General features: G+C 42.7%; 4 protein-coding genes and 1 long non-coding RNA gene across 5 annotated transcripts in view; 1 reads left to right on the plus strand and 4 right to left on the minus strand.

The window, feature by feature from the left end:
- The first annotated feature begins 14,617 nt into the window (after nt 1-14,617).
- Nucleotides 14,618-17,112, plus strand: LOC116914247. The gene is made up of 4 exons (XR_004389738.1): nt 14,618-14,638; nt 15,054-15,145; nt 16,755-16,841; nt 16,938-17,112. It is a non-coding gene; the product is annotated as an uncharacterized LOC116914247 (long non-coding RNA).
- Nucleotides 17,113-19,481: 2,369 nt separating this feature from the next.
- Nucleotides 19,482-21,992, minus strand: LOC116914261 (beta-defensin 33). The gene is made up of 2 exons (XM_032918474.1): nt 21,892-21,992; nt 19,482-19,690 (listed from the first exon to the last, which is right to left on the minus strand). The coding sequence occupies exons 1-2, from the start codon at nt 21,947-21,949 to the stop codon at nt 19,560-19,562; spliced, it is 189 nt and encodes a 62-aa protein (XP_032774365.1). The 5' UTR covers nt 21,950-21,992; the 3' UTR covers nt 19,482-19,559.
- A 16,732-nt stretch (nt 21,993-38,724) lies between these two features.
- LOC116914715 (beta-defensin 4-like) lies at nt 38,725-40,877 on the minus strand. The gene is made up of 2 exons (XM_032919146.1): nt 40,820-40,877; nt 38,725-38,858 (listed from the first exon to the last, which is right to left on the minus strand). Exons 1-2 carry the CDS (start codon nt 40,875-40,877, stop codon nt 38,725-38,727), a joined length of 192 nt encoding a protein of 63 aa, XP_032775037.1.
- A 17,101-nt stretch (nt 40,878-57,978) lies between these two features.
- On the minus strand, nt 57,979-60,351 carry LOC116914714 (beta-defensin 4). The gene is made up of 2 exons (XM_032919145.1): nt 60,156-60,351; nt 57,979-58,203 (listed from the first exon to the last, which is right to left on the minus strand). Exons 1-2 carry the CDS (start codon nt 60,211-60,213, stop codon nt 58,070-58,072), a joined length of 192 nt encoding a protein of 63 aa, XP_032775036.1. The 5' UTR covers nt 60,214-60,351; the 3' UTR covers nt 57,979-58,069.
- A 10,259-nt stretch (nt 60,352-70,610) lies between these two features.
- LOC116914255 (beta-defensin 14) overlaps nt 70,611-71,424 on the minus strand; it is an 862-nt gene continuing 48 nt past the window's right edge. Inside the window, exons 1-2 of the mRNA XM_032918466.1 lie at nt 71,414-71,424; nt 70,611-70,756 (exon numbers count right to left, since the gene is read on the minus strand). The exon at nt 71,414-71,424 is cut by the window's right edge and continues 48 nt beyond it. Coding sequence (XP_032774357.1) covers nt 70,611-70,756; nt 71,414-71,424 — 157 coding nt within the window. The remainder of the gene's footprint in view (nt 70,757-71,413) is intronic.

The raw sequence follows: 71,424 nt of genomic DNA on the forward strand, positions 1-71,424 counted from the left end.
TTATTTTCATTGCTACTTCATAACTGTAATTTTGCCATGTTATGAACCGTAATGTAAATATCTGTGTTTTCCAATGGTCTTAGACAACCCTTAATCGAGGAAAGGATCATCTGACCCCTAGGTTGAGAACCACTGTTCTAAACTATAAATAATGGTTGTAAGCAAGAATCATTTTTTTAACCTTTCACTTTTAATATTTCTCTATCATTTGATATTTTGTAATACATGTTTTTAAATAATAAAAACAATAAATATAAGTGCAAGCAAACACTGATATTCAAATTTCAGAAGTCAATGGATGTATTCTTTTTATCATTTCTTGACAAGGATGATGTCCCTGTTGTCTTAGCATAGATATCTACTAAGATGATACCCAGTCCCAAACCACAGGGGATTTTCCTTTTAAGGCGATTTGAAATAACCCAGCACATCAACATGTTTTCAGAATCCTGTCCTGACTTGTGAGGGACCATTCTCAGTTTCCTTTTGGAAGTAGCCTGACTGCGTGTCATGGCGTGGTGTCCTTCTGATATTCATATCTCAGGTTCACCTAACCCTTATCTTCATATCCAGTAGGAGGAGGAAGAAGCCGGCAGCAATGGGTAGGACCTGGGGAGTCTGCCCAGAGGACTGTACCACTGTGAGGCGTCACTGTGATTGACTGAGGGCACAATCCAAGCTTTAGGACAGTACAATATTTGCATGATTTTATTAGCAAAGGAAAATAATCAAATCACTCTAAACTGTGAATAGCGATGTTATTAACAGCTGCTCTCAGTAAAGACCTCTGGGCCACCATGAGTTCCTCTGGTAGAGAAACAGCCTCCTGACTTTCTTTGCCTTCTTGACTTTCACTGTCAGGTCTTCGGGATCCAACTCCACAATAATGAGAATCCACGTTCTCCTCCTGGCTCTCTTTGCCATCTTCCAGGTACTGAACGGTAAATACCAATCACGGTCTTTCTCGTTATTTTGCTTTTTCCTTTCCTGAAATTAATAATCATTGGAAAGTAAAGCACTTAGGGCCTCCAAATTCAAGACACGGGATTCTATTCCAGGTAATGCTAAAAGAAACAGAAGGAAAGCCAAAGCGGGGGAGGTGAAAGGAGGGGGAGGGAGAGAGGAGAGAGAGAGAGAGAGAGAGAGAGAGAGAGAGAGAGAATTAATTAGCTATGAACGTACCACCTTTGGTATACGATCATCAGGTCCAGGTCTTCTTAGGAAAGCCATCTTCAGCTGCCTCTCTACCAAATAGACAGGAAAAGCTGACAACAAAACTTGCCCACTCGGCTACCGTAGACATGAACCAAACTTACTCGGCTACCGTAGACATGCATGATAGCAAAGACTCTTTCTATAGGCTCTGAACAGCGACCTCTGAGCATTTTCGCCACAAGTTTCTCCAGACTTGATCTTGACGTTCTTTTTTTTTTTTTTTTTTTTTTGCCTTTAGCTATCAGCAATGCCCTCAATTTTCAAAGACCTTTGCTACCTCCGAGGAGGTATCTGCCTGAAGCAGGGAACACCAAACTGTGAGCCTTTCCGAGGCCCCTGCAGAGCCTTCACTGTTTGCTGTAAAATAAGAAGTTGACGCCGCGAGAGGGTCAAGGAACCTGGCATCTCAGTGTGGGTCCTGCTGCCTGAGTGAGAGCAACAGGTTCAAGTCTACACCACACAAAGCTCTGCGGTCACCATTGCTTGCTATTGTGGCCAAAGAAGAGGTAGGCAGAGGGAAGGAGAAAAATCAGAAGAAATCTGTTTATGTTATAACACTTACAAAGGTTTTTATTCTTGTATATAATCCTTGGAAACATTCTGCTTTATTGTCCACATTTGATAGATACAGAAATCAAAATTTGAAAATTTGACGAGGTTGAAAAACTTGCCAAAAAAAAAAAAAAGAAAAGAAAAGAAAAAGAAAAACACAGACAATAAATAGAAATGCAAAGTCAAAGACTCTTCTAATTTCCAAAGAAACCCTGCCTATATGGAACGTGGCTGGATGCAAAAGAGTTCACTATGGTTCGCTGGAGACAAGCTACTGCAGTGGCTAAAGTGTTAGGCAAAGCTCACTTGAGGAGTGCCCTGGGGAGGAAGCCTCCCTAGGTCTCTATTGCTATAATAAACACCATGACAAGATAACTTGTGGAGGAAAGGCTCTTTTTCATCTTATAACTTGTAAATCCATCATCCAGAGAAACCATGGGAAGACCTCAAGGAAGGCATGCGGAGGTGGGAGTGGATACAGAGGCCAGGAGGGATTCTGCTCACTGACTTGCTCCTTCATGGCTTCCTTAGGCAGCTTCCTTATAGAACCCAGGACCACCAATTCAGGGGAGGCACCGCCCACAGCGAGATAGGCACTCCCCCACGTTAGTTATCAATCAAGAATACATCACACAGTTTTGTCCAGAGGGGAGTCTGATGGGGTTTCTTCACTGAAGGTCACTCTTCCCAAAATGACTCTAGATTGTGTGTGTTGACACGAAACTGGCCACCACAGCCCCCGTGTTCACTACCTGTAAGAGCCCAGTGTTCTGTGGAAATGTGGGTGGGAGCCTGAGGAAAGATGGGACTTCACATTACAGTCAGAGGCCTTTCCCTGCAGGGTTGTAGATGGGACAGTTTTATACGTTTCATAGTCATTTTTCTAGTCTTCATCTGGACATTAGCTGTGGTATACTGAGGCACTCTGTTCTGCCTCAGTGAAGGACTTGGCCTGGATGTACAATGCAAAGTTGGAATGGAGAGAAGATGGAAGCCGGAACTAGAACAGAGTAGTCAGGGAATCATGAAGCATGGAGAAAATGCCAGGCACACCTGCGTTTTTACCAAACACAGTCTCGTGGAAAGCAAGAGCTCACAACTGACCTCATAACACATGACAAATAATATCAGCCATGCATCTGATCCTGGGCAGTGGCTACCTAATGCAAATGCAATGTGGGTTTTCAGGTCATCGAGGATTACCATTAGCTTCAAGCCTGGATTGGCAATGATGTGCATAAAGATGTTTATCCAGTCTGTTAGGAGGGATTACCACAGAGGATTGAGTTCCTTTCTGATATCTGCATTCTTGGGACTGTAAACAAACACAGAATCCTCGGGGCTATACAAGAGGATGGGAGCTAAAACTCCAATCCAGACATTTGTGCCTTCTGGAAAGCAGGTTTTCATGGTACAAGTAAATTCTATCTATGCTCCAATTTCAGCCCATCTCCTAAATGATTTTAGGGTCACCTCTGCAGTGGCAATAAAGGCTGATTATGGGAAAATTCCTCATGACCAAGGGAATCGAATTCCTGACTTGGAGGAATCGTAACATTCTACTTGGACATGTCAATCATCTGGCAAAAGGACAGTCCTCAGGAAGGTGGTCTACCTGAGGAGGTAGTAGGGCTAATTAGTCCTTTAAAGAGCTAATGTATTTTTCCTTCCCAGAATTCTTATCCCTTAACATGCTTGCTGCAGATCTCCCTTAAGGTTCTGTTAGGTTGGTGTACCTTTCCTCTCATCTGTCTTTCACATGTTGACCAGAACCTAAATAAGCTTCCTCTGGTAACTTGGACTTTTCATTCTTCCTCTAATGTTCCCCTCCCCATCTTGTGCCAAGATTTACAGCTAATATTCTTCATGCTTTTTCTTCGAAATTCTATTAAAACTTTCCTTGAGCTTAAAACAACAATGAATAAATAACATTCAGTATATTGAATATTTACAAATGTAAGATTTCAAAAGATATCAAGGGAGAGAAATATGAAGCACTGAAGGTTCTGTATCTGGGTCTCCATGGTGGGCCTCACTGAATAGTACATAAGAGACCGGTTGTTCTCTGGTGCCTAACGCCATCTGTTTTACAGTTTGGCTATCAAGTTCTTCTGAGTTTGAAACTCTGCTCAATCACGGGCTTCTCTGGGAATTATCAGTTCTTCTGAAGTCAAGGATCAGATAACAGACTGTGCAGATCTGAGATCCAGGTGTGAATCACTCATTCTTCATTAGTTACCACCGTTATCCATACCTTTCATCGATCCACTTACGTGTTTCAAAGCATATGTTGATATTAACTAGCAAGTAACTTTACATAGATTTACCGTACAACATGGAATGTTGACAGTAGTACACATTGTAGAATTGCTAACCCAACACTATTTACCCATGCGTTTTTCCCCACACATTCTTTATCTGTTTTTAAATAAATTTATTTATTAGCATAAGTCTATGAAGCCTGCCTGCTACGTGGTCAGTCTCATGTGGTAATGCTTGCATGTGTTTTCAGTCTCAGAACCAACAGCTTAAAATACTTTATTGATGTCCTACCTTGAGGATATTAGGTTAAAAAAATACCCTTATTGCTATCTTTTCTTAATGTTGGAACATGCTGGAACAAGCCACACAGAAAGCACTATAAGAAATTCTTTAATGCATCAAGGATGACACAAAAGCTCACTCCACCACCACCAAGCCTCTGGGGCAGACACTCATGTGGAACCCATAACTTAACTCTTTCTTTAGGTAGAGGCCGGGCAGCCTGTGGTGAGAGCTCTAGGATTAAGTCTTCAAGAAGATATAAACCAGCAGAGCTTCCTGAAATTCACTATCACTTATAACTTTTAGCTACAGACTTGAAGAATTAATGGACTTAGTAAACCAGGGCACATGCAATGTTTCTTTCTTCACACAGAGAACAGCAGAGGTAAGGTTCAAAGCAATGAGGATCTGCCCCCCAGTATGAGATTGCTCCAATTCTGGTGCAAGAAAAAATGTATCCCACCTGCATCACAGAGGTGGTCAGCAGGGGCTTAGATGGTGGTAGGGGTACCAGGCAAAGCTGGCATTCTTACCAACGTCACTGTACCCACAAGAGTCTGTGAGTGTTACTTAGAAGCCGTGTGCTCTGTACATTACAGACTCAGAGATTTCAACAGCTTTACTTTGGCCTGTCTGTCGTCTCACTGTTGCCTTCTCTGATGGGGATGGTTGGGTCCCAGGGAACAGCTTGGGGAATCAGGGGCAGAGTGGAACCTATCTGAGCTTTACAGACAGCCCTCTGAGCTCTTCTTGTTCAGGACAGGCAATGCATTAGAGTCGCTCCGTATCCACAGGAAGATAGAGACCACAAAAAAAGAACCCTTCTGCAAGGAGTGAATAAAACTAGCACCAAGGAAAAAAGTGCATTTTCAAGAGTAGTTATACCAATTAAAAGGTTTTACATCCCCATGCCCAACTTGAGAGAGAGAGATAGATGTAGGCTAGGGATAAAAGAGGGTGGGAGAGTGGTCATCAAAGGGGAGAGTTGCTAGGCTCTCAAGTTCTGGAGTCAAGGAAGGTTGGTGCTTGGAGCACAGAATAGCAAGAATCTCAGCCTGTAAGTTGTTACCTCATTGCTGTCATTCCCTCAGCACTGGATTTGGATGAGAAGAAACGCAGGAACCACAGTCCAAAAATCAGAGACTGGATATTTCCCCCGTAAAGGATGTGCGAAGAGTTTTGCTGTTTCCCTCCAGCCCTGACATCTGTGCGTACAGAATAGGAAATCAAGAGGATGCAGGGAGACAGGATGCCATCGCCTGCTGGACAAATCTCATTTTAGTAAACAATCAAGAACAGACCTCGAAACCCAAGCTTTGCAAACATCAGAACAGGCAGAGGCAATTAGATGGGCTATGTTTCTGCAGGACAACAGGGGTCTTGGGCTACAGAATCTTAGGAACTCTGGCTGGCAGCATGGAGGAGTGTTTGACCACAGTGCTTTATGTGAACAAGCAAGTCACCAGGACTTACCTGAGTTCCAACTGGCTGTACAACTCTTGTATCCTCATTATGCACCAGAGTATGCTCTGAACAGAGACTGCATTGCATGCTCATGGCTATACAGTGAGGCATGCAGAGACGAGAAGTCAAAGGTCCTGCTTACTGAAGGAAGCAGCCTCCACAGTGCATGCACTCCCCAGAGTTCTTAGGAAAAAAAGAATATACTTGAATGCATATTTTTATTGCTATTTCAATCCATTTTTACTGTAATATTAAAATTTCCATTTTAAGTACATCCCCATTGCTGACCAATCATCTCCTCCATTTATCTCTGTCACTGTTTAATTTTGCAAAATTGTAAGTCTTCTCACTAAAAAAAAAAATACTAACCCATTTAACCCTTTTATCTACCATGTCCTTTAAATTGGCTGCTACCAGAAGGCTTAAGGTGGGTCTCTTCCCACCTCATAAGATCTGAGTTTAGGGTTTGTCTTCTTACTTCACATAACTCAATCAAGAAAAATCCCTCCAAAATATACCCATTTGCTTGGTTTCAGTTCATTCCAGATGTAGTCACATTGACAACCAACACAGGCCATCACAGATAAGCAGACAGACCGAGAGCATAACCAGGTCATTGTGAATAAAGTCTCATGTATGTGTGTGCACAATTATCCATTCTAGATTTTTGTTTTCCCTTCTTTTGGATATAAACTTGTAGGCATATATTTTCCACAACCTAGTTTAATAAGTGTTCAACCTCCCTTAGAGCCCACCACCCACTAGAGGCAGTGGAAAAGAAAGGTTATCAGAATACAAGGGAAGTAGACCTGTTTAGAAATAGTTCTTCGGAGCAATTCCAATCTTCATTGTTCTCAGTCCAGTCCACTAGCAAACACCAAACACGAACCAGCAGCTGCAGTCCAGTCCACTCGGCAGACACCACTCATGAGTCAGCTCAAAGGGCTGTTTAATCCAGAAGAAACTGCACAGCTTGCCCACCGGCTCGAGTCCACAGAGCAGCAAGAAGCCACAGGAACCTCACAACCAGTCCTTTGTCAAGTTTCTAGGAAGTCATCGCAAGTGAAGCGCAGCAAATGTAAGGCAAACCAGTACATGTGTGTCGTCAGTCAAGACTAGCGAGGTGGAGCAAAGTGAACCAATGCTCAGGCTCCCAATGTCTGTAGAGTCATAATTATATTTCTTCTAAACATCGTGTGTCCATTCACGTGTCTGCTATAGCAAAACGTCCTTTCACCTGGTGTCACATTGACACCAAATGCCATCATTTGACATAACTGACTTTAAGTTTCCACTTCATGAACTAAGTAGGATTGCTAGGTTATGTGGTCGTACCGACCCACCCAAGCCTCCAGCCTTTTGAAGAACCTTCATCCTCTTTCGATAGTCCTGTGACATTCCACATTCTCACCAGCAATGCCCAGGAGCCTAATTTTTCCACATCCTCACTCACCTTGTTCATTTCTTTTAAATAACAGTTATCTGCATGGCATTCATGTAGTATCTTGTGGTAGCAAGACATTCTAAGACAGCTATATTTGTACTTTCAAGTAGATGCAGTCAAATTCATTGTGCCGGACATTTTTTTCTCCATCTTTATTAAATTGGGTATTTCTTATTTATATCTCAATTGTTATTCCCTTTCCCGGTTTTCAGGTCAACATCCCCCCCTAACCCTTCCCCCTCCCCTTTTATACAAGTGTTCCCCTCCCCATCCTCCCCCCATTACGGCCCTTCCCCCAACAATCCCGTTCACTGGGTGTTCAGTCTTGGCAGGACCAACGGTTTCCCCTTCCACTGGTGCTCTTACTAGGCTATTCATTGCTACCTATGAGGTTGGAGCCCAGGGTCAGTCCATGTATAGTCTTTAAGTAAACAAATAAGTATACATGAGGTACACTCTGGCTTCTCCTAAGGGGAGCTATCAGCCTGTATGGATAGCGGGCATGAAGAAACTTGCCTTATTGCGCCACCTTGTGGCTCTGCATCCACAAATGCGCTTCCTCTTTCAGTCTGTCTGGGGAAAGAAACCACCAGTTAGATCAATTCTTACAAAATTCTGAAAGGCTTGATAATTTTTCAAAATGTGTTCAAGAAAGAGCTTGACAAACCCAAAGGCTTTGTGTAGATATTGAGAATTATTGTGTCTTCTGCTGGTATGAAAAAAAATGGTTTTGTTCACACTTCACTTTTAAATTTTATTTCTGTCTTCTAAAGGGTTAATCGTGTCTGTTAAACACCATGAGCTGTTTTCAAGGGTGACAAGCCTCACCGGTACCATTCAAATCTCCCAAATTAAGCACTATCTGAACATTCAACATCGAGGGCTTTGGGGATGCCTCCACAGTTAAAAACACTGCTCTTGCAGAAGAACTGGATTTAGCTTCCAGGGTCTGTGTGATAACTGGGGTTTCCGAAGTTCTGACACCCCTTTGCCCTGCTGCCTCCTCCAAGGGCAGCAGGCACGTATAGAGTACATAAACAGAGGCAGGTAAAACGCTCATACATATAAAAATAAAACAAAATAAATATGTGTTTTTCATTGTTTTTTAAGTCAAAGGAAAGTCTGAATGAAAGATGCAATGAACACCATTCTTTTAAAATGTATTTTGTGGTCGGTGGTTTTTTTTTCTTCAAATTCTGGTTCACCTTGACCTCTGGCTCTGAGAATCTTGCCAACTCCTCTTCCATGGTGTTTCAGAGGAATACTGACACCCTTTGCTCTATGCAGCAAAAAGGTGTGTTTGCTCATGGAGTGTGGATCCTCATCCTGACACTTCCCTGAAACACTGTCTCTTAAGAACAAGAGCCTTTTCTACACAAACAAAGGATTACTTTAATCCCAGTCCCTGTCTTTTCATGCATGACAGAGTCTGGGATGCTATGAAAACCTAGAACCTGTCCTTTGCTGGTGTCTTTTATTTGTTTGTTTGTTTGTGTTTTCTTTTTGGTGAATTCCACTGACTTAAAAAAACAAACAAACAAACAAAAACAAACAAAAGCTCCCAGCTCAATTTCTTATAGGATATCTGTCAATCATTAACAGCTTTGTGGTAAATGTTACTGACAAGAAGGCAGCCTATATAACACAATGATGGCATGTCTTTCCCATGTCCCAGAGCCAACACCTTTTTTATTTTTTTGATTACTCAATGCCTATTTTGGGTTTCTTACAAAAGAGGAACTGGGGTCTCCTGGCAAGAATGTCCTGTATGACATATAAAATACGTTATAAGGAAACATGCTTTTTAAAGATTATGAAATCTTTTCAAAACGTAAAGATTACAAAATCCCCTACTTCCTCATTTTCGTGATAAATTAAGGTTTCTAAAGCTAAAAATTCTAAGTGTGATGAAACCCACTGGAAATAAAAAGATGAAAGGAAATAGACACATATGAAATATAGATAAAATACTTTACACCTCTTAAAGGAAACACATGTCAGGCATGCGTTTTCATTAAGAAAAAAAACAGTTTTGTCTTAAAAGAAATAAAGTTACAGATAATTCCTCAAGAAGAAAGGAAATAAGAGTCAACATGAAGAGAGATAGAAAGTTACAGAGGAGGAAAAGACATTTCCTGTCTGGTTAAGCTGCTATGAATGGATAGATTTGCTGACAGGCTTTAAGTAGGCTCATGACTCGTCAACACTAGATCAATGCTAGAATTTCATTCTTTTTCAGCATTCTCCTGAGTTATTGGTCTAAGACATCATATAGAGGAAGTCTTACTTTAATTGTTAAATCATCTGCCTGGAATATCTCCAGTTTCATTTGTGCTTCTCTAAGGAGGAGAAACAGTAAATTAGTTAGGCTTATCTAGCATGCAGAATTGTAGGATGAGGCTTAACTCCTACTGGAGTTCTTCTCCACCATTGAGCCTTCTTCTTTCCTCCCCCGACCTATATTCTATCCTGTTGCTTTCCTGAGAGCATCAAGTGCAGCTAGGATACAGACATCAGGAGATTCATGAAAAACACTGGAACACACGCAGTTCTAATGACCAGATTTCCAGACCGGTGATGAATTTGCAGACCTCTAGTGAGAAGCTTATGAAGTCGCTCACAAGCATAACAGAACTATGTGGCAGAATGGATAAAGCAGGAAGATAGTGATCTTTATGACTTTTACAATTGTTCTTGGATTTGGAAACTACTTGCCAAAGCCACAAGGATATCTGCAAAAAAACCCATAAGAAGTTATTCTCCAAATGGCAATATGGAATTGAGGAAGTCCTAGGCTTGGTTTCTTAGCACAGAAGCTTGCAAAACTTCCAGTCACACACACACACACACACACACACACACACACACACGCACGCACGCACGCACACACGCACACACGCACACACGCACGCACACACACACACGTGTGCGCACATCTTACCGGAGCTAATAAAGCACGTTGGGTATTCATCAAACGTTAAACTTAAAAATTTAAATTTTTAAATGTGCCTGGATGTCATTAGTGTTAACTTACAGAAGCTATCAGTTAAAATTTAAGGATTTTATAGCAATAATCTTCCTTACTGCGATCATGTTGAATAAAACCAGCACTAGCCATCAATAAAGGTTATTTTTTTTCCCATAGAAAACTGTAGTTCTCCCATTGTGAAGTTTGACTCCTGAATATTTGCTGAGGTTTTGTCATCCATCTGTAAACTGGGTTAAACCCTCGGTTTTCTAATTTCAGTGCAAAGTTAAATTGTTCTGTTCTGAAGCCTAAGAATTTAAAACAAGTAACTTGGTCACAGCTAAACCCCTGCCACAGAACCCGGGCAGCCCCTGTGGCTGACGCGTGCATAGCTTGTACAGGAAGGCTCTCACTACTGATGGGCTGTTTAATTAGGTCACCCAGAGAGGACCTCTGGCTGTAAAAAAATCACTGTGTGGCCACCAAAGAATCTGTTTGGCAGGCTGAAGAATATATGGGAAAGTCCCAAGGCAGGGGCAGGGGGTCAAAAGTGCATATACGGGATATGACAGGGGTTAGGCTCCAGGAGTAACCTTTCAGGAAACTGAAGTGACTGTCCTATTGTCCTAAGCCCGTGGAGATGCGGGAAAGTTTCCAACCAAGATCTGTAAGGCTAAATAGAGTGAATCTGGAAAAACCCGAGGTGGTCACCAACAGTTAAGAACCCTTGAAAAAGCACATTCAATTTCAGGACACTGATTTTTTTTTTTTTTAGCAGATTAAAATCAATTAAGTTAAATATGACCTACCATCCCAAAAAAAAATTGCCAAGCACAGAAAAGAAATCACAAAACAAACAAACAACAACAACAAAACAAACAAACAAAACAGGAGCTGATAGGAACAACGGATCTTAATCTGAACCCTCATGGGACAACAATACTGTAAAATTGCACCACAGAAAATAAGGATTGATCATGTAATAACTGCTTACATTTGTAAAACACAAAACTCCAAACTCCACAGCGATGGTAAAACGGACCAAAACTATTTGAACAGATGTTAGCCACAAGCACAATCCTGGATCAGAGATTCAGCTTAACAGCTAATGTTAGACTCGCTACAGCTGAGAAATGTTTGATGGCGATAGAGAAGCCACCCAGATTAAAGCACAAAGGCAACTGAAAGTAAGAATAAAGACAAGAAGGGTGAAGCCATGAAATAGAAGCAAAAGGAAAAGAAGCTGGCATAAGACGGTCTCGTCACACATGTCAAGGATGGAAACGAAGCACCATTTAAAAATAGAGTGATTGGCTTTGGGGGTGGGGTGTATAAGGACAGGGCTCTATGGATGTGAAAAGCACCACGCACCAAAGAGAACAAAGCAAAGAAAAGGTAACCTTGCCATATTGATTTTAAACTACAAGATCAAGAAAAAAGAAAAGAGACTAAAGTGGGCACCAAACAGCAGCAGAGCCCAGCAAAGAGGAGCTTCTGCTTCTTAGAGGCCACAATGCAGCGTGAGTCTGTGCTCTGCTTTGAAGGGAAAGGTGCCTGCTGGTCGCTGAGAGCATGCGCAAACCTGGACTTGCAAGGAATGCCCAAGTGCAGAGGTTATCTGCTAAAGAAGGAAGGCTGAGTGGGATTTGTCATGCGAAGAAACAAGGCAGTCATAGTTTGGAAGAAAAGTCAGCAGACATTGTGGATATTAAAGCTGATTTGGGGGGAAAAAGCTTCAATGAGAATTCATGAATGACCAGGCAAGAAATAAAGAACAGGAAACTTTAATCTGAGAGCTGGGTACTGAAGAGATGAGTCAGCAGTGCGGTCAGGTGGCACAAAACTGCCTGTATGTCCTGTTCCAGGGGTTTTACTGCCCCCTGCTGGCCTCTACAGGCACATGCATTCATTGGCACAGACACAGGCACACACACACACACACACACACACACACACACAAATAACAAGTAAACTATTTTTAAAAGAATGAGACACTTAAAAATAAAATGTAGAATTGTTTAATATAATAATAATTAATGATAGTGACAATTCTCATGTATAATACAGGTATAAATTGTATATTTTCCACTTGGAATTTATTTTTATGTGTTCCAAAAAGAAAAAAAAAACGTTTTATCATTCTTGGTTGTTCAAACATCTTTTCTAATTTCTTAGATCTGTTAGTTGTTCAAAAGTGGGTTGTCACATATCTGTAACTTTTCCATCTGCTGTCACTTTCTACTTGCGATCAGAAAAGACAAAGGTTATAACTTTAGTCTTTTTAATCCTGAAACTTATCATCGAACATGCTGCAGTCTGTACTGGAAAATGGTCTGTCTGTACTTGAGATGCAGGTACTGTGCTGGCAGAGACTATAATTTCCGTGTGAATCTTTAGGGCCCATTTCTTCCCCCGCGTCTCTGAGCCCGATGTTTTCTTATTGGCCTGTCCTAATTGAGAGTAGGGTTTGGGGCTCTGTTACTATTAGCATAAGCTGTGCACTTCTCCCTTCAGTTCTGCCCGTATTTGCTTTATGTGTTTAGAGACTCTGGTGTTGGCTGCATAGATGTTTACAACTATTACCATATCCTCTTTCAACAATCATTTTATCATTATTTAACGCCCTTCTCTGCACTTCATGACAGTTTTGATTTTTACTGAAAGTTTGGCTGGTCTTACATATAGACATTTTATTCAGCCATTTTTCTTTTATATTTTTATTACCATCTTCATGGGTTATCTTTCCATTCCTCAACTATCAGCCAATGAACATCCAGAACACAATGTGAGGCTCTGCGGATGGTATATATCTGAATACCTAGGTTAAAGGGCTTATCCATTTACCTTCAGTAATAGAGAGGGAGGGACTAGATCTTGACATTTTACTCCTTGTCTTGCTATTCTTCTGCCCCCCTTCCCTCATTTCCTTTTTTGCTTTGACATGTCATTTGCCTTTCATTATTTTCTGGTTTTGTACAGTTTTGAAATACTTTATTTGTGGCTGTAAGGCTTACACAAAATATCATATAGTCATTAACAATCTAATTGAAGCAGGAAACAGCCCAACTTCAAAGGGCTCCATGATTCTGCACGTGGGCTTCTCTGGTTGACCATCGGTGTGACTGATGTTACAATTCAAGTATTTTCTGTCATGTTTCCATGAATTTTTGTAGCTATAGCTTTACTAGTTCAGTCCTTTGACTTTTATGCCTGACACTATCCCGCTCTGGTAGTCATCTGTATATTTCTGTGTATTAACCCTACTGACGTTCACATCCTCTCTTGTTTAATGTTTTCATTTCACTTTGAGGAACTCTCTTTAGCACGTCTGGTGTGACAAATCATCCCAGCTATGGTTTGCTGGGGATATCTTTGTGTTTCCTTTTTAAATGAATACCTTTAAAAGAACGAAAAACGCTTTGAAAATCCAAAACACTTCTACAACTGCATTTTCATAAATTTGTAGAACGCATTTTTTATTTTATTTTCCAATTTTTTTTAACCTCAGGGTTTATTCTTCTTTAAGAACCTTTGAAGACTCTGGATAGCTTTGATTTCTTAGATTGTCTGCACTGATCTATATCCTAATTGAAATAAAGTCAGAAATAGTTAGGTGGTTACAAATAATAAAGAAACTTTGTGTCTTTGATATAAACATTTTTATCAGCAATAGTGTTTCCAAACAGCAACACTTACTGAGAAGAGTAGAGATGGTTTCTAAAGTTGCTTTCTTCTGAATTAAAGATGGCCGCCTTTCAAGCTGTCACTAGTCTACAGAAAGTTATTAGTGCTAAGAGCTTGCTGCTGATGGCCAATCCTTGTGAGATCTATGTAGTGTAGTGAAGAGTCCAGAGTCCATTGTAATGTAGTTTTGCCCTCACTGTATACAAGCTTTAATCACCATATTAATTCTGCTAAATTAATCTTTAACTCTTTAGGGTTATCATAAGTGCCTCAGTGTGATAAGATTTCCTCTTCCCTGTAAGAAAATCACAATAATCATATATATATATATATATATATATATATATATATATATATTCCTTGTACTAGTCCTAATTTATAAATGAAGAAAGGACACAATCATGGGAGAAGAGAAAAAGACACAAAAATTTTGAGTCAGCCACTTCCCAAGACACTTCTTACAATGATTCATTGAGGAAAGCCCCTCATATTTCATATACCCAAGGACTGTGTTTGGCTTAGCAGTGCAAGAGCCAAGAACATAATATTCCATCAGTCATGGGACTCCACCATCATCTGAAGAGAAACCTGAATCAGCAGGGCCCTCCCAGAAATATTTGACAGCTCTCATTGGTCCACGTGGACCGAGAGAGCAAATGGAAGAGGAGCCAGCAGTGGCTGGATGTGGGGTGGGTGGCATAGATTTCTGAAGACATGAACAGCTGTATCCAAAGAGAGAAGAGACCTCATAAGGAAGATCTTAAGAGGTAGGCAAAGGTTTTTATTCTCTTTAGGCATTTGGGCATTTAATTACTGTGAAAATAAGATTTTGAGTTGAGGTAGGAGGTCATAATTCTTAAGTGAGAGCATCTAAAAACAACCCCACAGACGACAGAGGCTTTTCATAAAACAGATCACCAATTTTAGTGATTTTTTATTATTATTATCTTTGTTTCTGTTCTTTCCAAGTCCTTGATCCACTAGATGTTAACAGGAGAAATACCCTCAGCTACTCATCCAGGGTTGTCAAGCATTGTTCAGTTCATGGTTAGCCATCGTTTGTTGTATATTTTAATCTGCAGTCTTGACACGGCAGTGTCCTCCCTACGATGTGCAACCATGATGATTGAACTTGTAAAAGAGGACCTTATATTCTGCTCATGTTGCCATTGTTTCTTCCAGGGACTTCGAGGCATTTTCCACGGAAGTAGGGGCCATGAAATTACTCTACCTTCTCATCTCTGTTGTTCTCTTGATTTCTCAAGTCATGGCAGGTAAGCCCTACTCAGCATCCATTTTAGTTCCAATGAGTTCAGCTTCTCAAAGGATGCTTCTAGGGAGCAGTAACCACTGCAGGGTGGAAGGATGTCAAAAGGAGAGTCTCACAAATCATGTTTTCACACTAACCTTGAACAGCAGAAATGCTAAAACCTAGAAAGAACACAAGAGGGGACATAGCCTTGAACAACAGCAGGCTTTACCCTCAGCCATGACCCAGTGACATTGCATTTAAGGTTTGGCTGCAAGGACAGGAAGTGAAAGCTTAGAGCCTTATAGAAGAAGAGCATCTATACTCAGACAATCACGTTCCCTATCTTGTGAAAAAAATACCAAATGTGGAATGAAGGGGGAGAGAGAGGATTGACTTTCCACCTACTGTTCATCTCTTATATCCTCACGGGCCTTCAGAGAACTTTGACTCCTTGATTTTTGGAGGTCACTGAGAATTTGGACCTTGCCTCCTGAAGCAAGTTATGTGTCCTCTACACATGTTAGTCCCCCTGACCCCTTCACTTTTTCCTTCCATTGCATAAACAGATAAGATTAAAGATTTATCCCCTGCGTCTTCCTGTTAAGGATTCATTGTGCTCTCCAGGCTACCAATAAAGAAGACCAATAGACTATGTGCTCAGAATCCAATAGACTATGTGCTCAGAATTTGGTAACAGTTTGGATCTCCCCGTAGTTTACATGTGAGACTTTGGGTAGATATGAGTTGTGCCCAGGAAGAGGGAGCTGCCATTACAAAGTTTCTGAGTAATGGTGACATACAGGATCCCATGATAGGCATGTCTGTGAAGCATCTGTACTATGACCATAGTTATAGTTCATAGTTCATAGTTCATAGTTCATAGTTCATAGTTCAGTAGTGCCAAACTGGTCTGTGGAAATGGGGCTTAGGCCAGGTTGGGAGGACATGGGATGGGTAGACCTTGCATTCAGCCCTGGTATTAGTTTTCACATATGATGGGCAGAGCCCAGAAAGCAACTCTGAGGCTAATACAAGTCACCTCGAGGACATCTGCTGTCTGAATTCTGAAGCTGGTAGCTTCTGCTGGTGGTTCATAATAGACAAGACAGGCCTCAGAGGGCACCACAGCCCCTGCACTCAATATAGGCTTCCCCTTTCCTCCAAGTAGGAGGCAAGCAGGAAGCTACATTCAACTTTGAGTAAGGGGCCAGTTGCTTTCCTGGCTAGGAAACCTCCACCTTACATTGCATCTGACATTCTGAGTCCTTTACTTGTGAAATTAGAACATTAGATATCTACAATCTCATTCTCTTATGATGCATACATTACAGAACTTGGGTTTGTAAGCTTGGGAATTCTGTAGGGATTTTAGAGTATTTGGGCCATATCATAGATCTTCAAATGCTTTACTATCTGTGGGAAACAAGCTATTTACTATAGACTCAGTGATATTCTGTTCTGGGAGGACAAAGGTGTGAAGTCTTAATATATTTGCTTCAAAGCAGCAGTTTTGAGCAGCTCTATAACAGAGCTCTAGTAGTATGCATATAGTTTCTATATGTTAATCCCATAGGAATACTTGAAGATCCTTATCCTTCAAATTACACCAAAACTACTTTTTTCATACCCAGCTCCTGAAGGCTGTAAACAGGAAGGACAGACTGAGTGGAAAGATTTTGTACGGAAGAAAGGTGCCTTCATCCACTTCTTCAACAACGGTGAGTCCAGGGGTTCCTGATCCTGCTGGATGGTATAAATGTTTGCACAGAGAGCTTGAGAACTTCTGCCTAAAACAGCTTATGTTGCTTCTACAGACTATGGGCACCATTACTGTGACTCTCCTACAAGCGTCTGCCTGAGGAGGAGAACAAACTGTACTCGTCTGCCGGGGTTGTGTCCTGGCAGGAGCTTCTGCTGTGTGAGAACATGACCTGAGAAATTTACCTTCCCCATCCTTCCTGAATAAAACCAGAACACTGAAACCCTCAAGTGTCATTCTTATTATTTACTAATTTTTAATCAACCATTGAGTACCTATTATGTATCTGAACTGTGCCGGTGAGCAGGAGACATAACCCCAAGGTCAATTTTAACAAGAAACTGACAGGCATGGAAATTGTATCCAGGGGCAGATCAAAGTCATCCACCTGGTAAAGTCATGCCTGAGCAGAATTGAGAGAGTTAAGGACTCTCCAGGCAAAGCTGAAGTGATCTAAACTATTTTCTGTTGCGAAGGAAAAATTACATATGGTGTTCACACCAGAATTATGACAGCCACCATGGAGGAATTTGGAGTCTAAGCCATGAGAGACAAAACTTGCAAAGGACTGGTTGACATTTGGGGCACTTCAGATGCTATGCCAAATGCATCTGGTTTGTGTTTTGTATTGTGAGATAACCCTGGAGAAACGTTCGAGGTGAGGAGAAGGATTGGAAGGCTAGAAACAGAAGCCTTGTTAGTGTATTACACAACTTAGATGGAAATATTTGTAGGCGTGGATTCAGGGTATGGATTAAGATAGTACAATAGACATTCAATTGGGCTTACTGAGAGAGTCAAACAAGGACTGAGGTTTAAGGTCATAGTCAGTTACTTACTTTCAAGGCAACCCAGGCCATATGAGACTCTGTATCAAGAAACAAAGGGAAAATAAAAAATATGCAGGAAGTGGTAACACGGGGTTTGGCCCTTAGAGATGTAGAATCAGGAGGAAACCTTCCATTGTTGGCTAGTGGAGTAGTGGACACTTCCAGAAAATTAGGTTCTGGTGTGGAGTTCTCAAGTGAGACTTGGGCAGGAGGTGGTTATTTAAGAGACCTCAGGACTCATCCTCTGTGGCAGAAGAGGTAGTATTCACCCATGGGAACAGAAAGGTATCAGAGAATGGGTGAGGAACAACGACCGTCAAGATGCGGACACAGGTTAGACATTGAAAAGACATTGCACAATAGAGACGAAAGCACAAGTCCCTGGTGTCCAGGGCAGCAAACAAAGTGGGAGATGAAAGCCATCTGTGGGATGGAAATAAAACCTATGGGAGCTTCTGTGGGATTGAAGTGAGGCCTATGGGGGCTTCTGCGGGATTGAAGTGAGGCCTATGGGGGTTTCTGTGGGATTGAAGTGAGACTATGGGAGCTTCTGTGGGATTGAAGTAAAGCCTATAGAAACTTCTGTGGGATTAAAGTGAGGCTTATGGGAGCTTCTGCGGGATGAAGTGAGGCCCATGGGGCTTCTGTGGGATTGAAGTAAAGCCTATGGGGGCTTCTGTGGGATTGAAGTGAGGCCTATGGGAGCTTCTGTGGGATTAAAGTGAGGTCTATAGGGGTTTCACTTGAAGCCATCCTGGTAAACTGCCTTCCTATGTACATTTCAGCAGCAGCACAAGCTTGCTGAAGATCTACAAGGTTAAAACCATCTTAGCTCTGCCTTCAGTTCTGATATCTCCTAGGTGGCCAGGTGAAGCTTGAATATAGATCACACTGTATTTGGCCTCTGAGAATCTATCTTCTTTGTAGGTCAGTTGAGGTTTTAGAAGGTGGAATTTTTTTTTTTCTTACTCTGCCTGGACTGTGACGATCAGGCACCCCAGAACTGTTCACAAGCCCTACCTATTGGTAGCCGTTGATGAATTCGTAATGCTCTGGTAAAGGGACAGATTCTGAATTCCCTAGGTGACCAAGTGGAGTGCAGCTCAGCAAGCCATAGAAAATAATTTATGAAAACGGGGAGATGGTTCAACGTAACAGAGAATCCCTGTGGTACATTTGTGAAGCCCTGAGTTTGAATCATGGCACCCTTGGGAAAACTGGATATAGTGACCTTACTACTTGTAACCTTACTACTAGGCAAGGTCAGAGCTGAGCTGGAAGGCCTAGGTTCAGTCAAAGACTTCGTCTCAAATGATAAGGTCAGTGCTAGAGGAAGGGACCTAAACCGGCCTCTGGCTTTCACAGATACATGCACAAGTGAACACACATACACACATTTGTATCACCCCCCATCACAACACACACAGGAAAAACCAACCAGTTCAATCATTACTGACTCTGTCTTTAGGTTTATTCCTCTAATATTTCAGGACGTTTTATCTATTCTAAAACTTCTGCCTAATTTAATGTATCTGTTACTTCCTGGTTAACTAGACATTTCTCCAGGGGAACATACAAGATTAGCCTCGAATGTTCAGCAAAGTTTCCTTGCTCCGTTTGTAAATCCGTGTGAGCCTTTCATTTCTTGAATAAGAGGCCAAGAACCTGGAAACACTGGACCCTCAGCCCCACGGCCAACAACACTTTCTTCGTTTTCAAGTTCACAGCCATCTCACCTAAGATCTCCACCCTTGGCAAGAATAGCTGACATAATGGTGTTTTTATTTCACAGAGATCAGAGCAGTTGACTACTCCCATGCTGTGCTGCACATCCCAGCAAGCTGCCATTACAACCTACAGCAGTGTTTGTATCGACTTTTGCATTCTGCAGGCAGGATGGAGCATCCGTGGGTTTTCTGATACTTGCAAATGCCACCCATTTTCTCACACTCATGAAATTTCGTATTTCTTTTGTGCCCTGTAAGCAAAAGGGAAAGGGGTAAAAGAGACAGAACTGTGCTTCATTAAACCAAAGATACTATAATTTATTGTGCCTGGCAAGGGTGGGTAAAGTGTCCACGAGACCCACGCAAACTTTCTGATGGCTCATGTGTGCCCTGAGCTGGTGGCCATTTTCTCATTGGCAGACTATTAAAGGGAAAATCAGTTCAGGGAGATCATTTGATAATGTATAAAGTTCACACTTCAGTGTCTTTGAAAAAAGACAACTGGAGGAGAGCCGTGTTCACTCTCTCTTTCTGTGGTTGTCTTCATGATAAATGCAGAGGCAACCTGTGGTATCTGAGGCCCATGTAGCCCTCAGAGCCTGGTGTTTTATTTCCTGGGCCTTCAGAAAGCCTGGGGTAGCTGTAGCTTAAGTTTCGTTTTCCTGTGAAGATGCTGGAATCAGAGAAAACACGGTGCATGACTGTGTTCCGAGAATGTCACTGTAGTTTACTTCCTTACACATGTTCTTTATAGAGCCTTCCGATGTGCCTTCCTCCTAGATTGTGTGAAACGTTACAAGTGTGCAGCTTGTGTGTCAGGCTGTACACATTGAGTGGATGATGAATGCGGTGTGCTGCCTCCCGTGTTTGGTTTGGTGTGCGTGGCTTCACACCGTATGATGACTTGGCACATGCGTGTCAACTCTCCTATGGCCCAGAGAGTTAGAATGTATGAAGCCATGGAGAGGGTAGGGTGAGAGCAGAAGAGAACCTGGATCCTGTATAAAACCAAAGCCCTGGAATGAAAGACAGCCACGAGGAAACTCTCAATGTTGTTTCTACCAAAGCATGTGGCTTTCTGTGGTGCTGTGTTGTGATGGAGAGCATGCAACTGGAAATAAGACACGCTGGTCCTAAATATAACTACATTACATCGCCACTGTAAATAAGTAGGCTTTTACGGAAGGCAACAAGAACCACCGTGCAGCTATAAACATGTTGCTTCTATCTATAGCCACCTCCACAACCATATCTATCAACCATAGATATAGTCATCATCTTGACATCATCTATAAGCTATCATTCATCTATCCATCTTCCCTTCCCCCTCTCTCTTCCTTTAGGCTGTTCAAAAATTGACCTGGATCTCTGCTGTCTTGACTAACTATTCAATTTTCTTATCTTTTGCCTAAGTACATACAGCCATGAGCCTAGCCAGTGAATTTGACCAGCAATAGTGCCTCTGAGGCCTAGAGTTCTTAGCTTCTAATGGGCAGGTCCTTAGAAGTTCTTCCCATTTGCAGTGGCCAGCCAACAGCCATGGTGGTAGCTATTCTGTCAGCTTGACTGACAGATTGCCGTGAGCAGAACATCCCTGTGGCCTGAGTGGATTTTATTTTATCTCAGCAAGGACAAATCCCTTTATTCTTTTATGATGCCAAGTGTGAGGACGTTGTTTTCTCCATACAAGATTACCAGGTAAAATGTGAGACCACCTCATTAAATCTGAATTTTTAGGTAAATAAGAATTCAGTTTGGAGAATAAGCAAACCCCGAACACTGCATGGGTCGTATTCACACTGAAAAGCAACCCTTGCTTATCTATAGCATCATAAATACATTTCTTATCTAAGATTGTTGGGTATTTAAAAGTATTACCTGTAGAACTGAATTGTTTTTACTTGTTAATTTCGCCACGTATAGCCTGTGTGCCTTGAAGCAAGTTATATCATTTTCTACACCACGGCCATAAAATACCCACTTTATAACTATTACTGCAAAGGGTAAAGTAGCTATGGTATGTTGGAGGCCTGTTTTGTGGCCAAGCATGGTGGTGTACAGTTTCAGTCCTAGCATTCAGGGGAAGAATAATCTGAATCTGAGGCCAGCCTGGTCTACATAGTGAGTTCTAGGCCACTCATAGTATATGAGATTCAAGTACACCAAGGCTGTGAGGTCACATGGACAGGAGCTTCAGGGAGTTGGCCTTGCTACATCAGAGTCAAGAAGCAGAGAGGGGCACGCATGGGTGCCAGAGGTTAGTTTATACCCTCCACTGATACAGTTCAGAATCAGATGCCCAGGAAATGAGATCTTCCCTTATCAATACACCTAGTAAAGATACCCCTGTAGGCACACCCAGGGACCCTTCACTAACATGATGCTGAGTCTGTCAAGGGGACAGGACCAGTATCCAGATACATTACGCTTCTTATGGTCATGTCACGCTTACCTGATGTATTCTGAGCAAGACATACAAGGAGGAGAAAGAGAAGAAATAGCAGCCTCATGGTGAGAGATGAGTTCTTGTAGTGGAGGGAGGGAGCAGAGTGACTAAAGACAACTCCTTCAGTGCACACCGATGGCAGCAGGTGATCTTGGAGAGTTGGAATGATTCGGCTAGAAGGAAAGTTTATACACTTAGTTCAACTAGGACTAAGGTGGGACGGGGGATGACATACCTACGAACACATGAGTACACAGACCCAAGCTACCCCCTGTCAAAGACAGAACCGTTTAGCTGAGCATATGTCAGTACACATTTGAATTTCCAATACTTGGGAAGTAACGGGCAGAGGGATTGTGAGTTGAAGCCAGTCTGGGTTATACAGTGAATGGCAGAACCGCATGGACACCCAGTGAAAATATGTCTAGAACACCACACACACACATACACACACACACACACACACACACACACACACACACACACACACACACACACACCCCCACATAGACTTTATGGAAAGGCAGGATTTTCCAGTGAGTTTCATTTCTACTTGTGATTCAAAGGACTTGGGTTTGTTTTTTTTTGTTTGTTGAGACAGGGGTCTCTTCATGCAGCACTGGCTGACCTCAAACTTGCTATGTAGGTCAAACTGGCCTTGGACTAGAAGAGGTTCATTTGCCTCTGTCTCTCAGGTGCTTGGATTAAAGGGCCACACCTCCCCCCATTTCAGAAGCTAAAAAATGAGAAGAGATTTTGTAAATGGAAACTCCCTTCTTTCTTTTTTTAAGTTTCAGTATTTTGTGCTAACCATGACTCTTCGTGCAGCTGGTGAAGCACACAGAGCCGGAAGATGCCTTAATGCTGATGCTGTATCAATACCATCAACTCACAGCTGAATTAATGATGGGCAGATGGAAGAAGGCAGAGAGGAGGTAAAGAAGTGTTATAGGCTTCAAGTTTGTGTTCCCTGAAAAGCTCTGTGTTGAGCTACCCCCTGTGAGGAATGGGGTGAGAGTCAGTGCTGTGATGAGAGCTCTCATTAGAGAGATCCATGTCCTTACAAAACAGATCTGTCCACATGGGATTCTTATGACTAAGAGAAATGAAGTTCGTGTGTGTGTGTGTGTATGTGTGTGTGTGTGTTCATGTGTTTGTATGGTTTTGTGTGTGTTCATGTGTTTGTATGGTTTGCGTGTGTGACTGTGTGGGCTGTGTGTGTGTGCCTGTGTTTGTGTGTCTTGTATGTGTGTGTTCATGTGTTTGCTGTGTGTATGTATGTGTTTGTAGGAGGGTTGTGTGTGAGTGTATGTGTGTGTGTGTGTGTGTTGTGGGTGTTTCCATGGGTTTGTGGGCTGAGGTTATGTGTGAATGCATGTGTGTGTGTGTGTGTGTGTGTGTGTACTTATGTTTGTGTGGGTTTTGTATGTGTGTATGTTTGTGGTGTGTGGGCATGTGTTTGGGGGGTTGTGTGTGCATGTCTCTGTGGCTTGTGTGTATGTATGTGTGTGTTTGTGGTGTGTGTATGTTGTGCGTTTGCATGTGTTTTTGGGTTGTGTGTGTGTGTGCATGTGTTTCTGTGGGTTGTGAATATGTGTGGATTGTGTATACGTATGTGTTTGGGGGTTGCGTATGTGTTTTGTGGGTGTATGCATATGCTTGTGTATGTGTGTTTGTTTGGATTGTGTGTATGAATGTGTGTGTGTGTGTGTCTTTGTGGTGTGTGTGTGCATGCCTTTGTTTGTTTGGGTTGTGTGTGTTTGTGTGTTTGTGTGTGTGTGCATGCTTCTGTTTGTTTGGGTTGTGTGTGTTTGTGTGTTTGTGTGTGTGTGGTGTGTATGCCCATGCACACACACACACAAGCTTCCGGGTTTGTTGTAGTTTGTTACTGCATCTTGAAGGACCCAAAACAGAACAAAGTAAAAGAAACAATGGCGTGTGAAGATGAGGGTAGGGGCCAGGAAAGGAATTCAGAGAGGCAGACTTCCCTACTCACTCACTAGTGGCTGCCCTCCACTGATAAGTGAAAGCTTTGTAGAGGAGTCAAGGGTAGATGGTGCTTAAAAGACATCAAATAAATCTCTTCACCTCTGAAGTAGGCCTTGGATTTTAGCTGATGGAGAGAAAAAAATCGTACTGGTCAAGAGCTGTGTCCTTAGATCAGCCTGGTTCAAAGTCTGCTTTGCCACTCCTGGTTAAGTGATGGTTTGCAAATACGTTGAACCCCTAGCACTTCCCTTCTCCCTATGCTGTTGCCACAGTGTTGGGTGAGCCTGTGGGCAAACAGTCTCTTTGGGCACCTCGTTCCACTTCTCACTGGTAGTGAGGATGCTGCCAACTTCCTTCTCCACATAAGGAATGGGGACTTAGGGAGGGGCTGGTCATGGGCTTATACTTCTTCATAAAGAGTGCTTGGCTTTACCTGAGATCATGGCTAGGAATTTCAGAATAAATTCCAAACGAGTGAAGGAACCTCTCTGTGTATGTTTTCTCTGTGAAAGCTGGGCAGTCTCAGAAAATGGGGAGAAAGAAATTAAAACTAAATAAAAATTATTTGTGTCTCTTTCAGTCCTTAAGTCAAATGTAGGGAAACTGGCTGTGTGAGATCTTAGGAGGAATTAGAATTGTAAACACAAATCCTCCACTGGATTTCACTTCTGAATATTAACATAACTTAACAGCTTTATCATTTAATGAAGCAACACTGAACTTCACCCATCACTCCAGCAAGAAAACTTTCTTAAATAACTTCATTTTCCAGAGTCTTAAAAGAGACACTGGGCTCACACAGCCTTCATGTGGCCTAGGTACTTTCTTCAAGCAAGATCATACCAAGCCCAGATCCATTCAAAAATTACACTTATTTTACACTTTTTTTCTTGCTAAAATAATAATACTTGAATGAAGGACATGGCTAAGGGAAGATTGTGTGTGTGTGTGTGTGTGTGTGTGTGTGTGTGTCTCCAAATTTAAAGTCGGACAACCTCACTTTGAACTACACACTATTCACAGTGTCTCTCATGAAAACAGTGCCCATGCAGAGATTCCTTAATCTCAAAGGAGACTCTGAAGAGGACCTTCCTGCCTATCTATTCTCAACTGTAGAAATACATCTGTTTTCCTCTTTAAAAATCTTCAACACAGCAGGGTATAATCAATTGGTTTTAGAGTATAGCTTGGGTGTTATAAGTGACTTCCTTTACCTTCTGACCCTACTATGCCACCTACTTGGGTTTTAAGAGACCTGGAGAAGATTCATTACCCACTCTTCAGTGTCTCTGGGAAAACATTTACTTCCTCCCCAGCCTCCTCCTCAAGTCCTCCTCATTTATAAGGGAGCTAATTTACTTATGAAGGCTGCCAGTGTTGAATCAAGTCCCCAAAGCCTTGCTTCCTAGTACTCCCTCCACAGGGATTTTATTTCAACAGGTCACTTTTGATCAGACACAACACTCAGATGATAGCGAATGAGTAAAAAAGAGAAAGCACATGGTGTGAGCTTTAACCACTCCCCACCCCGCCTCATATGTGCAAGTAAAAAGCAATCCTCGCCATCAGTCCCTCACCTTTTCTTCACCACAAGATGTCTCTCCTAATAGCTTACCTAGAAGGTGGCTCCTTCTGCCCTCCACAAGCAATGTGTTGCCTGTCCATTGAGGCAGGGTCACTTGAAAGCAGGTGTCAATTATGACCTAATTAGGAGTCAGGAAAATCACATGCAGAGGGAAGGTCTCATAAGTCACACACTATGACCCTACTGACTAGTCAGACCTGAGTGGGGAAAGGAAGACAAAGGAAGTGTTGCTTGGGTGGTAACTGTTTTAAACTGCTTCACTGGAAAAAAAAAAAAAACTAAGCAAAGCAATGCATAGTAGCTAAGGGGTAATGAAGTGTTAAACATGTCTTTAAAGTGACACTCAGTAATGGTGTATACAAGGTAAACTTTATGGCCAAAGAGCCAAGCTCCTCTGGCTGATTTTCTTGGACTATACCTTTCTAGTGTGTCTTCAAGCTCTGTTTGTTGTTGTTATTTGTTTTGTTGTTGTTTTGTTTTTTAGATTGGTGCTTTTCAAGAAGATTAAGAGCCTAAAAACCACAGGAAAATAGAAAACACCAGGATAATCTAAATGGTCTCCATGACTTCCACAAACACCACATGCCTGATAGACCCCAGGAATAAAGAATCCGTCTAATGAGCAGCCAGAAAATGCCAGTCTTGGAGTTATAACCACACTGCTTTTACATCTAACTTTGCAATAAACACTGATCACACTAGCTAAGTTTTATCAGTCACAGTCAGCCCAAAAGGAAACTCCTGTAGAATTAGCCCCATTGTATAAGCTTGTAATTGAAGACTTTTACAAAAGACAAATCACCCTCAAAGAGAGTTCATTTAAAAACCTGTCATGGTTCTTTGGTTAAACTGAGCCTAACTAGGTATCTGGTAGGAAGGATGCTCATGAGTTGACAGATTGAAGCTGGGCCTAGAATCTCCTCAAAGCTCACATGCATGTTGACTGAGCTGAGAGGGCTTGAAAAGCTTGTGGGGGGTGTCATTGGGTAGCCCTCTTCTTTCCCTCATGGGCTCTCAACATAGTGATTTCAAAGTGAGTAGGGCGTCTATCTGGAGTTCAACGGCTCACATCACAGGGCATAGATTTTGGCAGCCAGAGAACCACTTATCAGATTCCTGTCGTTTATGACATCAAAGGTTCTCCGGCAAGAAGACTACCTTCTCAGTTGAGACAACTACAATGGCCTATTTGGGAAGCAAGAAGGGAAGCTTCCATAAGTCATCTCTCGATGGAAGATTGAGCTGCTTTGACATTTGGAAATACAATATGTTGAATGCTAAAGAATGTAGAAGCACATGTACCACACAGAAACTCATTAAAAAGGAAACCTGAAACACTTCACTGGCCCACTTTAACACACAGCTCAGCAGAAGCTGAAGTTGGGACTGTCCACACTGAATCCAATAGGCCAGGTTACAAATGATAGTTATGTTGAGGCAACAGTTGACGGGCATTTCCTTTCTACCCATTTAAAGACTCTGACCTAAGACAAGGAGAGATATTTGCCTCCCCTTTTGCACAATTTGCCTCACCTTTAGGCAAACGCTAAAGTGTCAGTTTCTTGTCAATTCAAATGATTTAAGCTAAATCCAGCTTTAGCTTAAAGGGGGCATCAAGTGGGAGCAAGTCAATAATATAATTCTTCCTTTGTCTACACCCATGTGGACTTAAGGTGACAACCCATCTATTTACCACACGAGTGCAAAATTAACCAGTGCATGTTGGTCTTCCTAACACTGATGATCATAAAAATGTATCTGTGGTTTTAGGTCACTTACATTGTGTCTTGATCTAAATATTTTCCAAGTATTGTGCCAATAAGTTCTGTTACTAGTGTGAATCTACGTTCTCCAGTCTTCTGGGACCAGCCTCCACTCCCAGCCACACGACTAAAATCCTGATGACGAATGGGGTCATATCCCTACTGTTTCTAACAGGTTCCCGCATGCATTTGTGCTCAACCAGCTCTGCCCCCCAGTACTCCCACCCTTGTCAGTGTCTCCTCGGCACCCTGGGCATCTACCCTTTCCCTTGAACAGCTGCCTTCTTATCCCTGACACCCACTGTGACGGAGTCTCTATCCCTGACATAGCTTACCTACACCAGCAGGCTGCTGTACGTGCCAGATCCTATAAACCTCTGGAGAGAGTGCATGAGACTCTCTGTTGATCAAGCCATGGAAGAGAAGAAATTAGCTGAGGAGAGGAGCATTCGTCCTCACTGTGGGACACTGGCATCTTCTCTCATTTTTTCACCTATAATATACCCCTGAGGAACTACAACCTTGTAGTAGACAGCCTTGTAAACTGTAGCCTTGTTTGGGCTCCTTGCTTTCCTTCACCTCTGTATTATATAAGATTTCAAGAGGCAAAAGCAAGCAGCCATGTGAAAATGAAAACAGCCAGATAGCAAGCTGCTGCTTCTTCTTCTCCTCCTCCTCCTCCTCCTCCTCCTCCTCCTCCTCCTCCTCCTCCTCCTCCCTCCTTCTTCTTCTTCTTCTTCCTCCTCCTACTCTCCTCCTCCTCCTTCCCCCTCCTCCTTCCCCTCCTCCTTCCCCTCCTCCTTCCCCTCCTCCTTCCCCTCCTCCTTCCTCCTCCTCTTCTCTTCTCCTCCTCCTTTTTCTGCTCTTCTTTTCTTCTTTCTTCCTCCTTCTCCTCCTCTTCTTCTTTTTTCCTTTTTCTTTTTTCTTCCCTCCTCCCCCTTTTCTTTTCTTCTCCATTTTCTTCCTCTTCTACTACTTCTACTTCTGTTTTTCCTCCTTCTACTTCTATTTCTTCTCCTTCTTCTCCTCCTGTGCCTCTTCCTCTTTCTTCTACTTCTCCTTCTCTTCCTTTTTCTGCTTCTTCTTTTGTTCTTCTGCTTCTTCTTCTTCTTCCTCCTACTATTCCTCTACTTTCTTCCCTATTATGGAACCACTATTATCCCATATTAGATTTAAGGAAATGAATTTAATGATTTTTTAGCTAGATTGACTGAGTAGGTAAAGCCTCCTCCACTGCAAACTCACACAGGATAGGCACTCTTATCCTTTGAGGAACACAAAGGACTCATTGTTTAGCCTCAGAAGCCCAGCAGTACACTGATATGTGTGTATGTGTATCCTCCAGCTCCAGAGCTGTACTGCTGTGTGTGTGTGTGTGTGTGTGTGTGTGTGTGTGTGTGTGTGTGTGGTATGTGTACCCCTAGATCCAGTGGTTCACTATGTGTGAACCTCCAGCCCCAGTGGTACACTTCTGTGTGTGTGTGTGTGTGTGTGTGTGTGTGTGTGCGCGCACGCACACACACACCCCCAGCTCCAACGGTATGCTGCCCTGTGTGCACCTTCAGCTCTGGTTCTATCAGAAAACCAATGAGACCTTTCATTTTTAGAAGTGCAAAGCCATTTAGCGATTTCTTGCTTCTATCCATTTTACATATGTCTTCAAGGGTCTTGACTTGAAAAATGAAAACAGCCATTAAAATTTTTTCTCAGGTGAGGAAATTTCCTACAAAACCCTAGCGAGTCCTGCCATCCTCTAACGACCCAGGATGATGCTTCACTTGCTGCTGGGAGCGTCACCTCATTCCTGCAGCAGTAAAGTATGACTTTGAGCATCAGTCAAACAACACATTTATAATAGACAAAGGAACAGATTGTTAAAAATAATTCTATGAGGACAAGGTCTGAGGATCCCAGCATCAAAGTGAAGGGTATGGGTTTCGTTCTGCCAGCAATAGGTAAAATGCTATCCTTGAATAAAACCCAAATACTTCATTATTTGTGGACATTTTAAATCACTTTTCATGTGTGTGCATGTGTGTTACACATCATTTGTTTATATGGTTGATTACATGTGTACATGCATGTGAAGGCTGAAGGTAAAGTGTTTTCTTCAATCACTCTAATTTATTTTTAAAATTATTATCATTATTATGAATTTATGTGTATGTTGCTTTTCCTATATGAACTGTGTATACGGTTGCCATAAAGGCCAAAAAAGGTGCTGGATCCCCTAGAACGGAGTTACAGAAGGTTATGGGCTACCATGTAGGTGCTGAGAACCGACCAGGCCCTCTTAAGTGAGGAGCCATCTCTGCAGCAGGGCCACCTTTTATCTTCATTTGTTGAGATGGTTCTTTCATCCAGCCTGCTGCATGTGCATTTGGTGCAGCAGGCTGCATAGTGAGTTCTGGGGATCCGCATGTCTCCATCCCATCGCCCAGTGCTAGGAGCACAGACATGCTGTGGTCCCTGGTTTATTACATGGGTGCTGTGAACCAAACTCACATTTGCAAGCTTGCACGGCAGGCTCTGTATTGACTGTCCCTGTCTTCAGACCTCTACTTTTAATTTAAAGATACACTCCTTTATGGTATGTATCTTTAGCAAACATCCTGTGCTTACACGCCAACCATTGACCAGCCCTCCTTTTATCAACTGCATCTATCCAGGTGAGATGCCTTTGCTCTGGAGTTTCATTTCTCCTTTCAGAGTGGGAGTTTAGAAAATCTAAGGTAGCCTGCTACAGCTGCATTTTATGCATGGATATAAATTTTATGCGCATTAATTGAAGAGCCTTGCTCAAGACAGACAGGGAGCCCGCCATACTGTTAAAGGCCCAGTAGGAAGGTCAGGCCTAGTGTTTTAGGCCTGACCTCTGTATCTTACTAACCTCAGCCTCGTTTTGATCTTCACCCTGCTCTTCATTCTTACTGACTTCAATAAGGTCTTGTATCCATCTGTTTCTTGTGTCTTATGTCTACATATAAGAAAACTCCATACTGACTCCACTTGGGCAATCAATTTAAAATAAATTTTACATCAGTGGCCAGTCCATAAATGAATAAGACCAAACCCACACCCAACAGCTCTCATAGCCATAGTAGGTATTGATGTCTTAAACACAACTACACAAGGCATAAATGACTCAGAGGCACAAACTAAGGAGAAGCTGGGGTCACCTTCCTCACCTTAGGTTGGAACTGAATGGATGAAGCAGAGGTAAGGGAGGCTAAGGATGCAGAAGGTGGGCAGGATGGGTGTGTGAGCTGGCTACAGGATATCAGCATATCAGAGACAGGAACAGATATCCTTAAACCTGGGAAGCATAAGAGAGTCCTGCCTGTTTCACAGTTTGACTGCCACAAGGATTTTAGAATTCAGCCCATGATAAAACAAAACCGTGAGCTCACACAACACCTAGGAAACACTCGTTTGCTTTTAAGCAAGAAACTTTATTTTGGTTTAAGTTTTGTGCATCTTCATGGAAGAGCAAATTCTTTATTTTTAAACAAATGGTATACTTATTTTATGCAAACACACCAGAAGAGGGCATCAGATCCTATTACAGACATTTGTGAGCCACCATGTGGATGCTAGGAATTGAACTCAGGACCTCTGGAAGAGCAGCCAGTGCTCTTAACCGCTGAGCCATCTCTCCAGCCCAAGAAGAAACAAATCCTGGTGTTTTATTTGTGTCACAGGATCTTGGTCTTCTTATCTACTTTTTCTTGCAGCATTTGAGTTGACGAGTGCCACAACTGCCAATCTCTCGAAAAGTGCCAGAGCACTTAAGCCAGCATATGCCTCCATTGGTCACACACGATACTGCATTGTAGACCTTTCTGCTAAAGGCTGGAAGATACGTAGGAAAAACACGTTAGTGTTGAAAGCCTCAGGTCAGAAATACAGACCAATGCACTATTTTCTTGAGTAAATCCCAGCAGGCATCCACCCCACTCCCCTACCCCAAACTGGGATGTCGGTTTTATTCAATCCAGTTCTGGCCATTGCTGCTGTGTAAAGGGGTGTTGCTTTTCCTAGGACCCAAATGTTGAAGGGTCTGCTCCACACCTGACTGATTGGAACTTTCAGGGACATCAGGGTAGATGTCCGTCAAGATTCTATGTAAGTCCTCAGCTCTTTCACAGCAGACCTGCCTCTCTTTTTCCACACAAAATTTCCTTGTTGCAGTAGCAGAAATAGCCATTGGGTATGAATGTATACTTACATGTGTGCAGATGCATACAGAGGCTAGAAGTTGGCATAAGATGTGTTCTGCCTCATTTTTTGAGAGTTTCTCAGTGAACCTGGAACTCACTGAGTGGGTGTCTGGCTGGTTTGCTAGTGTGACTCTGGGATCCTTCTTAATGCTAGCATTACAGATATGTGCCAGTTCCCTGCTTCTACGTTGACTTAATTACGTAGTTAAGATTCTCTGCTGTGAACAGACATCATGCCCAAGGCAACTCTTATGAGGATAGCATTTAATTGGGGCTGGCTTACAGGTTCACTCCATTATCTCCAATGTGGGTACATGGCAGCATCTAAGCAGACATGGATCAGGAGGAGCGGAGAGGTTTACAGCTTTATCTGAATGGTGCTAGCAAAATACAGGCAGCTAGGAGGGGAGTCTTAAAGCCACAGCGACACCCCTACTCCAACAGTGCCACACCCTACAATCCTGCTACTCCATGGGTCGAGCATATACAAACCATCATACTCCATCCACTCCTTGGCCAACATAGGCTTGTTCAAACATGTGAGTCTATGGGGGGACCATACCTAATACATACATAGAATAATGCAAAGTACATTGAGTCCAGCTTCAACAGTTCCCATAGTCTACAGCAATCTCAACAATGTTTAAAGTCCATTGTTCAAAGTCACTTCTGCAAATCGTCCAATCACTTAACTGTAATCAGAGCAAGACAGGAAACCAGCTGGGCAAATTCCAAACTCTGCATCCCTGTGTCTAATCTCAAATTCCTTCTTCAGATCTCTAAATCAGTTTTCATCTTTGTTGACAGCAACAAACTTCTTTCTCCCAGACTGGTTCCACTACCTGTTAGTAGCTTTCTTCAGTTAATAATCCATGGCTCTGATATCTCGAACATCTTGAAGTCTCCAAGGCAACTTCAATGTTACAGCTTCTTATTTTAATGTCTGGGATGCACACATTATTTTCTGGGCTCCTCCGAAGGGCTGGCATCACTTCTCCAGCTCTGCTCGTGCAGTACTAACTAGAGGCTCTAGTTGACTCCACTCCAATGGCTGCTGCTGTTCTTAGTGATCATCCAATGGTGCTGGGATCTTCAATACACTGGGGTCTTCCACTAAAATGAAGCTTCAGCTATTGCCTATCATAGGCTCTTTACATAGTCCCAAGTCTCAAATCCTTTGTATAACTCCTTCAATCCTGTGCCATCAACTGCAACTGAGGCTGCACCTTCACCCGTGGTCTTCCATGGCCTCTCACACGGCCAAGCCTCAGCTGCTCTTCATGACCCCTTCATGCCTTCAAAACCAGTACCACCTGGGTGACTCTTACACATCGTCAAGTCCAGCTGCAGCATGAAGTACAACCTTGGCTCTCCGGAACACAGCTTTTTGTGCTCTCAGAACATATTTCCCAGAAGATTTCACCTCAGTGATACTGGTTTCTTCTTAATGACCACTAATTTCTTAGCTCCAGCTGACCAGAATCAATTGTCCCAGTAGTCTCCTCTTCACTATGAATCCAGACACATATGGCTAAAAGTGCAGAGTTGTTCTGCTTGCTAGAACTAGAATATGGTCCCCTTGTTCTATTACCAGCTTTCTACTTTCCAACTCCTTCGCTGCCTAAGTTTGGCTGTTCTGAAAATCTCTTGAATTCAAGAGATTTGCATGGCTCTGTCTCCTGGGATTAAAGGGATGCAACACCATGCATGGCCATAAATTTAGCTGGGTACAATCTTGCCCCAAAGTCCTACTCCCTTAATTTGTTATCTCCTTGAACACAGGATTCAGCTCTATTTCACTTCCTGGAGCCCCTTTAATACTGGAACCACATATTTTAAATTTTTCCTTTCTCAGCTTCCTATGCCTGTTTAAACTGCTCTGGTTAACTGACTTAACCAGAGAAGAAAGTCTATGATGGCCATTTCTGAGACTTCCTTTGTCAATGCAAACATTGGATTCTCTTCACCTTAGCCTCAGGCAGACTCTTCAAACAGGGACAAAAAGCACCCATATTCTTCACCAAAATACCACGAAACAGTCTCTAGTCCATCTATTGAAATTCTCCACTGACACCTCTTGCACAAGCTCTGCACTATTCAAATCACTCTCAGTAACAAAGTCCTACTAGGGTGGCCCATTAAGCCCCATTTAAATCATTGCACTGCTTTCCAAATTCAAAGTCCCAAAATCCACCTTCTTCCATAAAAACTGATGGGTCGGGCCTATCACAGTAATACCCCTCTCCCTGGTACCAACCTCTGTCTTAGGTAGGATTTTAATCCTGTGAACAGACACCATAACCAAGGCAACTCTTCTTAGGACAACATTTAAATGGGGGTGGCTTACAGCTTCAGATCATTATCACCAAGGTGGGAACATGGCAGCATCTAGGCAAGCATGGGCCATGAGAAGATGAGAGGTCTTCATCTGAAGGCTGATAGCAAAGGACGAACTTCCAGGCAGCTAGGATGACAGTCTTAAAGCCATGGTGACACACCTACTCCAACAAGTCCACACCTACTGCAATAGGGCCACACCTTCTAATAGTGTCACTTTCTGGGCGAGTATATACAAATCATCATATACATGGATACTGAAACCCAAATTCCAATCTTCATACTTGAAGAACAAGTTCTTGGGATTGCTGAGCCTTCTTCCTATTTTTAACTAAGGTATTTAAACTTCCACGCCTATTTTAAATTGAGTATTTGACCCAAACCTCCATGTATAGGACTTGCTGAATGGTAATTTGATTCCTAAGTAACTTACAATGGAAATAAACATGAACTTTTTTCATAGTTTCTAATGTCTAAAATGAGGTCTTTATCTCATCCTTCCTTCTTCCCCCTCCCTCCTTCTTCACATCCATCTAAATGTCAGACAGAGTAAGAGTTTTGGCATTTCATGGAACACAGCTCCTCTGTAAACCAGAACCCTTCAACAAAATTAGTGAAATTATGTTTTTCTCTATAATTTTTGTCTGATGATGTTTCAGGCCTTTGCTTCATTCATTCATTTCATGTTCTCTCCTACCTGTTTTAGCTACCTCTCTTGAGTTGTCCATCCCTTTTCTTCTGTTTGCCTAAGCCAAGGATGAAACATAACTTGGAGCCTGGAGAGATAGCTCAGAAGTTAGGAGTGAACACTAATCTTGCAGAAAACCTCAGATACGTTCCTGATACCATGTCAGACAGTCCATATGTGCCTATAACTGCATCTCTGAGAGATTAGACTTCCTTTTATGGTCGCTGTGGCTACTGTACTGCTTGGCATATACCCATACATAGGTTCATACATGTACACATAACTTAGAAGAATATAAATATTTTCCACAAAATACAATTTAAGTGTAGTTTTGGAAACAGTGTTTCATAACCTCCCCTGAACTATGAGCCCCATTATCTCATAGACAGTGTGTGTTTAAGGGTCTTCCATAGGGGTAGAGGGAGAGGTAGTTCTCAAATAGAGGCTGGGCTGGTTATTCTGAAGGATTCCCTAGAGTAAACAGAGACTCTACTCCTTAAATGTAAAGATTTCAAAATGAATACCTTTTTTAAGATAAGAATCAAACATTATTCATGTTATTTTTTTAAGCTACCTATTAGAGCCTCACTTCATAATCTTAAGCTTAGCACCAGGAGTTAAGAGCTGGAAGTCAAGTGCTGCAGATCAGCTCAGAATGAGTCTACATTAGGCTCCTTCAAGGTAAAAGGAAGGAGTCCTTGGTTTGTGTTAGCAGTCACACAATACACATTGTCCAAAATGTTGTTAGAAGAATGCAAAAAGGAAAGGTAATAAGGGTAGAAGAGAAATAGAGAGACAAAAACAGAGACAGAAAGAAGGACACATACACACAGAGACAGACATACACATATATAGAGAAAGACAGACTGACACACAGAGAAAAAGAGAGAGATACATAGAGAGAGTGGGAGACAGAAAGACACACAGATAAAGAGACAAAAATACATACGCACACACATTCGGCAGGGAGCTGTCTCATTTCACTTTGGGACCACCCTATTCCCCTGCTTACCTGCATGTGGGGATAGCAGCACTAGGAGAAACATGAAGAAAAGGTAATGGATCCTCATGACTGAAGCCTGGTGAGGTACAGAGATGCAGAGGGACTTGAGCTCACTGCCTTATATAGTGCCAGGTGCCGCCTCCTGTGTAGGATTCTACATTGACTAGAATCCCATTGATTACAACTATGAAACAATGCACCTTATCTCTATTGCCAAGGAGTGGCCCTTTGAGAGCACAATCAGTGTCTCTTAGGCAAATATGGGGAGCCTCAGATGATTTCCTCCTGCACTGCTCACCAGGAGCATTTTCCTGCCCTACTTCTTAGGTATCAGGAAGCCATGGCACTCTTGGACAGACTTACTGGTTACAATTTGGCTTTATTTGCCTGTTCCTCAGACACTTGACTTGGTCATTCCAGAATCTGGCAAAAAGCTTAAGCCTCTCCATTTGCATAATTTCCTCACTTTCCTCAGTAAAAAGTAAATGAATTCATTTTCTGTGTGCACTCCTAGGTCTAGTGGTACACTGCTCTGTGGGCACCCTCATCTCCAATTGTGTGCTGGAATTGTGTGTCCGCCCCCAGCTCCACTGATGTGCTACTCTATGTGCACCCGTGCTCCAGGAGTGAGCTGGTATTTGAGTGTGCACCTACATCTCCAGTCATGTGCTGCTCTATGTGCGCTCCCAGCTCCAGTTGTTACTGCTCTGTGTGCACCTCCAGCTCCAGTGGTGCACTGTTATGTGGGCATGCCCCAGGTCCACCATTGAGTGGTGTGTGTGTGGGTGTGTGTGTGTGTGTGTGTGTGTATCCCCAGCTCTAGTAGTGCACTGCTCTGTGTGGGTACCCAGATCCAGTAGTGAGCTGCTCTGTGTGTATGCACTCCCACCTCCAATGGTGCTCTCCTATGTCTAAGCCCAGATTACTGATATGCATCTATGTGTTACTCTGTGTGCATGCCCCAGCTCCAGTGGTGACCTCTGTGTGTGTGTGTGTGTGTGTGTGTGTGTGTGTGGAGTGGTGTGTGTTTGCACCCCCAGATCCAGTATTGCGCTGTTCTGTGTATGTACACCCCCAGACCTAGTAGTAGGCTGCTCTGTGTGTACCTACAATTCTGGGTCTATCAGAAAACCAAAGGGCCCTGTCATTTTTGGAAGTACAAAGCAATGTAGTGAGTTCTTGCTTTTATCTACTTTACCTAAGCCTTCGAGGGTCTTGCCTTCTAAAAACAAAATAGTCAATAAAGTCTTGCCTATTCCCACATTTGAGTGTGTTTGTCGGGAAGTAAATTATTACTGAGATTCATATTACATCATGAAAAGTCAAGCTATAAGGCTGAGTAGTATACTGAAATTCTTTGCTAAAGGCAGAACGATTGGAGGTATAGGATCCCAGTCTATTTTCCATTTGAGAAAGTTGACTTAGTGAGACAGGGACATGTATTCTGAATAGACCATCTGACCCAGCAACTTCCTTTGAAGGAAGGATGGATGCAGGGTTAGATTGGGTAGGGGGAGAAGTGGGGAGTTTAGCTGTAGACTTAGAATGAGTGCTGCGAGGGCTGAAAGTGGGAGCCACTGGAGGAAGATTGGAGTGGCCTGCAGCTGGCACAGGAGGTGGAGAGGAATCTGGGGAGGTTGAGCAAAGAGGCTCCGTGGATGTCTGATGAGAAGAGGAAGCTGAGGAGGCTGGGATTTTAGAACAGGTTGTAGAGACAAGTCCGCAGTGGTAAGTGGGCAGTCGTTAGCTGGATCGAGTTCTGTAGGATCAACTGGTAGAGGTTTCCTAGTTAGAGGAAATTGAGTCAGGGCACAAGAAGACTAGAGAGAGGGTTTGGAGCGATGATAGGTAAAAACTTTGGCATAAGGGACCTCTTTCCATTTACCTGACCACTGGGAATACATATGAAGATCCCTTAAAGTGGTGGGATCGAATGTGTCATTAGTAGACATTTGGAGTTGCTGTACCATGAATAGGTACTGAATCCAGACCTTGTTGCAAAGGCGTGTAAGTTTGGATGCCCTCAAATCGGGTGTTAGTTTTAGAGATTTGAGATTTTCCTGGTACATCTCAGAGGGCAACCTGGAGGCATAGCTGAAGGCGGTGAGACAACATTTAGGGGGTGGGGATGTTATTGAGCTATTTGTACTGGACTCACAAGAAAAAATTCCATAACTAATAACTAACAGCCAGATCTACACATGCCTAGTTGTCATATGGATGCTAGTGGTTAGTGAGTCCTGGACTCACAGGTTTAAAAAAAACAGTTTAGCTAAGTGTAGGATTTTTTAAATCCTAGGAGGAAACAGTTTGCTAGATCAGATGAGATAGGTGCATTCGCCCAATGGGGAGGGGTCATGAAAACTACTTAAGAGAGAGAAGTAACCCAAGGCTCAAATTCCTAACATGGGGCTTCAGCTAGGAGGCTGGTCATAGGGACTTTGGAATGTCCATCCCCTAATATCGTAGAGGGTGATCAAAGCTCCTTGGGAGAAGGTGCCATGCCCACTGAACAGAATGAAAACCTTACCAATCCACCAATGCTTGGGGATCCGCTAGCAGGAAAAGTGAGATTGTACAGCTGGTGGACCTGTCAGGGTAAGGTCTAGCCTATGAGGCTTACCCCACGTGGCAGTGGCCACCATCCTCTAGAAGACCCAGAATGATGCTTCACTTGCTGGAGTCAACTTCATGTCATTCCAGCAACATTCATCAGTGACTTTGAGCATCAGACAAAAAACACAAATTTATAATAAATAAAAATACGGAATATTAAATATAATTCTTTGAGGACAGGGTCTAAGGAGCCCAACATCAAAATGAAGTGTATAGGATTCACAGTGTAATCAAAAGGTCAAAGGCTATCCATGAATAAAAATCCAGTCATTCTTATTTGTGGATATATTAAATCATTTTCGTGTGTGTGTGTGTGTGTGTGTGTGTGTGTGTGTGTGTGTGTGTGTATGTGTTATATCATTTGATTGTATGGATTAATTCATGTGTACATATGTGAGAAGGCTGAAGGTAAAGACTTTTCTTCAATGACTCAATTTTTAAATTTATAATTATTACTACTATTAATTTTATGGGTATGGTGTTTTTCCTATATGTACTGTGCATATGTTCTCCATAAAGGTCAAAAGAAGGTGCTGGATGCCCTAGAATGTTATCAAAGAACTTTAATTTGGATCCTTTTGTGCATTTTCATGAAGGAGCAAATTCGGGCAATGTATTCATCTAATTAGTCTTTTTATCTATTTTTGTCGGCAGCATCTGATTCTAGGCAGTCCACAAGTGCCAATCTGTCGAAAACTGCCAGTGCATGGACCCCAGCATATGCCTCCATTGTGCGCACATGTGAATGGATTGTTGATTCTTCGAGTAAAGACTGGAAAATAAGTAAGAAAAACACATGTTAGAGTTAAAAGCCTCAGGTCAGAAATACAGACCAATATGCTATTATCCTGACTAAATCCCAGCAAGCTCCCCTCCCACCCCACCCACAAAATCTAAAATGTCTCTGTTAGTAGCACTGAATCCGGTTCTAGTCACTGCTTCTGTCCTAAGGGGTGCTGGTCTTCCTAGGACCCAAATGTTGAAGGGTCCACTCCACACCTGACTGATTGGAACTTTCAGGGCCAGCAGGAGGGAGCTCGGTGAAGATCCTGTGTGAGCCCTCAGCTGCTTCACAGCAGCCCTGCCTCTCTTTCTCCACACACAAGTTCTAGTATCAGAAACAGCCCATGGATACGAGTGTGTGCATTCATGTACAAGGGTACACACACATAGAGAGACCAGACTTTGCCATAAAATGTGTTCCTCAACCGCTCTCCGACTTATTGTTTGAGACAGTTTCTCACTGAACCTGGAGCTCACTGAGTGGTGTGTCTGGCTAGTTGGTCAGTGTGCCTCTGGGATCCTTCTTAGTGCTAGCACATGGGCATCATCTCTCTCTGCTTCCTCATGGATACGGAACCAAAATTCAGATCCTCATGCATGCACAACAAATACTTTTAATCACTGAGCCATCTTCCTATTTTTAACTAAGGTATTTTAACTTCCAGGTACCTACTTTAAACAAGTCTTTGACCCAAATATCAATGTGTAGGACTTGCTTAATGATAACTTGATTTCTAAGTAACTTACAATGGAAATCAAAGGTAAAAAATAACTTTTATGATAGTTTCTAATATGTAATATCAGGTCTAAATTCCCTACTTCCTTTTTTCCCTGTCCCTCCTTCACATTCATCTAAATGTCAGACAGAGTTTTGGGGTATCGCATGGAACACAGATGCTCCTCTGTAAACCAGAATTCATTAACAAAGTTAGTGAAATTATGTTTTTCTCTCTATAATTTCTGTCTGATGCAGTTTGAGGCCTCTGCGTCATTCATTCATTTCACATTCTCTCTTCTTTTAGCTCCCTCTCTTAACTTGCAGATCCCTTTTCTTCTGCTTGCCTACTGCCAAGGATGAAACACAACCTGGGTCCTGGAAAGATGGCTCAGCAGTGAGGAGTGCAGACCGCTCCTGCAGAAGCCCTGGGATCCGTCTCTTCTACCATATCAGGCAGCCCATGTGTGCCTCTAACTCCATCTCTGAGAGATTAGATCTTCTGTTATGGCCTCTGTGGGTACTATACTGTGTGACATATACCCATATACATACATGTACACAAAATTTAAAAGAATATTAACCTTTTCCACAAAATACAATTTAGGCGGAGTTTGGAAACTGTGTTTCCTAGGCTCCCCTGAGCTTCATTACCCTGTACACAGTGTGTGCTCAAGGGTCTTCTTTCATTGGGGCAGGGGAAGAGGACGTTCTCCAGAAGAGCATGGGCTGCTTATTATAAAGGTGTCTCTAGGGAAGCAGAGACTCTACTTTTTAAATGCAAAGATTTCAAAATGAATACCTTTTCTTCAGATAGGAATCAAACATTCCTCATGTTATTATTTTTAAGCTACCTTTAAGAGACTCACTTCATAATCTTAACCTTAGCACCAGGAGTTAGGAATTGAAGTCAAGGACTGTGGATCAGCTCAGCATGAGTTTATGCTAGGCTCCTCCACAGCAATAAGCAATAGTCCTTGGTTTCTGTTGGTGTCACACAATGCACACTGTCTATAATGTGCATAGAGGAAAGAAAGGAAAAGGTAAGGAAATGAGTGGGTTAGAGAGAGAGAGACAAGAGTCAAAGAGACAAAGGGACAGAGAGACAGAGACTGACAGACACACAGAGAGAGACAAATCACACACACACAGACACACACATACACACACACACACACACCAGGTAGGCAGCTTTTCTCATTTCACTTTGGGACCACCGTACTTCCCCAACTCACCTGAAAGTGGTGACAGCAGCACCAGGAGAAATGATAAGAGAAGGTAATGGATCCTCATGACTGAAGCTGGTGAGGTGCAGAGATGCAGAGAGACTTGAGCTCACTGCCTTATATAGTGCCAGGTGCTTCCTCCTAGGTAGGATTCTACACTGAGTAGAACCCAATAATTGCAATTAGGAAATACAGAGCACCTTACCTCTCTTGTCAAGGATTAGCTCTTTGAGAGCACACTCAGTGTCTCTTATGCAAATGTGGAGATCCTCAGATGATTTCCTCCTGCATTGCTCACAAAGAGCATTTCCTGCCCTTCCTTTTAGGTGGGAGGGACCCATGCTGTCCTGGGGCAGACTTACTGGTTACAATTTGGCTTTTCTTGCCTGTACCTCAGACATTTGACTTGGTCATTCCAGAATCTGGCAACAAGTTTAGGCCTCAGTACAGCCTGATTTCACTGAGGAGATGAAGGATTGAGCACACTCAGCTGCTGACCCTGACAGAATGTGAGCCAAGCCACGGTTTCCCAAGGTTTTACAGGTCAGAATATGGACCTAGTCTCATAGACTCCTTCAAGGTACTGCTCGATGGTAAAGGTATTTATTACTAAAAACCTCAAGTACCTCACTGTCCCCCCAGTGTGAATTACATGGAGTCAGGTATGTGTGCTGTACCCGTTCTTAGAGAAAGCAACACGTTGGTAACATCTTCCCTGAACGTGGAGCCCAAGCCCAACAGTGAGTAGATGGTTCTAGACAGGAGGTAATGGCCAACGCCTGGGACTTGCTAGACTTAGTGTCTGTGTTTCTCCTCTCTCTAACAGGATGCGAGTATCAGTGTTGAGGGTCAATTTGCTTTTTGAATTTTATCTGAGAATCTGTGACATTGGGGCTCCAGTCTGTCCCATTTGCTCTTCCTGGAAACTGTTCTGAGAGAGGCTATGGGCTTGCCTCTGAGTGACGTCTCTTGACCCAGCTGGTCATTTTATCCTAAAAAAACATTGCCAAGGATGAGGCCTTATCACATGGGAAGAACTGAGAGATGAGGATGTTGTAAGGGAAAATAACTTACATTAATCAGGATTTCTTCCTCTCTACAGGAAGATGAAAGGAACAAGCAGACAAGAAGAAATCTATAATTTAAGAACAGTTTTGACAAAGCCTATTCTATGGAGTTAGCAGCAAAGCTATTTGAGCTGAAGAAGGAAGAGTTTGGCCCCGCACTCAATGCCTCACTCACTGCTGGGCTGTTAAATCCCATGGTATTGGGCTTGGTAGACACATTTTTAAACTGACATACAGAAGAGTTTTTTTAAAAAAAAAAAAAAAATAAGGAGCTAGCTGGGGCCCAAACCTCGATGATTCCAGTCCATAGCTCCCTGCTCCCACACCCTGTGGGAGAGAGATCATGCCCAGACAGGTGGGCACTCCTGGAACTGCAGGGTAGGAGAGACCTCCAGTACTGTCCACCCTTGCCCACATACCTGGCCCAAGGAGAAACTGTATAGGGCCTCTGGGAACAGGAAGATAGGGGCACTCAATGCTTCGGTCCAGAAACTGCCCAAATCTGAAGGGACCTGCTCAAACAGCTCCCTGCACCCAAATCCCTTGGGAGGGAGAGCTAGACCTTCAGAGGGGCAGACATGCCTGGGAAGCCAGAGGACACTACTCTCTGCCCACATTTCTGACTCTAGAGGAAAATGCCTAGTGCCATCTGGGCCCCCTTTGCACAGGGTCCCCAGTGAAGGCAGGGCAGGCCCTTCTGGTTGTTACGCTCATGGGGAGCTGAAACCCGGCTCTGAGAAGCGACTCCAAGCCTGAGACCAGAGGTAAGACCAACTTTTCTGCTCCAAGTGACCTGTCTGGTGGACTCAGGACACACACCCACAGGAACAACTGAAGACCAGTAGACAGGAACAACTATATGCCTGAAAGCAGAACACTCTGTTCCCATAACTGGCTGAAAGAAAACAGGAAAGCAGGTCTACAGCAATCCTGACACACAGGCCTATAGAATGCTCTAACCACTGTCAGAAATAGCAGAACAAGGTAACAACAGAGACAACCTGATGGTGAGATGCAAGCACAGGAACCCAAGCAACAGAAACCAAGACTACATGGAATCATCAGAGCACAACTCTCCCACCAAAGCAAACACTAAATATCCGAACACACCAGAAAAGCAAGATCTAGATTTAAAATCACATTTGATCATGATGACGGACGACCTCAAGAAAACATAAAAAACTCCCTTAGAGAAATGCAGGAAAACACAAAAAACAAGCGGAAGCCTATAGAGAGGAAATGCAAAAATCCCTGAAAGAATTCCAGGAAAACACAATCAAACAGGTGAAGGAATTAAAAATGGAAATAGAAGCAATAAACAAAGCACAAAGGGAGACAACCCTGGATATACAAAACCAAAGGAAGAGACAAGGAGCTGTAGATACCAACACCACCAACAGAATGCAAGAGATAGAACAGGGAATCTCAGGAGCAGAAGATTCCACAGAAATCATCGACACAACTGTCAAAGATAATTCAAAATGGAAAAAGCTACTGGTCCAAAACAGGAAATACAGGACAAAATGAGAAGATCAAACCTAAGGATAATAGGTAGCGAAGAGAGTGAAGACTCCCAACTGAACGGACCAGTAAATATCTTCAACAAAATCATAGAAGAAAACTTTCCTAACCTAAAGAAAGAGATGCCCATAAACATACAAGAACCCTACAGAACTCCAAATAGATTGGATCAGAAAAGAAACTCCTCCCGTCATATAATAGTCAAAAGACCAAATGCACAAAACAAAGAAAGAATATTGAAAGCAGTAAGGGAAAAAGGTCAAGTAACATATAAAGGCAGACCTATCAGAATTACACCAGACTTCTCACCAGAGACTAAGAGAGCCAGAAGATCCTGGACAGATGTCATACAGACCCTAAGAGAGCACAAATGACAACCCAGGTTACTGTATCTAGCAAAACTCTCAACATAGATGGAGAAACCAAGATATTCCATGACAAACCCAAATTTACACAATATCTTTCTACAAATCCAGCGCTACAAAGGATAATAAATGATAAAGCCCAACCCAAGGAGGCAAGGTACACCCTAGAAAAAGCAAGAAACTAATCATTTTGCAACAAAACAAAGAGAAGACAAGCACACAAACAATCTCACATCCAAACACAAATATAACAGGAAGCAAAAATCACTATTCCTTAATATCTCTCAACATCAATGGACTCAATTCCCCAATAAAAAGACACAGATTAACAAACTGGATACACAATGAGGACCCAACATTTTGCTGCCTACAGGAAACACATCTCAGAGACAAAGACAGACACTACCTCAGAGTAAAAGGCTGGAAAACAACATTGCAAGCAAATGATCTGAAGAAGCAAGCTGGAGTAGCCATTCTAATATTGAATACAATTGATTTTCAACCAAAAGTCATCAAAAAAGATAAGGAAGGACACTTCACATTCATCAAAGGAAAAATCCACCAAGGTGAACTCTCAATCCTAAATATCTATGCTCCAAATACAAGGGCACCTACATACATAAAAGAAAACTTACTAAAGCTCAAAGCACACATTGCACCTCACACAATAACAGTAGGAGATTTCAACACCCCACTCTCATCAATGGACAGATCATGGAAACAGAAATTAAACAAAGACATACACAGACTATGTCATTAATCAAACAGATTTAACAGATATTTATAGAACATTCTATCCTAAAACAAAAGGATACACCTGCTTCTCACCACCTCATGGTTCTTTCTCCAAAATTGACCATATAATCGGTCATAAAACAGGCCTCAACACATACAGAAAGATAGAAATAATCCCATCCATCCTATCAGACTATCACGGGCTAAACCTGGTCTTCACTAACAGTAAGGAAAGAATGCTCACATATACATGGAAGTTGAATAATGCTCTATTCAATGATAACCTAGTCAAGAAAGAAAGAAAGAAAGACAGACAGACAGACAGACAGACAGACAGAGAGAAAGAAAGAAAGAAAGAAAGAAAGAAAGAAAGAAAGAAAGAAAGAAAGAAAGAAAGAAAGAAAGAAAAAGAAAGAAAGGAAGGAAGGAAGAAAGGAAGAAAGACAGACAGAAAGAAATTAAAAACTTCTTAGAATTTAATGAAAAGAAGGTACAACATACCCAAACTTATGGGACACAATGAAAGCTGAGCTAAGAGGAAAACTCATAGCTCTGAGTGCCTACAGAAAGAAACAGGAGAGAGCATATATCAGCAGCTTGACAGCACACCTAAAAGCTCTAGAACAAAAAGGAGCAAACACCCAGGAGGAGTAGAAGGCAGGAAATAATCAAACTCAGAGCTGAAAACAACCAAATAGAAACAAAAAGGACTATACAAAGAATCAACAGAACCAAAAGCTCATTCTTTGAGAAAATCACCAAGATATGTAAACCAGACTAACCAGAGGACACAGAGAGTGTGCCCAAATTAACAAGATCAGAAGTGAAAAGGGAAACATAACAACAGAATCAGAGGAAATTCAATAAAATCATCAGATCCTACTACAAAAGCCTATATTCAACAAAACTTGAAAATCTGGAGGAAATGGACAATTTACTAGACAGATACCAGGTACCCAAGTTAAATCAAGAACAAATAAACCATTTAAACAACCCCATAACTCCTAAAGAAATAGAAGCAGTCATTAAAAGTCTCCCAACCAAAAAGAGCTCAGGTCCAGATGGGTTCAGTGCAGAATTCTATCAGACCTTCATAGAAGACCTCATACCAGTATTATCCAAACTATTCCACAAAATTGAAATAGATGGAGTGCTAACGAATTCCTTCTATGAAGCCACAATTACTCTTATACCTACACCAAACAAAGACGTAACAAAGAAAGAGAACTTCAGACCAATTTCCCTTATGAATATCGACGCAAAGATACTCAATAAAATTCTTGCAAACTGAATCCAAGAGCACATCAAAACAATCATCCATCATGATCAAGTAGGCTTCATTCCAGGGAAGCAGGAATGGTTTAATATACGGAAAAACATCAATGTGATCCATTATATAAACAAACTGAAAGATAAAAATCACATGATCTTTCTTTAGATGATGAGAAAGCATTTGACTAAATTCAACACCCCTTCATGGTAAAAGTCCTAGAAAGAATAGGAATTCAAGGCCCATACCAAAAAATAGTAAAAGTCATATATAGCAAACCAGTCGCTAATATTAAACTAAATGGAGAGAAACTTGAAGCAATCCCACTAAAATCAGGGACTAGACAAGGCTACCCACTCTCCCTACTTCTTCAATATATTACTCAAAGTCCTAGCCAAAGCAATCAGAAAACAAAAGGAGATCAAAGCGATACAGATTGGAAAAGAAGAAGTCAAAATACCACTATTTGCAGACGATATGATTGTATATTTAAGTGATCCCAAAAGTTCCACCAGAGAAGTACTAAACCTGATAAACACCTTCAGCAAAGTGACTGGGTATAAAATTACTCAAATAAATCAGTAGCCTTCATCTACACAAAAAAGAAAGAAGCCAAGAAAGATATAAGGGAAACGACACCCTTCATAATAGTCCCAAATAATATAAAGTACCTCGGTGTCACTTTAACCAAGCAAGTAAAAGATCTGTACAATAAGAACTTCAAGACTCTGAAGAAAGAAATTGAAGAAGACCTCAGCAGATGGAAAGATCTCCCATGCTCATGAATTGGCAGGATTAATATAGTAAAAATGGCCATTTTACCAAAAGCGACCTACAGATTCAATGCAATCCCCATCAAAATACCAATCCAATTCTTCAGAGAGTTAGACAGAACAATTTGCAAATTCATCTGGAATAACAAAATAACCAGGATAGCTAAAACTATCCTCAACAATAAAAGGACTTCTGGGGGAATCACTATTCCTGAACTCAAGCAGTATTACAGAGCAATAGTGATAAAAACTGTATGGTATTGGTACAGAGACAGACAGATAGACCAGTGGATTGGAACTGAAGATCCAGAAAGGAACCCACACATCTATGGTCACTTGATTTTTGACAAAGGAGCCAAAGCCATCCAATGGAAAAAAGATAGCATTTTCAGCAAATGGTGCTGGTTCAACTGGAGGTCAGCATGTAGAAGAATGCAGATCGATCAATTCTTATCACCCTGTACAAAGCTTAAGTCCAAGTGGATCAAGGACCTCCACATCAAACCAGATACACTCAAACTAATAGAAGAAACAGTTGGGAAGCATTTTGAACACATGGGCACTGGAGAAAATTTCCTGAACAAACACCAATGGCTTATGCTCTAAGATCAAGAATTGACAAATGGTATCTCATAAAACTGCAAAGCTTCTGTAAGGCAAAGGACACTGTTGTTAGGAAAACAAAACAGCAACCAATAGACTGGGGAAAGATCTTTTCCAAACCTACAACTGATAGAGGGCTTACATCCAAAATATACAAAGAACTCACGAAGTTAGACTGCAGGGAAACAAATAACTCTTTTAAAAATGGGGTTCAGAGCTAAACAAAGAATTCAGAGCTGAGGAATGCCAAATGGGTGAGAAACACCTAAAGAAATGTTCAACATCTTTAGTCATAAGGGAAATGCAAAGCAAAACAACCTTGAGATTCCACCTCATACCATTCAGAATGGCTAAGATCAAAAACTCCTGGGACAGCAGATGCTGGCAGGGATGTGGAGAAAGGGGAACACTCCTCCATTGTTGGTGGGATTGCAGACTGGTACAACTATTCTGGAAATCAGTCTGGAGGTTCCTCAGAAAATTGGACATTGCACTACCTGAGGACCCAGCTATACCTCTCTTGGGCATATGCCCAAAAGATGCCCCAACATATAACAAAGACACATGCTCCACATGCTCATAGCAGCCTTATTTATAATAGCCAGAAGCTGGAAAGAACCCAGATGCCCTTCAACAGAGGAATGGATACAGAAAATTTGGTACATCCAAACAATGGAATACTATTCCACTATCAAAAACAATGACTTTATGAAATTCATAGGCAAATGGATGGAACTGGAAAATATCCTTCTGAGTGAGGTAACCAATCACAGAAAAACACATGTGGTATGTACTTATTGATAAGTGGATATTAGTCCAAATGCTCGAATTACCCTAGATGCACAGAACACATGAAACTCAAGAAGGATGACCAAAATGTGAATGCTTCGTTCCTTCTTTAAAAGGGGAACAAGAATACCCTTGGCAGGGAATAGGGAGGCAAAGTTTAGAACAGAGGCTGAAGGAACACCCATTCAAAGCCTGCCCCACATGTGGCCCATACATATACAGCCACCAAACTAGATAAGATGGATGAAGCAAAGAAGTGCAGGCTGACAGGAACTGGATGTAGATCTCTCCTGAGAGACACACCAGAATACACAAATACATAGGCGAATGCCAGCAGCAAACCACTGAACTGAGAACGGAACCCCCATTGAAGGAATCAGAGAAAGGACTGAAAGAGCTTGAAGGGGCTTGAGACCCCATATGAACAGCAATGCCAACCAACCAGAGTTTCCAAGGACTAAGCCACTACCTAAAGACTACACATGGACTGACCCTGGGCTCCAACCCCATAGTTAGCAGTGAATTGCCTAGTAAGGGCACCAGTGGAAGGGGAAGCCCATGGTCCTGCCAAGACTGAACCCCCAGTGAATGTGATTCTTGGGGGGAGGGTGGCAATGGGGGAAGATGGGGAGGGGAACACCCATATAGGAAGGGAGGGGGAAGGGTTAGGGGGATGTTGGCCGGGAAACTGGGGAGGGGAATAACAATTGAAATGTAAATAAGAAATACTTAAGTTAATAAAGAAAAAAAGAAACAATTGAAATATAAATAAGAAATATCCACGTTAATAAAGATGGAGGAAAAAAAGAAAAAAGAAAAGGAGACACAGTAAATATACATATTTGTGGACTTCTGTGTACTATCTCAGTATATACATAGGTAGGCAGTGATCAATTCAGGATAGTTTATCCATCACTTCAAATTGCACATTTTTACTATACTAAGAGTAGCTCCAATCCCCTCTCATCAGCTTCAATGAGGATGATAAACAAAGGATGCAGTGGACACCAGGCGTGGTTCTCCTCTCTGTTATTAATCACCAACATCCTCTATTCCCATTTACCCTACTTTTCTCTGCTCACTATTGGCCTGCTCTGCTCTGGAGAGTAGCTGTTGATTGATCTGTAATAATGGTTTGATCCAAAGAGGAAGTTTCTGCTGGATTAAGAAATGGCAGGGCTTGGTGAGGGTGATGTTGCATGTTGTAAACAAGTTCTGTCTGGGATTGGAGGATTGCCACATGCTGTCTCACCCCTCTTCGGGATTTGTTTGCCTGTGAGATTGAAGTCCTGTATTGAAAAAGCATGCTTACTCATCCCCAGCACTAAGATATTTCCTCCACTCTGAGGAAGAACAGACAAAAAACGTGGAAGGATAATTGTCTATAAATGCTCAGCCTGAATTAATACACCATCCCTCCCATTTGCATAATTTCCACACTTCCTATGTCTGACAACAGGTATTTCCTATTGGTTTGGCCTGAGAGCTTCAGAAGACCTCATCTACATATTTGGAGTCATGATCCTGTATCTACAACCGATTTGTCTTGTGCCTATGTGACCTGTGGTCATGTCCTCTGTGGAGGAGGGATTTGGAGCATTGTCTTCTGTGACTGCTCTGTCTTGAGCCTATGTCACCTGTGGCCATGTCCTCAACTGTGGGAGAGGGGTTTGGGGCATTGCTCTACTCTATGGAAAGGTCTGTATCAAACCTCTTTACGGGCGGTTTTGTAGGGGGCTGCAGCTAGTGAAGCCTTGATCTGGGAGGCTGGGAATGTGCCTGCCATCCCTATTAGAGTTTCTGGGGATTCGACCTGTCTTGAACAGGAATCAGGGTACCTTTCACAGCTAGCCGCTCCAAAACATACCTAATTTTTTTTCTTATTATAAAGAATGGGAAAAGGGGAGAAGAGGGAAGCCACTAGTGAAAGGAGAATTGGGGTATCACATCTCTTAAGCTTATTCCTGTTGTCTAGGGACATTGTTAGTTTTGGGGTGTTGCTGACTTTCACCATCAGGGCCCACTTGATTGTCATTTGCATCAGGTTCCTCTGTGGACAGTGGCTGGTTATCCTGTAAAAGGAACTAAATAATTGTTTGGTTAGAAATTTTTTGAATTGTCATTAAAAGAATGTGGAGACGAGGTTAATAAGGAAGGTAGCAAATAGTAAAAGCATAAAAACGAGAAGAGGTGTTAAGAAAAGCAGTATCCATTTCCTTATAGGGTTTTTTAAAACTAAGGAATTGGAGGCCTCATGTTGTTCCCTGCACTTCTGTGTGTCTCACTGTAGCTGCTGGATTTTATTTCTTTTTTTTTTTTTTAAGATTTATTCATTTATTATATATAAGTACACTGCAGCTGTCTTCAGATAAACCAGAAGAGGGCATTGGATCTCTTTACAGATGGTTGTGAGCCACCATGTGGTTGCTGGGAATTGAACTCAGGACCTCTGGAAGAGTAGTCGGGTGCTCTTAACCGCTGAGCCATCTCTCCAGCCCATGGATTTTATTTCTTACTATTCCAGATTATTGACTTAGAAAAACCATTCTTCATCTTCTTGGAGAAACAGGCAAAGACCTCCTTCTTTAGCTGTCAGGACATCTAGTTCCCATCTATTCTGAAGGACCATTTAAGCTAAAGATTCCATCTGGCTTTAGATGTTTGTTCTAGTCATTTCTTGAAACCTGTTTTCAAGCTAAGAAAAGAAATTTATTGAAAGGGTTTGAGAACTTATCGGCCCTGCCATTCCAGCATCAGCACTTACACTTATTCCCACAGCGACCAGGAGAGGCATGACTTAAACTGCCCTCTTGTCGTGTTGGGCAATTACTGTGTTTACAACCAGGATTGATAGAGGCTCCTTTCTGTGGATTCCTCCTAGTTCACTAAAAAGCAATATCAACAGGCAAACTCCTGACCAGCTGGCACGTAGGCCATGATATACCTGAGTGCCACAGAGAATTGGCGAGTTTTGGACTGCAGGACACTATGGCAAAAATGAGGTGTCAAGAGTCATAGTTCTCTTGCAGTCTAGGGAACTGAGTATTCCTAGAGAATGTATCAGTGGATGCCTTAAAAGACTCTGCCACACCGAAGAGAGATAGGGGAAAGGTGTAGGGGAATGGCAACCTTGGTGTCAGGGCAGCTGATAAAAGGTGAGGTGAGGTTGCTTAGTAGGATCATCGGAGAAGATGTCAGGGGCAATCATTAATTAGTCAGGGGGTACACATAGGCAGCAATCTTTAAGAGAACCAGGTCAGGTGATGTTAAGGAATTGGTAGGCTGAGGTCAGCGTCTGTAACCAAGGCGAAATGACAGGTTAGTACCATTTATGAGGGAGGATGTCAAGGAAGTAAAGACTTGGAGAAGTGTCTGATTACTTCCCCCTATTTTTTCTGATATCTACGGGTTGAACAATTGAGACATAATATTTCTGGATGTGAATAGTACTCACTAGGGACCAAGATTGCTTTTTTTTTTTAACTATAGAACTTACCAACACCATGTTTCCCACCTGAGAGTCTATGGATCTTGTATATGGAAGAAGAAGGTCTTGCGTTGTTTATAGAAGTGAGTGGTCCATAATCCTAGCATGTGTATCTCACAAGACCAATATGGGGAGCTTCCAAATTCATGTGGCCATTTTTTACAATCACCTTTCATTTGAATCAAGAGGCTGCAAAAAGAAGAGGTCATAGAGTTTAGATGGAATGGTGGATATAGGGATGAGAGCGGTTTGGATTGGATCCTGGATCCAGCTGTTGAACTGTATCCTGATCCTATTTGGAAACACTGTTTGTCATCAATGCGGGTTTCTTGACCATCAACTGTCCAGATATAAAGGCTACCGTGGGTGGAAATGAGCAGCAGGGGGAGGATGAGAAGCCCATATCTAATCCAGTGTGGTCAAATGCAGCTGTTGGTGTGGAGTCTCATTTTTCTGGGATTGCGGACAAGCTAGGTGGTCTCAACATCTTCTGGAGCTTAAAAGAGCAGTGAGGGTCCTATTGGGCTCAACTTATAGGATGAAGAGTCATTTTGAGACGGAGAGGTGAGAGATTTTAGGTGATACCAGTGGACCCAATGAAAGAGTTCTTAAGTTTATCATCTATGGGAGTCATGAGAATTAACTTGAACGGGCCCTACAATTTAGGAGAGAGAGAGAGATGAGGGCTTATTATCTGGAGGGGAGAGAAGAATTCGGTCTCCAATGCTGACAGGCACTGGCAGAGGACAGCATATGAACTTGGTAGATGGTGGTCAACAAAGTTCCACAGGAGAGAGCAGAGGTGGCAATTTGGTGGAATAAGTAGCTGATGGGGGAGAGGAGAGCAAGATAAAGGACAAGAAGTTAGGACCAGAAGTCCATACATGAATTTGAAAAGTGAAATGAAAAGAGATTCCTTGGGGAGATCTCCTTTACTACTGAGAGCCAGAGGTAAGAGTTTTGCCCAATTGAGGTAAATTTCCTGTGAAAGTTTGATAAGAGCAATGTTTAGAGAAAGGTTAGACTTTCTAACTTTTCTGAAGACTGGGGGTGGTAGAAAATTTGAAAATGTCAGGGGATGTCCAGGGCTTCAGATAATTTGAGGAATTTTCATGGTGCATTCAGGACCATTATCTGACTGTAGGGAAGCTGGGACAACAAATGGTGGAATGATCTCTTGGAGGAGGAGATTAGAAACTATCTGAGCCTTTTCGTTGGTAGCGGAGAATGCCTCCACCCAACTTCAGAAAGTGTCCACCTTGACCAGGAGGTACTTGGTACATTCGACAGTGGGCATGTAGGGAAATCAAGGTGCCAGTCCATTCCGGGACAAAAGCCTCTAGCCTGATGGGTTGGAAAAGGGGTGCTGTGATATTTGGATTTGAAATCTGATATCTGACAGAATTTGCAAGACGCAGTGATAGATTTTAAGAAACTTAAGACCTCAGGAGCAGGCTGTAGGTCAGTTTTAACAAAGTAAGACAGTGCCTTGCTATTGGGATGAAGGAGTTGGTGAAGATAGGTCAGAGTTTGGTGAGTGTCAGGGGATAAAGGTGGAGCTGTGAGTGGCAGTGTGAGAACGTCCTGGGGACGGTGAAACGAGTCTAGGCCCATAAGGAAAGCAGCTCTAGTTGCCTCATCAGCTCAGTTGTTTCTCTCGGAGACAATGGATTCATCCATCTGGAAGGTTCTGCAGTGGACAATTCCAATAACTGAGGGAAGATGGGAGGTCTTTAACATGGCCATAATTTGGTTTACATTAGTTACTAATCCTCCTTTTGCCATAAGTAACCTTCACTCCTTCCAGATAGCAGCATTGGACAGGAGGATATGGAAAGCATATTTGGAGCTTGTGTAGATGTTGAGGGATTGTCCCTTAAGGGCTATTAATTCAGCCTGTTGATTGGTGGAGCAGGGAGGGCCTGTGCCTCTACCACCTCCATGTCTGACACTATGGTGTAGCCAGCGCTTCTGCACCCTTTATGTTGAAAGGAGCTGTCATCTGTATATCAGGTATAAATGGCCTGGGGAAATGTATCCTGCTGTATGCATGGAGGATGAGGTAATAGGTCCTCTAAAGTTTCAGTGTAGGAGTGAGATAGGGGGTGTTTAGTATTTGGTTGAGAGAAAAGATTGGAATTATTAAGATGCAGGCATGATTGGAAGGTGAGGGTGGAGTCTTCCATTCGTGCTCCCTGAAGGGAAAGAACCCCCTAGAGGGAGGTAGAGTCTGTAAGCCTTTGAAAGTTAGGAGCTGTGGCAGATTATGAGAAGGGAAGACAGTTATAGGTGACCCAAAGCTTAGGTTTTCAGACTCTCAAATAAGGAGATCAGTGGCTACTGAGGTACAAATACAAGGTGTGCATCCCTGGATTGTTAGATCTTGTTGGGTTTGTTGTTGTTGTTGTTGTTGTTGTTGTTGACAAGTAGGCTACAGGCACAAGAGAGGGGTCCAGTTAGTTATCTAGGACTCCAAGAGCAAATCCCTTTTTTTTTCTTTACATAGAGACAAAAAGAACCAGTCAGGGCAGGGAGGGGTAAGGCTGGGACCTTAAGGAGAGCTTGTTGGAGCCTTTGAAAGGGCTTGGTAACACGTTTGAGAATACGTTCATGGGTGGGGCCTAAGGCTGCTTCATATAAGGACAGGGAAGAAGGGAAAAGGAAGGAACACAGGAACCTAAAACAGAAGATGATCTCTTTCTTAGTAGAAGGAACTGTTAGAGACTAAATCCGGTTCTTTCTATCTACAGTAATAGCCTTGCGGGTTGGGGTAATTGTTAGTCCCAAGTAGATGACCTGAGGAGTAGAGAGTTGGACTTTAGAAGGTGAGACCCTGTAGCCTCTTCTGGAAAGGAATCTTAGAAGAGCACAGGTGTCAGCTTAGCTAATTTTTACAGAGGGACTTCAGAGAACGTAATCGACATAATGGACAATCTTAATTTTAGGGAGAAACAGAGACAGTAGGTCAGAAGCCAGGGACTGGCCAAATAGGTGTGGGCTGTCCTGGAATCTCTGATGTAGAAGAGTCCAGGTGAGTTGAGTATAAATGTGGGTGTCAGGGTCAGTCCAGGGAAAGGCAAAGTCATTGTGTGACTCAGCATCTAGAAGGATAAAGAAGAATCCTTGGGATCTAGGACTGAGAAATGAAACGTTCCCAAGGACATAGTGGAAAGAAGTGTATAATGATTAGCCCCAAAAGAATGGAAAGGAGCCACTGCAGAATTGATGCACCTGAGATCTTGAACCAAGCAATAGTTTCCATTAGGTTTCTTAACTTCTAGATTAGGGGTGTTAAAGGTGGAAAAGGTAGGATGGAGGAATTTTTTTCCAGAGGTCAAGGATGATAGACCTAAGTCCCCTGAGGCTCTGGAGGTATTTCGGTTGTGTGATGTACGTGGCAGAGTCCAATAACTGGATGATAACAGGAGAATGATGCTTAGCAACAGATGGGTTCTAGATGCCCCTGACTTGGAAGTCTATCTGAGAAGCTGGCAAAGGAAACAACATGTTAGTGTTAGGAGTTTGAGTGGCTGGGAGGAAGACGAGAGGGGCTGTGGGTGAGCTTGGGTTTAGGCTCTAATGGGGGAGCAAAAGAAAAAGAGGCTCCCAACTTAGCTAGAAGATCCCTTCCCAATAAGGGGAGAGGACACATTGACACTACCAAAAAGGAGTGGTAAATGCAACTAAGTGGTGGGGTTTGGTGAGGAAAGTAAGATTGTCCTCCTACCATGAAAATAAGGGAACAAGAGTGAGAGGTAAGTCCCCCAAAATCCATCAGGACAGAGTGAGTGGCCCCAGTGTCTAAGAGGAGGAGAAGGGCTACCCACATATCATGGTCACTACCTGGGTCTCCCTGCTAGTGATGGCAGTAGTCGGGTCAAGAGAGCTCGGGTCTCTTCTGGTGTCCATAGTCAAGACTAGGAGATTGTCAGGTGGGTTACCTGGGAGTGATGTTCCTCTGTCCTGAGTAGTGTGAGGGCAATTGACAGCCTAATGTCCCTCCTGATGGTACCTTAGACATGTCCCTTTTGGCTTGAGGGGTTTAGGGCAAACCCTAACCCAGTGACTGTGTTGACCACATTTGTAGCAGGAACCTTTAAGTTCCTGAGCCTTAGAAGTCCTGGAAGCCAAGGCAGTGGCTGGGGCTGGTCACACAGTCCTTGCCAGAATATGGTATATTTTGCTGTAGGCATTTCCATGATGGTATACTTTGAAGGCCAACAATACAACTTCTGCCTGTGATTTAGGCATTCCCTCTCCTAACATCTAAGTTTGGTTTTTAATGTCAGGGTAGCTCTGGGAAAAGAAGTAGGTCATCGAGACTTGCTTACCTTCTGTGTTTTCAGGGTCTAAATTAGTATATTGTAATAGGGCCTTTGTAAGGTGCACCGAAAACTGAGACAGGTTTCCTGTTTATTTTGGTTGACCTCTTGGAGATTTTCAAAATTTCTTGTTTTAAAACTGTCCTACAGAGACTGGCCAGGAGGCAGGTTATGAATCTATTCCTGGCTAAAGGAACACCTGAGGAATTGTAATTCCATTGAGGATCCTGGTCAGGTATGATCTCATTTCTGATTGGATATGCTGGATATATTTGATGAGTCTCATCTGCGTGGATTCTCGCCTGTTCCCACATTTGAGTGTTTGTCAGGAAGTAAATTATTACTGAGAATCATATTTACATCATAGGAAGTCTAGCTATAAGGCTGAGTAGTATACTGAAATTCTTTTATAAAGGGAGAAGGATTGGAGGTACAGGATCCCAGTCTATTTTCCATTTGAGAAGGTTGACTTAGTGAGACAGGGACATGTACTCTGAATAGACCATCTGACCCAGCAACTTCCTTTGAAGGAAGGATGGATGCAGGGTTAGATTGGGTAGGGGGAGAAGTGGGGAGTTTAGCTGTAGACTTAGAATGAGTGCTGCGAGGGCTGAAAGTAGGTACAAGAGCAGGAAGATTGGAGTGGCCTGCACCTGGCACAGGAGGTGGAGAGGAATCTGGGGAGGTTGAGCAAAGAGGCTCCGTGGATGTCTGGTCAGAAGAGGAAGATGAAGAGGCTGGGATTTTAAAACAGGTCGTAGGGACAAGTCCACAGTGGTATGTGGGCAGTCATTAGCTGGATCGAGTTCTGAAGGATCAACTGGTAGAGGTTTCCTAGCTGGAAGAAGTTGAGTCAGGACACAAGGAGACCAGAGAGAGGGTTTGGAGCGATGATAGGTAAAAACTTTGGCATAAGGGACCTCTTTCCATTTACCTGACCACTGGGAATACGTATGAAGATCCCAGTGGTGGGATCGAATGTATCATTACTAGCCGTTTGGAGTCCTTGTGTAATGAATGGGTACTGAATCCAGACCTTATTGCAAAGGTGTGTAAGTTTGGATGCCCTCAAATTGGGTGTTAGTTTTAGAGATTTGAGATTTTCCTGGTACATCTCAGAGGGCAACCTGGAGGCACAGCTGAAGACGATGAGACACCCGTTAGGGGGTGGGGATGTTATTGAACTATTTGTACTTGAGTCACAAGAAAAAATTCAATAACTAATAACTAACAGCCAGATCTACACATACCTGGTTGTCATATGGATGCTAGTGGTTAGTGAACCTGGACTCACAGGTTTTAAAAAAAAAAAAAACAGTTTAGCTAAGTGTAGGATTTTTGAAATCCTAGGAGGAAACAGTTTGCTAGATCAGATGAGATAGGTGCATTCACCCAATGGGGAGGGGTCATGAAAACTGCTTAAGAGAGAGAAGTAACCCAAGGATCAAATTCCTAACCTGGGGCTTCAGCTAGGAGGCTGGTCATAGGGACTTTGGAATGTCCATCCCCTAATATCATAGAGGGTCATCAAAGCTCTTTGGGAGAAGGGGCCTTGTCCACCAAACAGAATGAAAACCTTACCAACCCACCAATGCTTGGGGATCTGCTAGCAGGAAAAGTGAGATTGTACAGCTGGTGGACCTGTCAGGTAAGGTCTAGCCTGTGAGGCTTACCCCACGTGGCAGTGGCCGCCATCCTCTAGAAGACCCAGAATGATGCTTCACTTGCTGGAGTAAACTTCATGTCACTCCAGCAACATTCACTAGTGACTTTGACCATCAGATCAAAAACACAAGTGTATAATAAATAAAAATATGGATTATTAAAAATAATTATTTCAGGACAGAGTCTGGGGAGCCCAACATCAAAATGAAGTGTATGGGTTTCATAGTGTAATCAAAAGATCAAATGTTATCCTTGAATAAAAGTCCAGTCATTATTATTTATGGATATTTTGAATCATTTTCGTGTGTGTGTGTGTGTGTGTGTGTGTGTGTGTGTGTGTGTGTGTGTGTTATATCATTTGATTGTATGGGTAAATTCCTGTGTACATATGTGGGAAGGCTGAAGGTAAAGTGTTTCCTTCAATGACTCAATTTTTAAAATTATAATTTTTACTACTATTAATTTTATGGTATTTTTCCTATATGTACTATATATATGTATATGTATATGTATATGTATATGTATATATATTTTTTCCATAAAGGTCAAAAGAAGGTGCTGGATCCCCTAGAAAATTATCAAAGTACTTTAATTTGGTTTGTTTTGTGCATTTTCATGGAGGAGCAAATTCTGTTCATCTCATTAGTTCTTGGTCTTTTTATCTACTTTTTCTTGCAGCATCTCACTCTAGGCAGTCCACAAGTGCCAATCTGTCGAAAACCGCCAGTGCATGGACCCCAGCACATGCCTCCTTTGGTCAGGCATGTGATTGGATTGTTGACGCTTTGAGTAAAGGCTGGAAAATAAGTAAGAAAAACACAAGTTAGAGTTGAAAGCCTCAGGTCAGAAATACAGACCAACGCGCTATTATCCAGAGTCAATCTCAGCAAGCTCCCCCCCATCCCACCCCCAAAATCTAAAATGTCTCTGTTAGTAGGACTGAATCCAGTTCTAGCCACTGCTGCTGTCTGAAGGGGTGCTGGTCTTCCTAGGACCCAAATGTTGAAGGGTCCACTCCACACCTGACTGATTGGAACTTTCAGGGCCAGCAGGAGGGAGCTCGGTGAAGATTCTGTGTGAGCCCTCAGCTGCTTCACAGCAGCCCTGCCTCTCCTTTTCCACACACAAGTTCTAGTATCAGAAACAGCCCGTGGATACAAGTGTGTGCATTCATGTACAAGGGTACACACACATAGGGAGACCAGGCATAAGATGTATTCATCAACCGTTCTCCGGCTTATTGTTTGAGACAGTCTCTCACTGAACCTGGAACTCACTGAGTAGTATGTCTGGCTAGTTGGCCAGTGTGTCTTTGGGATCCTTCTTAGTGCTAGCATTGCAGATGTGAACCAGCTCTCTCTGCCTCTTCATGGATACTGGACCCATACTCAGATCCTCATACTTTCCCAACAAGTACTTTTGATCACTGAGCCACCTTCCTATTTTTAACTAAGGTATTGTAACTTCCACGTACCTAATTTAAATTAAGTCTTTGACCCAAATATCAATGTGTAGGACTTGCTTAATGATAACTTGATTTCTAAGTAACTTACAATGGAAATCAAAGGTAAAAAATAACTTTTATGATAGTTTCTAATATGTAATATCAGGTCTAAATTCCCTACTTCCTTTTTTCCCTGTCCCTCCTTCACATTCATCTAAATGTCAGACAGAGTTTTGGGGTATCACATGGAACACAGATGCTCCTCTGTAAACCAGAATCCATCAACAAAGTTAGTGAAATTATGTTTTTCTCTCTATAATTTCTGCCTGGTGCAGTTTGAGGCCTCTGCGTCATTCATTCATTTCACATTCTCTCTTCTTTTAGCTCCCTCTCTTGAGTTGCAGATCCCTTTTCTTCTGCTTGCCTACTGCCAAGGATGAAACACAACCTGGGTCCTGGAAAGATGGCTCAGCAGTGAGGAGTGCAGACAGCTCCTGCAGAAGCCCTGGGATCCGTCTCTTCTACCATATCAGGCAGCCCATGTGTGCCTCTAACTCCATCTCTGAGAGATTAGATATTCTGTTATGGCCTCTGTGGGTACTATACTGTGTGACATATACCCATATACATACTCATACGTAGATTCTTACATGTACACAAAATTTAAAAGAATATTAACCTTTTCCACAAAAGACGATTTAGGCGGAGTTTGGAAACTGTGTTTCCTAGGCTCCCCTGAGCTTCATTACCCTGTACACAGTGTGTGCTCAAGGGTCTTCTTTCACTGGGGCAGGGGAAGAGGACGTTCTCCAGAAGAGCATGGGCTGCTTATTATAAAGGCGTCTCTAGGGAAGCAGAGACTCTACTTTTTAAATGCAAAGATTTCAAAATGAATACCTTTTTTTCAGATGGGAATCAAACATTCCTCATGTTATTATTTTTAAGCTACCTATAAGAGACTCACTTCATAATCTTAAGCTTAGCACCAGGAGTTAGGAATTGAAGCCAAGGGCTGCAGATCAGCTCAGAATGAGTTTATGCTAGGCTCCTCCACGGCAATAAGCAATAGTCCTTGGTTTCTGTTGGTGTCACACAATGCACATTGTCTATAATGTGCATAGAGGAAAGAAAGGAAAAGGAAAGGAAATGAGTGGGTTAGAGAGAGAGAAGAGAGTCAAAGAGACAAAGGGACAAAGAGACACAGACAGACACACAGAAAGAGACAAAAAGGGACACACACACACACACACCAGGTAGGCAGCTTTTCTCATTTCACTTTGGGACCTCATACTTCCCTGACTCACCTGAAAGTGGCGACAGCAGCACCAGGAGAAATGAGAAGAGAAGGTAATGGATCCTCATGACTGAAGCCTGGTGAGGTGCAGAGATGCAGAGGGACTTGAGCTCAGTGCCTTATATAGTGCCAGGTGCTGCCTCCTGCATAGGATTCTACACTGAGTAGAACCCCACTAATTACAATTAGGAAATACAGAGCACCTTACCTCTCTTGTCAAGGAGTAGCTCTTTGAGAGCACAGTCCGTGTCTCTTACGCAAAGGTGGAGATCCTCAGATGATTTCCTCCTGCACTGCTTGCCAAGAGTGTTTCCTGCCCTACCTTTTAGGTGGGAGGGACCCATGCTGTCCTGGGACAGACTTACTGGTTACAATTTGACTTTACTTGCCCGTACCTCAGACATTTGACTTGGTCATTCCAGAATCTGGCAACAGGCTTAGGCCTCAGTGGGTCTAATTTCACCTCCCCCCACTCTGGGCTTGGGCACACTCAAATGCTGGATGCAACAGAATGAGAGTCAATCAACGTTCCCCAAGCTTTTCCAGGTGAGAACATGGGCCTGGTCTCCTAGATTTCTCCACGTTGCTGCACAATGTTGAAATTCATTTGCTATTAAAAACCTGCAGCAGCTGACCATCCACCCAAAGTGATGGACATAGTCAGGTGTGCTCTTTCCCATCTCAGAGAAAGCATTGATTTGGTAACACCTTACCTGAACATGGAGTGCTATTCTGTTGAATAGCATTTACCTACCACACATTAGGCTCATGGGTCACTACCTAGTGTCATGGGGGAAAATTATTTTTTAAGACAGGGTTTTTCTGTGCAGTTCAGTCTGTGTCGGAATTCTCTCTGTAGACCAGGCTCAAAGAGTCACCTGTTTGCCTTCCGGGTCCTGGGATCAAAGGTGTGTACAACTACATAGTGAGAAAAAAAATTTTTTTAATCCAGAATCACAGAACTTCAACTAACCTTTTTATAATTATCTCATCAAATGCTTCTTTAGGGGAATTTTCCTTGTACATCACAGTCCTATTTATATACATGAAGAAATATCTGGTCAATATTCCCGTACCTCCCATATGCACAAGTAGGATCTCATTAGCTGTTGAGTTTTTTCCCCTGCGTCATTTTAAATCTAAACATGCACTTTAAATTAGGTTAGCATGACTATTTATTCATAGACTTTGCTTTACTTTTGAACAAGCAATCTTAAGGAACTCTCATAACATAGGGGAGAGGCTTTAAATAGGCTTAGAGCTTGAAAGGAAGTAGTGGTTCCCACATGCTCACACTTACCTTTAAATCCAACTCATCCTTTTCTGGATGACTCAACTGCCTCCAATTACTATTAAAACAATGCACTGTCATTTAAAGACCCACCCATATGAGTGTGGTTTGCCCATAAAGTCCTGTTGCAATCCCAGGGAACAGCCAGTAGCAAGCACTTCCCTGAATGATGTCTTTCCTGGTTTAAACTCATCAAATGAGGTAGACCTTGATTTAAAAAGGAAGCAAAGATAATCTGAAACAATTGGTGTGAGGGGAGGGGGAAGGAGGGAGCAGGCCTTGCCCTTTCCCTTCTTCCTTTGAGGACAAATGCATCAAGGAGATGGTGACATGAGCCTAGGTGTTGAGGCCAATGGGTTGAGTGTCTCTTCAAGAGCTCTTGTGGCTGCAGCTCATGCTTGTCTCTTTACACGGGCTGAGGTGACTTCCTGTGGTTGTATTCATCCTACTAAGTCCACGTGAAAGAGATCTCCAGGATGGATTGTCCCCCTCAAAGGCAGAACCAGTAGCAGACATTCTGGAAGACCACACAACCATCGTTGTAAACAAGGACCCCTCACCAAAACCTAGAGATGAGATTTTGCAGCTTTTGGAGTGAGGACATGTGTAAAGCTAAATAAGTTTTAGTTTCCTGTGAGCTTCATGTAGTAGGTACCATAGTAACCAACAAAGCCAGGAGCTTGGGGAGACTAGACTCAGGCCCCACACCTCTCGTGTACACAGGACAAAGGCAAAGTCTATATCTCCTTGGGAAGTGGCTCAGCCACCCAGCTAAGGGAAAGCCTACTGATGGGCTTTCAGTCTTTCACAGATGTGATTTCAGAAAATAAAATTTCTCAGCATGATAGTTTCAGTGTTTCTTTTCAAAAGTAGTTTTAAAAATACATCAAAGAGATGGTGTTACCACTTTAAAAGTTCTTTTTAAAAGTTCGTTCATTTCCTGATTGGGGGTGGGGGCTGAACCTGAGGGTGGTGCTTGGTGTAATACTCTGTTGCCTTCATCGCAGCCTTTTTATTTTCCTTTACCTTGATACTTTGTAAATGAAGTACAATGGAGCGAGCACTGCAAAGACTGGGTATTTCTGGAGACAGAGTACAAAGATTGGAAACCAGATGGCAAGACTGACCTGGCCATTCTGAGCACCTCTGGAACAGCCTAGGAATGCCAGGGTCCAGACTTGTGATAGTCATGATAGTTGTGACCCTAGTTCTGGAGAAAAAGAATGGTCTCCATGTGGGCCAACCTTGGAAAGTTTATTTATCCATCAATGGAAATATCCCAGGATATGTGTACAAATGTTATTTCTGATCTGAGCTCTGGGCTGGAATCCCAAAGGTCCCAGCAAGAGTCAAGAAATGACCTCAAACCAGCTGTGACTATGTAGAAGGACAGGAAATGCCAGGGAATTTAAACTCTTACAGGGCCTTAGAAATTTCAAGAGCTCAGTAAAATAATCTCAGAAACGGGAATTAAATATATGGAGAGTTGTGGTCAACATCAAAGAATGTTTGCTTATGACACTTCAGATGATTCCATTGTTAGCAAGAGTGATGACTTTAACTTTTCCTTTTCCTTCACAGTAAAGATGCAGTAACTGGGTACAGCAACGGAGTATCCAGCACACACAGCACGGAACTGAATTCACCACCTACACAAAGGGGGAGCAGAAATGTTAAAACCCTACTGTGTACATTTTCAGTTAAAATTAAATTTAGGAGCCAAAGAAGGTCCAGAGCACTTGTCTATCTCTCGTGTAGGGCCCAGGTTTGATTCCCAGCACCAATACGGTGTCTGACAAACATCCCTCACTCTAGGAGATCTAATCCACCCTCTGATCTCCGCAGTCACATGGTGCGCAGATAGATATGCAGGTAAAGTATTCACGACATAGAATAAAATCAATGAATCTTAAAATAAGTAAAATTAAATTCAAATACACACGAGACTGAGAGATTTGAATAATTAAATACCTTTATAAGAATCACCATCTTCAAGATGTCTGTGCCATGATTGCATGCCGAACTAGTACATCTGCAACACCACTCCTTCACCTAAGGTTTAGGAAACGTCACCAGAGAAGGAGTGGAAAGTCTGTGAGAACCAGAAGACCGGGACATTAGCTATGATATTGTATCTTCTGTATTTGACAAGGGAGCTTCACCCAGGAAATCTCAATAATATGGTTACTTAAACAAGTGCTGCCCATTGACAATACTAATTAGCATTTCAATATGGAGGTGGGAAATCTCACAGGGCCCCACCCCTTGATGGAAAGGTATTGGCAGCTTTATGGCAATTAATGGCAGCTGAGAGAGGCACAAACTTCTCCAGAAATGAACCCCCCTATAGGTTATCCAATTCCAAGTCGTTCGCTCTAAGCACTCACATGAGCAACATTAAATCAACACAGAAGGCTGCATTTATATATACATATGTGTCTATTTACAAAACAACAATAATTAAAGAAGGAGACCTTTAAGAGAAGTCACAGGAAGAAATGGAAATTATGTAAATGCAGTACTTATATATAAAGTTATCAAGAAAGTTTAAATTGTTTTTTCAAAAAATAATCAACATCTCTAGATATAGGAATATCTTTGTTTCATAATAACTTGTCCTGATATTTCCATAGCCTGCAAAATACCCTTCACTCCCCCATAGTACATCCTGATTCTAATGGAAAAGAAACCAAGTTGCTCAGAACATGTGTAAGTGATTCAAATTATGTGTAAACAGTCTAAGAAATGAATTTGTAAAGATGTTGGCCGAAAAACCACATATCAATAATTAATATATTTCACTAAGAATATATTTTTCCAAATTTATATGAACTAGAATAGTTTATCACTTACAAGCCTGTGCTATTAGTCCCGTAAAGCTCTTTTTATTACATTTCACAAGTTCACAAAACTCAAGTCCAAGTGGATCAAGGACCTCCACATAAAACCAGATACACTGAATCTAATAGAGGAGAAAGTGGGAAAGAGCCTTGAACTCATTGGCACAGGCAGAAGTTTCCTAAACAGAACTCCAATGACTCATACTCTAAGATCAAGAATTGATAAACAGGACCTCATGAAACCAGAAAGCTTCTGTAAGGCAAAAGACATAGTCAATAAGACTAATCAGCATCCTACAGATTGGGAAAAAAATCTTCACTAACTCCACATCTGATAGAGGGTTAATATCTAAAATATATAAAGAACTCCAGAAGCTAACCACCAAAAAAACCAAACAACCCAATCAAAAAATGGGGCATAGAACTAAAACGTGAATTCACAACAGAGGAATCTGGAATGGCTGAGAAGCACCTAAAGAAATGTTCAAAGTCCTTAGAGATCGGAGAAGTACAAATCAAAACGACCCTGAGATTCCACCTTACATCAGTCAGAATGACCAAGATCAAAACCTCAGGTGACAGCAGATGCTGGCGAGGATTGGAGAAAGAGGAACACTCCTCCATTGCTGGTGGGATTGCAAACAGGTGCAACCACTCTGGAAACCAATGTGAAGGTTCCTCAGAAAATTGCAAATAGACCTACCTAAAGACCCAGCAATACCACTCTTGGGAATAAACCCAAAAGATGACCCACCATGCCACAGGGACACATGTTCCACTATGTTCATAGTGGCCTTATTTGTGATAGCCAGAAACTAGAAACAACCCAGATGTCCCACAACGGAAGAATGGAACCAGAAAATGTGGTTCACTTACACAATGGAACACTATTCAGCTATTAAGAACGAGGACATCCTGAGTTTTGGAGGCAAATGAAAGGAACTAGAAAATGTAATCCTGAGTGAGGTAACTCAGACCCAAAAGGATATGCATGGTATGTTCTAATAAGTGGATATTAGCCAAAAAAAAAAAAAATACAGAATACCCAAGATACAGTCCACAGAACTCAAAAAGATCAACAAACTGAAAGGCCCAAGTGAAGGGAGGAAGAAGAAAGCAACCACAAGGGGGAGGGAGGGAGAAAGAGGGGAGTGAGGGAGAAAGAGGGGATGGGGCTGGGTGGAGAGGGGAACATGATCTGGTATTTGGGTGGGGAGAAAGGACTGAAGCCCCCAGGCCAGTAGAAAGAATGGAAACAGGCGACCTCAAGAGGAAGGTGGTTGGGAAGACCCTCTAGAATGTACCAGAGATCTGGGAAGTGAGAGATCCTCAGGACTGGGGGTGGGGGGGCTAGATGGGGAGAGGGAACTTATTGAATCCACCTCCACCAGAAATACAGACCATGAAGCGAGCGATCCCACAGCCAAAGCTCTGACCCATAATTCTTCCTGTCTGAAAGAAATACAAGGATGGAAATGGAGAAGAGCCTGAGGAAAAGAAGGTCCAGTGACAGGCCCAAAGTGGGATCCAGCTCAAGGAGAGGCCCCAAGATCTGACACCATTACTGAGGCTACGGAGCACTCACAAAAGAGACCTACCCATGACTCCTCCTCCAAAAGACCGAACAAGCAGCTGAAAGAGTCAGATGCAGACATGTGCATCCAATCAACAAACAGAAGCTACTGGCCCCTCTGGTTGAATTAGGGAAAAGCTGGAGGAAGCTGAGGAGGAGGGCAACCCTATAGGAGAACCAGCAAACTCAATTAACACTCCGGAGATCTCTCAGGCACTGGATCACCAACCAGGCAGCATACACCAGCTGAGATGAGGCCCCCAACACATACAGCAGAGGACTCCTGGGTCTGGGTTCAGTCAGAGAAGATGCACCTAACCCTCAAGAGACTGGAGGCCCCAGGGAGTTCAGAGGTCTGATGGGGTGGGTGGGGTGGGGACATCCTTGTGGAGACTGGGGAAGAGGGAGTGCTGGAATGGGGTTGGGGTGGGGAGGAGGTATGGGAGTGGAACTCTCGGGTTAGGGGTGGGGTGGACCGGGAGGGAAATAACCTGGAATGTAAAAATAAATAAGTAAATAAATAAAGTGTTAATAAAGAATGAAGTGGTTTGTTTTTGTTTTTGTTTTTGTTTTCTCGCTATAGTTTCCTTCCCCGGATCCTTGCATAGATGGCTGTATTTTTGCTTAGCACTAAGCGTTGTCAATCTGTAGCTGGCTCTATTTTTGATCATTTGAATATTAGTCATACCATTTTAATCCTCACTCACAAACCTGTCAGAGAGGAAGGACTCAATTTCACCCATGAAAACCTCAGGACCTGGAAGAGTCAGAGACACCTGAGGTCACCAACTACCAAAGTGACAACTGCCTTTGGAGAACAAAACAAGGAGCCTGTATTCAAAGTCTCGGTTGCTAATCCCCCATTCAAAGACCAAGGCGTCCTGGTGACTTTACACCCTCATTTTATTTACAGCACAGAGCTGGAAGGGTACTCTACCAAATATCACCATTACCTGGCACTACGGCCAACCAGCCGCCCCCCTCCCCGCTCTTAGAGGAGAGCAAGGCCGAATTGGCCAGGAATCAGATTGCAGGCTACCGCCACCTTGTGGTGAACCTTTGTCTATGTCCCCTTAAGAAGAAGGTCATCCTTGGTTGCTTATCAAGTTTGATGATCATCTTTGAATCATCTCGCCCTCACCTCCCACCTGCTAGAATTACGAGCATGAGCCGACACACCTAGGTTTAGTCAGTGTTGGGGACCGAACCCAGGGCTTCATGCTTGCCGGATGAACGCTCTACCAACTGAGCTACTTCTACAGCCGTCATCCAGCAAATGTTTTTATTCAGACATTTATTGATCATCTCTGGAAGTTCCATTTGATCCTTTCTATGCTTCATCTTCTACCCCAGGAACATTGTTACCCTAGGCCTTGCTTAGGATAACTCTTTCCCACCTCTGCTGGCTAATTCTAGTATCTCAGCGCCTCAGTGGGCACACAACTTTTCTTCGGGCAGTGGACTGTATCCTTCTCCTGCTTCTCTGCCTACCCATTTTTATGGCAGTGAGCCCCTTGGATGACTTGGACTGTCGAGTGATGGATTTGACTGTCTCCCTTAAAGGCAAGCTGAGCTCAGATTTAGATGTTTCTCCGATGACTTTCAAAAGTGGTTCTGTCAGTGAGCAGCACAGTTCTTGGTAAAGAACCTGGTCTGTGAATTATACCTTGGGTGTTCCAACCTTTTGGGCTAATATCCACTTATCAGTGGTGCAGACCATGTGTGTTCCTTCAGGTCTGGGTTACCTCACAAAGAATGATATTTTCTAGTTCCATCCATTTGCCTAAGAATTTCATGAAGTCTTTGTTTTTAACAGCCAATAGTAAGTACTCCATTGTGTAAAGGTACCATATTTTCTTTATCCATTCCTCTGTTGAAGGATATCTGGATTCTTTCCAGCTTCTGGCGATTATAAATAAGGCTGCTATGAATATAGTGGAGCATGTGTCTTTGTTATACGTTGGAGCATCTTTTGGGTATATGCCCAGGAGTGGTATAGCTGGGTCCTCAGGTAGTACTATGTCCAATTTTCTGAGGAACCACCAGACTGATTTTCAAAGTGGTTGTACCAGCTTGTAACCCACCAACAATGGAGGAGTGTTCCTTTTTTTCCACATCTTTACCAGCATCTGTTGCCATCTGAGTTTTTGATCTTAGCCACTCTGACTGGTGTGAAGTGGAATCTCAGGGTTGTTTTGATTTGCATTTCCCTGATGACTAAGGATGTTGAACATTTCTTCCCAGCCATTCAATATTCCTCAGCTGAGAATTATTTGCAACCTCATAGAAAGAACAACAATATCAACCAACCAGAACCCCCAGAACTCCCAGGGACTGAACCACCAACCAAAAAGTACACATGGGGTACCCATTCCTGGGCATTTACCCACAAGATGCTCCAACATATAACAAGGACACATGCTACACTATGTTCATAGCAGCCTTATTAATAATAGCCAGAAGCTGGAAAGAACCCAGATGCCCTTCAACAGAGCCACATATGTAGCAAAGGATGTACTTGTTAGGCATCAATAGGAGGAGAAGCCCTTGGTCCCAGTATAGAGGAATGCCAGGGTGGGGACCCGGGCGGGAGTGGGGGGGTGGGTTGGGGAGCACCCTCAGAGATGCAGAGGGAGGGGGAATGGAAGAGGGGGAACTGGGAAAGGGGATAACATTTGAAATATAAATGTATAAAGTATTTAATAAATTTAAAAAAAAGAACTTGATAGTGTCCCTGCATTACTTTAGCAAGGCGGACCTCTCTCTCCACTTTGCTGGTGGGAACGCTTTTTCCAGCCCAGCACAGTCTGGAAACATCCACACACTTCCCTTCTTGTGTTTTGTTCTGGCCATGTGATGTCTTGTCCTAAGTGTCCTGTGTCACCTCTCACCCCGGGACTGAAGTCCCCTCTTCCATTCTGCTGTAGCTTTCAAACACTGTGTCCACCTGAGACCCTATCCTCCTTTCCTCACCTCTGAAGGGAATTGGGGGTATCTCATACCGAGTTTGTCTCAGTGGCTTCCTGATGCAGCTTGCTGATATCAAGACTCCGCCTCCCTGTGCCTTGGCTTAGAAACTGCCCTTTGTGGTAAAGGTGCCTGCCATTCTTCCTTTCCATCACAGGTCATTGTTTAGCCTGGAAAGAGCCTTTCACATGGTCCTTTTTTGTTGGAAGATGAGTTATAAATTTCATGAGGCGGGTGGTTCTTCTGCCTTTGCCAAGAGCTTGGCTATCCTGTCTGTGCACCCCTCTAACAGGGTGCTCCCCTTTGAGAGCCCAGTTATCCCATCTGGGCACTCCTGCTGAGAGCTCAGCTATCCTGTTTGTGCACCCCTCTAGCTGCTGTCAGGGAAGAAGACCACTGACTGGGTGTACCCGAATCACCGTCTCAACATCTAGAGGGCAGCAAAGTGGAAGCATCTCTCAGCTGTATGAATGTCCTTCCACTCAGAGCTTGCTTGCTAACCAGTTGCACGGCCAAGGCACTAAATGTTTAGAAATGGAATCAAGGCCGTGTTGTTAGGAATTAAGAATCATACAACAAAGTGTGGAAGGTGACCATCTGTGAATGTCCTCAGATCAAAAACAACTGAAGGCTTCTGGTGGAAGTGTGAGTGGTGGTGGACTCATTTTTCTTTAAAAGTGTGGATACTGGGAGTTTCACCATGTTCCTCCTCCTCTTTCTCCTTCTTTATCTTTTTTTGGGGGAATCACAAGGGTGTGGGACAAACCCAAGAGGACTGGGAAGTGAGTATGATTATGGTACATAATGTGAAATTCCCAAATTATCAATAAAATCATTATCTTGAGAAAAAAAAAAAAAGCAAGAGTCGTAGATAGAGGACTTAATCAGGCTCTGTGGCAAGCACATCTAGGGAAAGTCTACTCCTATTTGGGAAGCTTGCTGTTTTGAGGAAGAAGAGACTGTAAGACAGTTCCTGGGGTACACTATAGTTGAGAAATGTGTGGATAGAGTGTGTAGGCAGGAAGCACCCGAGTAAAGGCCAGAGCAGCAGGAAATCCCGTTTCTCTGAGCAAAAGTTTCAGAAGGGGTTAAAGGATGACCTGGGGAGAACTAATATTAGTTTCAGGAAAATGCACCGGAGGACAAGGCCAGAAAGTTAAAAATATCTATAGTAAGACCGAAAGGGGTATTTTAAGAGATAATAACTCCACTTTCAATGGAGTATAAAATGTACAAATTATAGATTGTCTATATGCATGTATATCCCATATATCCACACATATTTATATACATGTTACACACATGTACACTCATGCAAACACTTGCACACACACACATGCACACACATGCACACACACGCACACATGCACCTGAGCGCACACACACACATGCACACATACACACATGCATGTGAGCACACACACACGTACACATGCACACACACATACACACACACGCACACATACACACATGCATGTGAGCACACACACAAGCACACATGCACACACACAAGCACACGTGCGCACACACACGTGCACACACATGCACACACATCCTATGCTATCCTTGGCCCTGGGAAATGAGCTTAGGTAGCTTGTGGACCTTGCAGAGATGCTGCTTCATTCAAATCAGACTGAGTTTAGTGACTTCCTTCGTTGCCTATATTAGTAATGAGCAGAATGTTCACTGAGATTAAGCTACTGGTTTCTTAAATATACATATATATTAATACATCTCGGGAGGACCTCCCCCACCCTCACCCTGCGCGGCGACATTCTCGTTTCCAATCTGGGTCTACTTCTTCTTTCTGCAGCATTTTTGACCTCTGTTAGAACATCGACCTATTTGTTCTTCCTTTCCAAGGCAGTTGAGTATGGCACACCGGCCGCCTCTTACTCTGCAGAAAAACCTTCGGAGGCTTTTTGGGAGGAATGTGTCCCCTGTAAGAGGAAAAGAAAAGAATACTTTAGGAAAAGAGGGCTAGAAAGGCATTGGGTCTAGCAAACTGGGCGTCACTGAATTAATTTCGTTTTGTGTTTGTTTCTCTTTTCCTATAAAACCACAAGTAAAGTTAAAGGAGATGTAAGCAGGAAGCAAACAAAAGTCTCTCTGGGCTTCACCTCAGCTGTGAACACACAGTGGCCTGGTCTCTAAGCCTCCCATAGGAACTGGGGATTGAAGCTACCATCGTCCCTAGTACCAAGCAGCCCAAGTGTGTGTGTCTCTCTCTCTGCCTCCAACCACAAAGCCCACTGAAATAGATATCTGTGGGCTTGGGTACCAGACTAAACTGTTCATTTCTGTCAGAATTGAAATTTCACATCAGCTTTCTCTGGTCTCATTAATACTATTCCAGCGATGAGGTGGGGGAAGGTCGGCATCTGTGGCAGCAGTTAGTCTTTGAAGAGTGCTACAGAACAGGCGCAGAAGCCTGCTTTTAGGCTCTTACTGACTATTGTTGGAAGAAACCATTGGCCATGTCTGTTTTTCCTTCAGCAAATCCACCTGACTTCATGCTCACCCAGAAGAGCAGAGGAGATCAGACTAAATTGCATGTTATGAACCCTTCCCACCCTGTCTTTCCCAATGCCTCTTACCTGGAGCAGGC

The sequence above is a fragment of the Rattus rattus genome, chromosome 13, assembly GCF_011064425.1.
Source record: "Rattus rattus isolate New Zealand chromosome 13, Rrattus_CSIRO_v1, whole genome shotgun sequence".
In the NCBI taxonomy this organism is placed as follows: domain Eukaryota; kingdom Metazoa; phylum Chordata; class Mammalia; order Rodentia; family Muridae; genus Rattus; species Rattus rattus.

Bases quoted from the DNA above. Each gene is read 5' to 3' on its own strand.
- LOC116914261 (XM_032918474.1), bottom strand. From the start codon at position 21,949: ATGAGGCTGCTATTTCTTCTCTTTCTCCTCCTTGTATGTCTTGCTCAG. The intron at 19,691-21,891 runs GTAAGCGTGACA...TTTTGCTTACAG, and splicing joins TCTTGCTCAGAATACATCAG to GGCACAAAAGAAATACGAAA.
- LOC116914714 (XM_032919145.1), bottom strand. From the start codon at position 60,213: ATGAGGATCCATTACCTTCTCTTCTCATTTCTCCTGGTGCTGCTGTCG. The intron at 58,204-60,155 runs GTGAGTCAGGGA...CTTATTTTCCAG, and splicing joins GCTGCTGTCGCCACTTTCAG to CCTTTACTCAAAGCGTCAAC.
- LOC116914715 (XM_032919146.1), bottom strand. From the start codon at position 40,877: ATGAGGATCCATTACCTTCTCTTATCATTTCTCCTGGTGCTGCTGTCA. The intron at 38,859-40,819 runs GTGAGTTGGGGA...CTTATTTTCCAG, and splicing joins GCTGCTGTCACCACTTTCAG to TCTTTACTCGAAGAATCAAC.